This window comes from Lipophrys pholis, assembly GCF_963383615.2.
Source record: "Lipophrys pholis genome assembly, chromosome: 21".
NCBI classification, from domain to species: Eukaryota; Metazoa; Chordata; class Actinopteri; order Blenniiformes; family Blenniidae; genus Lipophrys; species Lipophrys pholis.
The window spans coordinates 16,417,201-16,478,201 of record NC_137649.1 but is presented as its reverse complement, the minus strand read 5'-3'; the positions used below and the strand labels follow the sequence as shown (position 1 = coordinate 16,478,201).

The following is a 61,001-nucleotide window of genomic DNA, read 5'->3' as shown; positions in this document are numbered from 1 at the left end:
GTTAATCAGTGGGAAAGTGCTTTATAAGTGAACTCCATTATCATGTTGGCAGTTCTATAAGGAAAAAAAAAAATCCATCACAGGCTCATTTTGTTAATTCTTTTTTTTTTTAACAAGAATACAAAGAGTTTCCAATTAACTCACAAAGAAAGTGAATTGTTTTGACAGTAGAACTTTGTGTTCTTCTCCCAGTGTGTACCTGGGTTTCCTCTGGCTACGTTGAATTTGTGATCTAAAATAACTCACAGCAGAAATGTTCATGATTCAAGTCTTCTTTATTTTTGGGTGAGTGCAGATCAATTGGGAAAAAAAAAAGAAAAAACAAGTAATCCAGTTCAAAGATTACTTTCAATTCCAAGTCTTTCGGCGTGAGGTCTGACTGACGTCCACAGTCTCTCGCAGGCGTCTCCAGTTTTCTCCAGCCACCTCCGACAACCTGGTTCATTTGTGACGCTGAATCGGCCTTTGTAAAAGCAGATCGGACTTCTCGTTCGCCCGCACCAGCGTTGACCGTAATGAAAAGCCTTCTTTAGACGCACAAATCTAATCTACTTATGAAATTCAAAATGAAGACTGGGTTTCTCTTTCATCATGCTTTTACATTCTCCGCAGAGGAGAAAAAACTAAACAAATACCTTGCCATCTTTTAATCTGTGGCTGATCGTAGGAATGTGTTGAAAAAGCGTGCAGCCTCCCCTCAGTGTATCGTGTTCATATTTAACGCTTCATTTTCTCCCATCATGCACCATGGTCACGGAAAAGATTCCTATCCATTCACAATTTAACAGGTATCATAAAGAATGCAATTACTGTTTCCATTGAATTGGCTGCCTTTCTGATTTCTTGTTAATTTTCTGTGTCATATATCTGCTCCGTGTAACTCAATTTTCTTTGGCAGCTACCTTGACCAGGATGTGAAATAGATTTTTAATCTCGACGGGACGTCTAGGTTAAATCGAGGTAAATTAAAAGTAAAAATGGACCGTCCAGGCTGTGCGCTGCTTTTTTCCCCCATCACAGGTCAGTCGGCCTGGGGTGCGGCTGAAACGGGCACAGACGAGAGATTTGATGATTGGAGGAAATAAATTGAAACATATGCAGGAGTAATTTATTTCAAGTATACTTGAATTGCCTTTAATTTTCTATTAACATTTATCGACCAGAAGCAGCTCAGGCTGCGTTCGCCGCCAGTCGGGACGATGACTCGTAGGATCGCAGGTGAGAATAAGTTTCCTCTGATGTGTGAATGATTATTATCTGCGGTGCGTCCAGTCCTGAGACAACAACTGATCACAGACAGCGAGCGGCAGGCGGCGTTGTGCTACAGTTTTAATTCAGACGTGAACAAAACGCTGTAAAGAGGGAATACTTTCAAAATAAAGTTACGTTTTTTTTTAAAAACCGTGAACAAAATACAGTGAATGGGGAGAGAAAAAAAAAAAAACAAGTATAAAGTGACCACGCCGTGTCTTCAAAACAATTTTTCATACTCTACAGCGTTTCTTCCGGAACTGGAACTTCACTAGTTTAAAACGTGTGTTCTGAGCACAATTGTCCTTCTTTTCTTCTAGGAAATCTGTAAAAAGCTGCGATCACGGGTCATTAACTTGATCTTCTGCGACTTAGGTCACTGAGCCTGGTTACAGTTGGACAAAACTGAAATGACGCGGAGTAAAACTGGAAAAACGAGAGCTGGCCTGGTGTGTTTTCAGAGTAAACATGAGCAGCGACCAGCAGGAGCAGTCACAGTAGCACGTACATGCATTACAGTGTTAAATCAAATGGAAAGATAGTTTTTGTTTTTTGGAGAGAGAAAAAAAAAAAAGAAAAACACCGTCGTGATCGCATGAATCCTTCCAAGATACAATAAAATGGGAAAATGTCCGTTAGCTCTCAATACACTGTCTTCCAACTGCATCACATTAAAGGAACCTAATATTAACGGTGGAGTCTGACCTACTAAAACCTTTGATTCAAAAATTCTTGTGCAATGTCGGACATGAAAGACTGAAACCATCTCTATCAGCCCGGCTCGCACTTTACAATCAACAGGAGCCAGTTCTCTGACATCTGAGGTAACAGACGGGATGAAGCTTCACTATTATTTATCTCCTCCAACATGGAGGTTCTGGAGAGGACGTGTTTGCAAAAACTTTTGTCTTTTTTTTTTTTCCCCTTGCTTAGTTTCCATCATTAACTGCTGTCACATCGGTAAGCCTGTGTGGAAATCCTCGGCGTCTCGCAGTTTCCCCAATATGGAAAAGTTTTTCTTTCATCACAGACTCGGTTGCTATGACGAGCCTCCCTCCTTCCCTTCTTGTGTCTCACATGCTCAGGATTATTCCGGACGCGAAGAGAATTTCCGTCCGTGTTGCTCCTTTTCGGGGGCGTCTCATCCGGGTCTGCCGTGGAGTTCGGAGCGTCCTGAACGCGGCCGGTCAGTTGAAGCCAAGACCTGTTCCTTTTGGTCTCTGCGTGGCCCGGATGGGCTCCGTGATGCCCCTTCCCTCTGGACCCAGGCCCATCCCGGGGCTCCAGCCCATGCTCTGCAGCATGCGGCTCCCCACGTTACCGTCGCCGATGGGGGGCGCGTTTTCACCGACCACTCCTGAGGAGAGGGATCAGCGGTTAACACAGAGATTTCTGCTTCTAGAAGCTGAGTGAGTGTTTTGTATGGCTCAAAAAACAACAGAATACTGCATGAAACTACCATAAATATGTACAGTATGACGAAATGAGGGAAATTATTACTCAAACTGGAACTTAAAAAACACAAGAAGAAAGAGCAACATGTTCCCTCAGTAGACACCGAGGTGTCTTCCGCTACTCCTACCACCCTCTGAGCCCCCATCTGTAACCCAAATGAAGGAATCTGCCTACGATAACTGAGGTACAATAAGGGAGTGGTTGTGTCAGTTTGTCACATAATAATCTAAATTGCGGCTCTGAGACGTTTTCTTGATAATAAGGTTTGACGTTCGGTCTCCACGTTGGTGCGGCTTCAGTTTGACTGTAAAGGCCTCTTCATACAAAGTTCGGCAGTGCGGGGTCCTGTCGAACAAAATGACGTAATTTCCTTCGGCCAGCTCCTTCTGGCCGAACAAATTTGTTTCGGCTGTGCCAACCGCCCTGGCCGAACTATGTAGGAGCCGCACTGCCGAAACTTCTGCACTGCCGTGTGCTGCGCATGCGTGTTCTAGTTCGCTCATGACTATCGATAATATTTTAATCATATTTAGCTTGTAACAGCGCTACTGTACGAGCGCCGCAGCTCGTTAAAATGTCGGCGTGTAGGCTGACGTGATGCACCTGAACGCATCACGAACAGCTGTCAGCTCCTGTAGTTAAAACTGGACTAACATCGTGCTCGGACAAAAACTTTTTTATAACTGAAAAAGTTCAGAGAAATGTATTTCTGAAAGCACTGGAGGCAAGAAATAAACTGTGCAGTTGAAAAGTTTAAACGCCGCTTCACAGACTTGTGCCTGCTGTGAGGGGGCATGGCCTGCGAGTTCGGCAGCTTCTTATCGGAGTATGAACAGTCCTGCCGAAAAAGCTTTTTTTTTCTGCTGCTGGCTGACGTCACTGCCGAATTTTCTTCTTGTTCTTATGGGTTCAAAAGGGAGTATGCAGGGGCCTTAAGCAGGTGACTGACCGGAGTCACTCAAGGAGGAAAAATCCCCGGTAAAAGGAAACATCATTGCTTCCGTTTCAGTCTTTGGACATTTCGTCTTTTCTCTCCCTGGAAGTTCGAGAGCGAGACCCAAAGCCCTACTTATTGCTCGTCTAAATCCTCTTTATTAGGGACGAAGCTGCCCGAGACAGCTGGTCGGTTCGAGAGAACGTGTCAGGATGCACCCAGCGGTTTCTGAGCAGAGCATCTGGAGCAAACAGCAGACATGCGTGTAATGGATGTGTCCGTCAGTCTGAGCTTTTATGTGCCGCAGCAAGTTTGAACAGATTCGATGGTGATTTACAAATGAGCATTCCGGCACAAGGCACAATTAGATTTCTTTTTCGTGTGCTTTATTTAGATCCCATATCTTTTTTTTCCAGTCCTCTGTCTGGCCGGCCGGTCGGCCTCGCTTCTTTACCCGGTTCTCCTTGAAAAGTTTGGTTAGTCGGGAAATCTCTCACTTAAGACAGTGACACAAGTATCTAATCCCGGACCACCGCTGTGACGCCGTGATTCAGCCAGCTGACGGAGGTCCAACAAAGCTTCGCAGGAAAAAAAAAAAAAAAAAGAGCTAAAGTCGTGTTAAATAATGAAGGTGAGAGGCAACGTTCTCTCAATTAACCCTTTTTAAGATGTGGAGCGGCACCCCGACTTTCCATCCCGCCCCCCCCCCCCCCAATGTGCCTAAAAGCGGCGAGTGTGTGTGTGAGACAGAAGGTGTGTGAGGAGAGCAGACTGAGCTCAGCCGAGTCGGGGAGCAAAACAACCAAGAGCCAAAAATACAATAAAAGTGGCGCTTGGTAAAAAGTGCCAGATGGCGTGTTAGGTGTAGCGAGGAGTGTGTCCAATACCTGAGGGTGCAGTGGAACCGAGGGGGGCTGCTTTTCGCCTCCGCTTGACGTCCCCCGTACACAGAGAGCCAAGGTGCCCGCTGGTCTGTCTGCGACAACAACCAGATGACAGGAAGACACGGCAGCGTCAGCCCCGGCTCGGACAACGTGACTCAACTTCCATTGTTTTGGGGTTTTTTCCCCCCAATAAAGTCACATTAAAACACTAAATGAAGTCAGTTCTGAAAAACTGTAGTCCTCACCTGCTGGCTGTTTTCACAGAACAGCTCCTCCGATGCCCTCGGTCTGTCCGGGGGTCCCAGTGCAGCTGAGACGAAGGTGAGAAGAAACATTTCAACAACAAAAGCGGCAATCGCATCAATTCAAACTTTGGGTCAGAGCGCTCACCTGTCCGTGTTCCCTCCTGGAGCCCGAGCTGAACCACGGCCTGCCCAATAAGAAAAGTGTAATTAAAACCCCGATGGAGGACTGCGTGGCATTTCTCCAAAGCTGGGAAGTGAGCGGCTATCAATCACCGTCCCTCACTCTAAGTGACGTGTTGTTCCACCGCTAAAAGTTTTGCAGAAACCCAAGAACTTTTATTGACTTCTTGGAGACCTCAGGTACATTTGGACGGCAGAAACGTTGGCACGGTTTAATACTTTTAATTGATTAGTCTGCACTCTAACAAAAACCGGAACAATGGAGGAAGCACTAAATCAATATTACTGCCGAAACCGACGGAGTCAGTCTGTTTGATCCATTGTCGAATAAGATGCATAGAGCATGCGGTGATCTGTGCTGCCATTTTATTTGTTTGTATATCGAGTTATTGCTCATTTAGACCTGTTTATTTTGGCTTTAATCAACCAAACCTTAATTACACCAAAAGAAGGATTGATTTCAGACCAAAACCGGGGCTCGACGTATTTTTCTGTATTCAAAAAAAACATTTCTACAGAACCTTTAAAGTGCTTCATAATAGAGCAGAATAACGAAATGAGTTAGGGTAAGAAAATATAAAAAAATCAAACAGCCACCTAAATTCAAAGAAAGTTCAGAAAGAGAGAAGAACTAACTCGTGCGGGTCTTGGGTTGCTCGGCCAAGTCTTTCGTTGAAACCCTGAGCGGAGCTTCCCTGCAGCCCCGTGTCAGACCCCTGCTGGTTCGCATGGAGGCGATTCAACCTGGCGTGGAACCCTGAAGGACACAGCGCAGGATTACCGGCACGCTCACGTTGGGCTGATCAGTGACTGTACTGCAGGTGGCTAGTTTTGCACCCACGAGGACAAACTGTTGAAATGAGAGCGCTGCTGATTTACAGTGTATTCTCCAAACAAGCGAACTGAGACCTGTGAATGTTGTGCTTCCGAACAAAACTGCGGTGCCTTACATTTAAATATGAATGAAGTAAAAACTGGAGTCTCACTGGACCCGACGCCAGATCACAAGATTCCTCTAGCAGCAGATCTTTATTTCTCTGTGTCCCTTCATACGTTTTATCCCTCACAAGATCCTCACAGGTACATTTTGCCCAGCAAACAGCATTACTGTAGAATTTATGCAGACGCACTTAAAGACACTTGAATATTACTGAAATAAATTTTTTTGTCAATTATTCCTACTTTCATAACGAAAATCTGTAGAGCGTTTATCAAAATGTAACGGTGCTCATCATGACCCCCAATTAAAATGTGTGGAAAAACATTGGATCCTGATATTTCAAGACACTGTATCTTTTTATTTTTAGGACTTATTAGCAAAGATAAAATGAGCATAAAACTAATACTTCTGTTTATGTAGATTATGTATGTATATATGAGTTTTAAATTTAGTCAGTTGCATGCGACTCCAAATAAGAGATTTTCACCATTATCACAAACTTTATTGCTATAATGCCAAATGTCTACATGTCTGTGGGAACCTTTTGCCTCCTACTGGTCACAGGTGAGACTGCAACAACACCTATGCAATTCAAACATATTTCTACAAGCCATTCTCTCTCAAAAACTAAATTAAATTTGTGCCTTCAAGTTTCTAAAAGTAAGCCCCAGACCTCACTTGCCTGCCTGTGGGATGGTACCGTACCTCTCTGAGCACCGGGGCTCATGAGCGGGAAGGATCCTGTGAGGATGCTGTTGAAGACCGTGTCCGACAGATCCAGCTCCTCTGAGCCCGTCTCCCTCTCCCACCAGGGAACCACACCGGCGATCCCACAAGCGCCGCCTGGAGCAGAGCCGGACCCCGGCTCGCCCTCGTAGAACCAGTCGCTCTGCTCGTCGTCACCTGGGAAGGAGACAGAAAAAGGTGTCACCATGATTATTGTGCCGATAGATGAAGATACACAGCCATGTAAGTGCATGTGGAAATTCAAAGGTACGTGTTTGACTGCATACCTTGTCTCCCCTCGTCATTGGTATAAAGGCCTCCGTCACTGCTGTTGCTCACACTGCTGGTCTCACTGATGAGAGGAAAAAGAAGGTCATCTTTGCAAAAGTTTGCAAAATTAAAAGGAGCAATGACACCATAACGTATGAGTATTCCTGGTTTGTTCTTTTGGCAAATTTTTAAGATTTCATTTACCAACATAAAAGATTCACATTGGACTGCTGATTAGCTATGTTGCTTCACAGTGAGAAAATCCCTGGTTCAAATTTGGGCCTGGGGTCTTTTATCAATGTGAGCTTGTACGCCTGAGTCTTCTCTCTGCTATGAAGGTGAATTGGTGGCTGTAATTTGTCAGAATGTGTGGTTGTCGTCCTGCCCGAGTTGCTCGGTACTCTGCCTTCACCCAGTCAGCTGGGATCAGCTCCAGCTCCCCATGAGCCTCAGCTGGATGAAACACAACAGAGGGCGGATAGACGAAGTATAAAACTCACTAAATTATGACTGATGAACAGCCCTCGACAGCCTTACCTGTTGCCATACAGATGCACACTCACACACACTGAACACAGAAGTGAAGGCAGATGAGCTGCAACTTCTTCAATCACAGGCCATAAAGAGAAAGTCAAAACACTAACCACCTGTCACTCATGTCCTCATCTGAGCCCTTTTGCTCCTCCAGCTCCATCTTGTCCTTTGAGCCTTCTATGGGAGAAGAGATGGGATCTTCGCTCTCGACCACCACCCCTTCGTCCGCGGCCTCCAGTCCCAGCCTGTGGCTCGCCAGTTTCCTCTTTTTCACCCTGTTCTTTCCTCCTCCTGAGCCCACCACACCACTTCCACACAGCTCCATGGCGACCCTGCCCTCACTCGCGCCCAGTCTATGCGCCCTGCCTCCGATGCGGGCTTTGGGGACGGGTGGGGGCCCGAGCATGGTGGAACAGGGTGGCTCCGGCTCTGCCGGTGGGTCTACGGCCATGCGCTTGACTTTACGCCGCCGCCTGAGGCTGCGAGTGCCCTCAGCTGACCCCAAGACAGCCAGGTCGTCCGGCCAAAGCGGCCGCTTGCTGCGTCCGATGTCAGCCGTGTGCGGGTTTCGCCTTTTAGGGCCGAGCTGCTCATCCGAGTCGCTGTTGTCCCGGGCATGGCTATTGGCAGCAGAGACGCCCCCTGTGCTGGCTCGGTAATCCTGCAACACATGACACTGTGGTGAATACCAGACAGCAATACCAACGCTAAATTAAGAAACCCAAACAATCAAGGATGCCAGTTAAGGATAGAAGTAACACAGGGTGAAACACTGGTATTCACCATTGGCACCCAAGATGTAAACAGATTGACACTTCATGTGCAACACAGCTTTAAGAATGATGTCATTTGATGGACTCAAGTCACAGATGGAATTACTGCAGAGCATTTTTTGCAGCATGCAAGCTCTCAAACATGTATGAAATGAAAACAAGCTTCTGTAACCACCAGGGATTTCTTTTGGAGCTCCCGGCCTACCTTATGTTCCTCCACACTGGACTCCGAACCCTCGCTGAGATGGCCCGTCTCCCACGGCGGATGAGGGTTGTCCGAGCGCCGCTTCCTGCCCCTCCGTTTCCGGGCCTGTCTCTTCAGCAGGCAGCCCACTGCTAAAGCATGGTCACCCCCATCGCCAAAACCACCACGGGCAGCTTGCTCTGAGCTCTCTTCCAGTGCCGACACCAGGTCATGGACTAGCTCGTCCATTGTCCGGCGAAAGTGCCTAAAGGTGAAAGAAAAGAAGTTTCATCAATCACAGATTAATAATGTATTATTTTGCTGTAGTTCCTACTTAATTGGTTTCAGATGACTGGAATACGGGTCATATTACCATGTAAAACACCGATTTAGGCTTTAAATTTACTTGTACAACTCACAAAGCTTTAACAGAAGCAATGTAGGTTGTTGGGCCATCATCATCCATGTACAAGTGGCTATGACGAGGCACTCTGTATAAACACATTGAATTATGGCACATATTGAACATTTATTACTTTATTGTGCTGATAGAGCTGAGTGCAACCAATGTCAATCGTGATGATTTTAAGGATAGTTTGGGTGGTGGAGACGACAGCCCGCCAACCAGCCAGATCAGAAACACGGACTTTATTCCGAGTGTAATGATCTTAAGTCGCTAAAGAAAAGACGTCCTGAGGCCGAGCAGGCTAACAGCAGTTAACTGTGTGACTCAATACAAAGCAAAACATATCACATCTGCATAAAAACAGACGTTCATGCCGATCATCAACGACCATGCACGATACTTAAGTGTATTAATCTTAATGAAAATGTTTCGACAACGCATCTTTGCTCTGATTGACGACTTAACTTCTAATAGCATTGCATGCTAACGCTCCCACGCTACTCGGCTAATGTCCACAGAAACTCTTAATGCACCGTGAGCATGGACAGAGTCGCGTCTCTCTTTGTTCGTTTTAAATGCTGCCCTCGCAAAAACGAGCGTAAAAACAAACCGGAAGCAAATGTTCTGCAGGTATATTGATGAGCAGCACAGCAGCTAGCCTAGCCTGTCGCTAGCAGTTAGCTTCGGCTCTCCAGCCGGCTGATTCACTAGTGGAGTGGACGTGAACACTTTTAGGACCACCCACCAGCCAGTTCCCGCTTTGCCGATGGTTTTTAGATTAGCTGCACGGAACATTAAAGCCGCCAGATGCCGGATACCTTCAGCCAGAAACACACGGGTATAGCATAGTGATAGAAAAGATTAAAAAGCTCGGTCAATCCAGGAGGACGGCACAAGAGAGAGCTGTGCCGCCTTCAGGGACCGCAGGAAATAACCCCACTGTAGAACAATGCTTTACGATAATTTTTACTATTTATTTATTTATTTATTTATATATATGTATTGACGTAATGAATTGCGCCATAGAATAGCTATGTGATGTAAACGGATGGCGGAGTTCAGTTTACAACTGAACAATTAAAAACAATTGATTTGTAAACGAAAGACTTTTAAGTATTCTTGAATTTTTGTCATCTATATTTTTTTACGATGTCTAAAATATCCCACACTTGTCTGTAACTATATCATATCACGTTAACCGACGAATACATTTTCAAAACAGTTTTCCCTGTAGTTTGTTATGAATTATTGATGAAATATCTGGCTTTACTCGGTTTAGATGCAGTATTTAAATGCAACTGAACGGACCTCATTATTGTGAATAGGCGTGTATTGACCTTTATTGAACACTGGAGGGCGTTGTGGTCCAAAACTGACTGTGGTAAAGGACATGTCTTCACTCAGCTGGGATATCAAATATATACCAAAAGGTCATCAGTTCAGACTCCTCAGTGACAGCAGTGTCATATTATTTGATGGGATCACTGGAAGACTCCTGGGTACAAGTAAGACTTGAAGTTCACTCCAGGCAACAGGTGGTCTTCTCTGAATGTTAAATGGGTAAACAAAAACAACTGGTGTCATATTGTCTTTGTTCACTGGGACATTTATGCTGCAAATAAAACCACCAGGAATCCAAAACAGGGGCTTCTCTGTACCAGTACACTTTGTTGTCCAACTGAGAGTTACTGGGAATGTCCATTCAGACTTGTGTCCCCTCCTCATATGTCTAAGGAGTCAGGAGGTCGGGTGGGTGATGACCACTCCTGAGCCAGCTCAGATTTCTAACCAGGGGGCTCAGGTAAATTTAGTAAGACGCCGTCCACTTGCACTGGACAGTCAGACGCTTGACATGCTCTGAGAGTGAAGACAAGACGCTCCAGCGAGAACCGTTCTTGTGGAAATTCTACAGAATACCTACATCCCTGGGAGCAGTGACAATCTGCAGCAGAGATCAGACACATTATGGAAACATGATATCTGCAGAGGATGAAGAAGAATTTGATGAGGAAGTTCAGCACTATGCCAGTGAGACCACCTGGAGCTGGGTAAAGTAACTTAGAAATGAAGTGCATGTGTGGAAGAATCCCAAGCATGTGATTCATAAAGAGATTGTATTAGTTTGTCTTTTCACAAAATTAAAAACATTTTTTTTATTCTACTCAAATAGGAACAAAAAAAGCCATCACATAACTTCATATCTGGTTCTCAGAGCAGAGTTTGTTGAGGGGCATGAAAGGTGACAAGCTCAGAGGACTAATAGTTTGACAAATGAGGTGATGATCTTATCACATCCTGCTCCACTCCTGATTGTGCGCTTTTACATTATTTGGTGAAAACAAGTGATGTTTTTCACACATGACGGCAGCTTGTAAGTTTAGGTGAGTTACAACTTCACATCTGTAATTTGATTTAATTCAATTTAAACACAGCCTGTCTTTCTCCTCTCTTTTTCATTTGGCCACTTTAACTCAACAATAACTGAAAGATAATTAGAACCATTCACTAACAACCTTACTCACTCTGTGTCATTTCTTTTTTAAACTCTGAATCAAAGTGTGGAATTCCAGCCATTGTTTCAGTAAAATCTCATGACTCTCAGACCAGAGCTTCAACCAATCAGCAGCCTTGAAATTCACCAAATCAGCCAGCAAAGCCGAGTCAAAATTGTTCATACAGAGTGAAAGTGCTAATGTGTGGTGACCTGAAGCAAATTTTATAGGATTAATTAAGTTCAAACTGGGATTGCCCATACCAAGTAAAGCTGATGACAGTTTCATGCCATTGTGTGAGTTTAAAAGTAAAAAAAAAAAAATGCAATAAAGGTGAAAACTTAGCGGGTCATGTGTTGATTGGATGATGCTGTTTTACAGAATGTACAGTGAATCAGAGTGGTGAGGGACGCATGGGAATCAATCAGCTGATAAAGAGCCTGTGTGTAGAGAACTGTGGTGGTTAGAGCAGAAGCTGAAACATCATCCCCCCCAAAGCAGAGAGAAAAACTTATATATAACTTATATTCACAGACCGACTTCTGTAGTGTTTGTGGGAATGCACATCAGCGTTCTTGTGAATGCTGTTGAGTTGGTTAAGGAGATTATCAGCTAGTAACTGGCTTCTGGTGGCCTTTTGGCATTGACCAAACTGGTCATACAACATGCTAGAAATTAATCGGCTATCATGCCAGTGACATGATTCTCGATCCACGGCACGTCGGCTGAGTCCAATCCTTCCTGGCAAAGCTGCTTGTTCTTGGAAACCTATCAGTGAGAGGCAGCTGTATGGCTCATATATCCTTGGAGAACCCAGTGACACTGACAGGGTGATGGATGAAGCGTCGGCTTGAGTTCTTAGAAGTTCGACTTTGGGCTGACCATGCCTGTGCAGTGGAGTATAATGATGTGTATGCAGATGGGTGTTGTTGTAGCTTTGTATTTTAGTGGCAATTAGAATTATTTTCACAAAAAAATATGGACTCACCGTATTATAAATACACAAATGCAATTAGACCCGTTGAGTAAATCTGAATAAGTTTCTGCAGTTGCTTGATAAGTCTGTAAAAGTACCTTGACTTATTGCTCGGCAGTCTCAGCGCATTGACACTGTCGTTCAAGATGCAATTTGGGTTCAGTTGCTTATCTGAGGACACTATCACATGTGAACAGAGTGAGATAGGGATCAAACCACCAACATTGGGATTAAAAGATAATCCACGACCTTCTTACAAAATACAAAACCCATCAAGTTCACCTCAGGGCTAAAAATAGCACATCATTTAAAGTTTATAGTCGGGAGTTGTTTTCAGCTTCTTTTTAACAAAACAATGAAGCTGTGTATGATCATCAGTATTGCTGTGACTGCAATTTGAAACGCCAACAATGTCAAAAAAAGTCCCTGCTGCAGCTGCTGAAAATGTTTCATGAAGTTAGAAAAGTTGATAGAGAGAGAGACTGGACACATTTAGGTCCTCGGGTTGAAACAATGGTTGGTGCGTTCTTGTTTCAATAACAGTTTCACATCTAAGAAGTAGTAATGAACATTCCTTCCTGCGGTGAAGCTGTTTCGCTGACTTTTTTCGAGGCACTGATTTTATCAAAGGATTGAGAAAAAGTGAAGAGTACCAAGACAAACAAAAAAAGGAGCACTGTTTCAAATAAGTCATCAATGAGTCCCAATCCAACTTCCCTTTAAAACCAGCTTCTTTGTGGTTCGAAGATATATATATTTTAGAGGCGTTTCTTGCTGCCAAAGTTGATACAATTGTTGTTTTTCATTATTCATACTTTGAAGAATTCTCATTTACATCTAACTTATTAATTTTTTTGCATTTGTTTGTGAAGATATTCTGAAATGTGCTTCTACTCTTACAAGTGACAGAGAGAGTTCTAGGTGGGGCAGAGGTTTCAATTACAGAAACAGTTGAGTCACGTTATTAATTTGTCTTTTTTTGTTAGTTTTTTTGAACTTGCACTTAGTGAAAATCATCTGTTAGAAGGAGTCACATCGTGAAAGAAAATGTTTCTTTTATCACTGTTTATGGGGAACGTGTAGAGAAAAAGGAATGCTTCCCCTTGTGGAACCTGTTCGGTAGGAAAAAGAGACAAAACAGTCATACTTGACAAGCTGCAGGTTGCATGAAAAAAAAACAACCAAAAAAACACTGGTTGTTTGTGACAATGGAGGATGACAAAAAGTTACCAACTTATCAACCGTTCATTCATTGTAATACTTGAAGTTTAACTGTACACAGGAGAAGGTTTGTTGGCTTTGATGGAAAAAATCCTTCATTTTCCCTTTTGTGGTTTTGCCCAGAAAGACGACCTCACAAGTGTGGAAATACAATTTGAGCGCAAGCACACTTTTTTTGAAAAGTACCGGCCTGGTTGGAAAATAGCTGCACGTGAGTGAGGCTGTTGAACTCCACCAATTATTTGAACGGGTGCTGGAACAACATGCATGAAGAGAAAGAGATCTCGTTTCAGAGGTTTCCTTTTTCTTACTCACAAGCATACGTCACACATGAATCACGCATAGCCACGACCTCTAACTTTAATGCATTTCAATTTATTTTAATTTCTCCAGTGCCAAATAATCTCAAGGCACTTTTACAGAGAAAGTTAAGTGATGGAAGGAACAAATTCTTTTTGCAGAATCAGACTCGGTGATGGCGGCTTTCTGCTGTTCGGGACAAAAGGAGAGAAAAGGATGGAGAGCGTATTGTAACCTTACACATGATTCAAAGCATATATATAACATGAGTGACATCCTGTGTATGTTTGGCGCCAACATGGAACATATGAGCCCACCAGTGTGGTGGTCCTCTCATGACCCCACAAAGAAGCAAAACAGAGGGTCTCTGTCGCAATAACGTCATCTTGTTTGACTCTGCGTGCAGCGTACAGACAGCTGAACAACACCGCAACGACACATTTGGGCTCAGTGATGTTGAGAAGCAGAGGAAGACGACACCGCATCCTCCCGGTGGTCGGTGGCGGGTCTCTGACTTCAGTCAGCCAACATGGCATGTGCTCCGAGGCCGCGCTGTGATTGGTCAGAAAGATCAGCTCACTGCAGCAGGCTGACTCGGTGACTTCTTCAAAACGCTGACGTCCCGCCGTCACAGCTGCTGGACGCACTCACGCGCTACTGTGTATCACTCAATGATGTAACGCGCCATTAAAATGTACAATGTGGCATCAGCTTGTCACTTTTTTTTTTTTTTTTTTTTTTAAATCAAATTTTAAAGGAAACAAGCGCTTCCAGTGTTTTGTTAGTTTTCGTTGCCAAAGTGGCAGACGACACGATGAGTTTAGTAACGCCACAGCTCGACGCTGATTGGACAACAGGGCATGACGTCAGCCCCGTGGCAGTGAGAGAGCCATGGGAGCGTCGCCTCGACTGAAATAGTGCGTCTGTCTGCTCCCTGGAAGTCAATACGAGCGGCTCGGGGGGGAGTTCTAGGAGTCAGACGGTCTGTGTCGGATGTGAAGGAGGGACTCCTGTAATGTCGGCCGGTGCTGTCATTCATCTCTGTCATTCAGGAAAGAGCCTCTCTCACTGCGGTGGTGAAGGTTGCCAGCATAGTCAGCTGTAAGAGGTATGTTTTCATAGTTGCATATTGCTGTGTGATGATGTGACACTCTGTCGTTCCTCCATCACCGTCAGGATGATGTGTACTGAGCCCCGATGATTGTTAATGATTTATCTGTAACATTTTCCACTGCTCTGCCAGGGTGTCTGAGTCAGTTTATTTACCTCTGGAATTGAGAAAACTGCCGCAGATTAGATGCGAGTGTCAGTAACATGGAGTTTCATTTCTTATTATTTGATTTGATGTGTATCATTTATTATAAACGGTTTTCTTTAGAGTTTATTGGACTGTGCTGCTGCACAAGTAGACTCTTGCTTCCACTCAAGATTCATGATGTTTACCTATTTATTCTGTGCATGTGTCTGCTTATTGTGTTGAATTGCATTGCAGAGAACCCCTCCTGTGGTTAATGAACACATGCTTCAGGCTCTGTGAGGCATCGCTGTCTCTTCTGCAGTAATGTGGGACTAATGAGCATCTTTGTGCAAACTTTCAACACATTATCCGCTGAGAGGCCCTGTCAGATTCCAATCTGCAGAGATATGTGAAAGTGTAGCTTGTAAACCAATGAAACAAATGAGCACTGCCTTGCCGGTTGGGTTGGAGCTTCAGTTTGATCCTCTTCAACTTGTTTTCTAGTGAAACAGTGCTGACAGTGCTTTGAGACATTGTTCTTGTTTTCGTTTCATCTCTTAAAAACCAGGCAGTCTATTTTTGGAGGAAGTTGCTCTGCAGCATTTCAAGCTGAACGCCCTCCTCTTGAGTGAATCGGTCCTTGCCTGCTTGCAGCATTGCAACTTGATGCCTGTGTGGCAAAAAAAATCATTTAATAATTAATTACAGGGTAAGGTCATGCCTCCTCAGATTCATCTGCTGCTCTAAAAGTAGGGTCCCCCATCCTGAGGGCCTCCTTCTCTCGGGGCCATGTGCTCAAAGGGGGATGGAAGGAAGGGGGGGGGTTACTTGTTGGCATTGTTCCAACCCTATCTTTTCTGGTGCTGCAATAGTTTAGGGGCCCGGTGCCAAATGTCTCAAGGTCAGTTCCCTTCTTGTTTTTCAGTAGTCAGCTCCAAGGAGGCTTGAGAGCCAGACAAAAGGCCACTGATGTTTGCATCGGGACTCTAAATAATGTGTTAAGCATCTGGTGGCCGAAGAGACAACCCTATGTCAGCTATGTTCTGACTTTTTTTTTTTTTCTCTTGGGTACTACATCCATGTTGTTTTTGAGGTAGAATTGTATCTGAAAATCTCTTAGTGTTGTTTTGTGATCTTTACATTAAGGAGCACTGAATTCCAACAGTTGTTACTGTACAGCTGAAACCACACGATCTCATGACTGTGTAATTAAGCTCAGCTGCTCACTGCCGCTGAAGGTTATCATGTCACCTTTGCTAGAGATGTACAGACCAAACAAACTTAGTCTGTCCTTTGACCCTCCGGTGTGAGCGCAAAACAGTCGGGTAGGGTTTCCAGACATGCCAGGACAGAGTGACACGGGCAGGCAGGTCAAATTTGTGGCAGGTTCTTCTGCAGTATGAAGGCCACACGCCTTCACAGGAGAAATGAAAAGAGGACTGAAGAGGAAGCAGCCTCCACTTTCTCTTTCGTCTCATAGCCTCGAAGAAAACTGATTTCAGACCTGAGCTCTGGGATGACTTTGCTCCATCTCCTCAGAAGGAGAGTTACATCAGCCCTGCTTTGATTGACACACGGAAGGATTCCACAGTAGATGCCAGGGAATAAACGCCTCAAGACTTAAACTGGGACTCGAGGCATGAATATTTCTGCTGTTGTCTATTTAAAGAACCACCACATAAGCCTTTTAAGTAGTGCTGTAAAAGCTTACTTTATGATATTAGCTTTGATTTTGTTTCCAAACATTTCTTCCTTGTCCTCATGTCGTCTTTATCACTTTTCACTCCCGCAGACCCGCCAGACCATGAACTACGTGGGTCAGTTGGCAGGACAGGTGTTTGTCCAGGTCAAAGAGCTGTACCGGGGCCTCAATCCCGCCACGCTTTCTGGTTGCATTGACGTCATTGTAGTGCGGCAGCCTGATGGATCCCTGCAGTGCTCACCTTTCCATGTCCGCTTTGGCAAGATGGGTGTCCTCCGGTCCAGGGAGAAAGTGGTAAGGAGACGATAGTGTGATGATCGACCTGTGTCAATGGAAGGACTTCTTTCTTTTGGTTTGTTCAGTTGTGTTCTGTTCTTTAACCAGGTGGACATGGAAATCAATGGAGAACCGGTGGAGCTGCACATGAAGCTGGGCGACAACGGAGAAGCATTCTTTGTGCAAGAAACACAAAATGATCAGGTAGTAATCGTGAATATTCATGTTCTGTGTGCGGTTGGGTGTGGAAACTCAGACTGGTCAAACTGTTTTCATTTGGATCCACGTCACCGGGTCCAGACGTTTTGGATGAACTGAAGCGGCGAGACAAGTCGTTACACGTACAGCCACTCGGAACCCCTTTTAAACTGCCTCAGCGATTCAAACCAAAACACACGATTCTCCTCCCCGGTGATGTAGACACGCCCATGTTTACACCCGAAAGGAGTATCCTCACCATCTGCTTCCTTACACGTAGTCATGGGAGTTTGGACAGGGTCACGCTGTGTGCAGAGTTGGCAAAGCAGCAAGGAATTTCTTTCCTTTCCTTGTCGAACAGCCGCCTTCTGTAAATCGTGGACCGTGTGCCCCAAAGGCAGTATTTACTAAAGCAGGCATGCCGACCTACATTCAAACCAGAGCGCTTACAATGAGGATGAACCTTTTATGTTAAAAATAAAATTTTCTGTATGGAGTCCAGTGTACACATAAGTATTCTGACTTGTTCGGTGTCCCTAAACGAGGAGCTCACATGCTAGAAGTTTAATTCTTCCAAGTGTTATTTCAGGTTTGTGTCTATGAAGCAGATGAGATTAAAAGTTTCTAGAGAAAGCAGTTTTTATCCAAAGATATTTTTTGGGCGGGAAAGCTAAGTGTTATTTTTAACAATTGCCCACACAGTAGAATGCACGCGGCCCAGACGTATAAACACGCTGTAAAGTACTGAGGCTGTGGGCCGTCTCCAACCAGAGAAGTGGGTGATTTATATTCCCCAGAGCGGTGTCAGATTCCCAGGACTGGAGCAGCGAGCAGGGGAGGAGCGTTGTGCCTCGGAACTCATTTTCTTGGCACATGGGGGGAAAACGTGAGGCTCTATTGTCAAACCCACAAGTCATACGGTTACACATCAGTCTTTTTTTTTTCTTCTTCCCGTTCTTTCTTTCTAAACATCTGCATACGCTCTCAGACTTTTTCTCTCCCCCACGCTGAAAGCTGGAGGCCTTCCTAGAAAGGGTTTTTTCTTTCCTAGAAGGAGAGAACCTTTTTTTTTTTTCCACAGAAGATTCTGTTTATGTTTTCTTTGGCAGTGGCTGTTCAACTTTCACCTAATCCATATCATTAATATTAGAACTACGATTTAGTGGGAATTATTTGTAAACTTTACAAACTTTATTGTCTGGATGGAGTGTTTAAGTAGCAAACTTTTCCCTCGTCATTTAACTGTTTTAACATTTATTGTTTTATTCCATTTTTTATTTTTTTTATAATAGGAAGTTGTTCCCTCCTACTTGGCCACCTCTCCCATCTTGTCGGACGGCATCACCCTGATGAGCTCCTCTCTGATGGGGAAGAGCTCCGGGCCTCCCGTACAGACCCTGGGCTCCATGGGGAGCAATGGCGAAAACAGCAGTGTGATGGTAAAGAAGAGGAGGAAGAGGAGGAGGAAATCCCGGGCGGACAGCATGAGGAGGGAGGAGAGCGGGGACTACTCCGCAGATGAAGACATGTTCACCATCGACATCAGCTCAGATGAAGGGATGGAAAGGGAGAACAGGTAAGAAACAACGGCGATCACTGAAGGGAAATGAAATACACACGAGGTGTAAACACACAGGGGACAGATTCACGTGAAACTGAAGATTTGAGAGCAGCTGCAGTGAAACGGGAGTCTGTCAGGCAGGAATAAACGCAGCAGAGGCATGCAGTTGTGACAGTGATACATCAACGGTGCTTAAGACCACAAGGACGACAAAATCTGCTGTGTGATTCCACAGGAAATGTCCTGCCGGCACTTTCTGAAGGACTGCGTGTTTGCTCCCGTCGGCCACAATGTAACTTGGCACAAGTGCAAAACGGTTCCAAATCCCGCTTCATATGAAATTTGCGCCTGCAGCTATACGTTACTGGGTGTGAAGGCTGTTTTGTAAATGCATACAGCTGCCGCGCCAGATTCATGTCCCATGACGGATTTATTTTCATCCCTGCACGTGCATTGAATTCACACTACGTCTAAGCTCTGCTGCATGTGCTGCAGTGTAAAGCAACACGGGGGTGTTGCAGTACATTCATAAAGGGCTACCGCGAGCTTAGCAGGTATCAATATTGTATAAACAAGGTGGTTGTGTAGTAGTAATAGTGTTATGAAGGAATGATTCCCTGCAGTCAAAACCATAAACGCTCATTGTACACACTGCTGTTATTCCACCGACTACAAGGTTAACTGAGTCGTTAAGATATGCTTCGTCTGTATGTGTCTTTTGCAGATCCTCATCTAGAGACGTCTTGAGAGAGGAGACAACCGCCAATTCAACCAGTGGTTCTTTTGCTCAGGCTGGTATCTACACTCGTTCAGACGGGGAGTGGAGCCCCATTCAGAGGTGCCCACATCATTTAACTGCCACGCACAACTTCATGCTATAATGTATTTATACTCGTACATGACTTTCAGTTGCCGTCTCTTCTTTCAGCCCCGCAAACTCTCGTCCCACCTCTCCCAAGAGTGACTCTGAACTAATCATCAAGCCATCAGATGCAGATAATCAGAATCCAGCCATGCACTGGGCCTGGGGAGAGCTGCCACAGGCCGCCACGGTACAGTCATTTCCCTTTTATGCTGTTTTTGTGCTGGTCAATGTTGTATTTTTGCTCACATCATCCCCTCTTCTTCACTTTGTTCTAGCCATCCTTCCTCCAATTGAAGCATGAGACAGCGCCACTTAGTCCACTATCCATCCCCGTGTCTGAGAACACACACTTCCGTGTGATCACCCACGAGCCGTCGGAACAAAATGCACCCTGCTCTGAAATCTCAGCACTCCAGCTGCTGATGCCAGAGGAAACGGTAGCCACACAGGAGACGGCAGTCGGGATGGAGTCCACGGCGATGGAGTGTTCGACGGTAACTTCAGAGACGCAGGTCACAGCAGCTGGCAGTGCAGCGGCTCGAATGATGGCTGACATGGAGGATATGATGCCTCGTCCACAAGGCAAGACAGACTCTCCGTCCAAAAAGAAGGGTGAGAACTGTTATACTAAAAAAAAAAAAAAAAAAAAAAGTACAAATTTCAAACTCTTTTTCCCTCTTCAGATATCAGATAATTTTTTTTTTAGAATAAACTAATCGGAACTTTTTTTTCCCCTCCCTGCAGACAAAAGAAGCCGCCATCTTGGTTCTGACGGAGTTTACCTTGATGACATCACAGAGCTTGAACCTGAAGTAGCAGCGCTTTATTTCCCCAAGAGGTATTCAACTGGAAGCAAAGGATCCAAAATCCCGTCGAGCTGTGGCAAAAGGTCTGTTTCACACAACTTTCCCTCGTCCCGCGTAGTGACGGTGGTGCAGCAGTGCGGAGCCTCTCTGACCCGGGTCTGCACGGCACCAGCTTGTCTCCACAATCGGTCAGCTCCGGCGGAGACAGTGGCGTGGACAGCTACTGTGACAACATGTCTGACCTGCCGTCTATCGCCATATCGCTGTGTGGAGGACTCACAGAAAACAGGGAGATCACTAAAGGTGCAAAATGACTCCCAAGTTACACTTTGCTCAGGATGGAGTGAGCTGGTTAAACTCATTGTGTGTTTGTGTGTGTTTTTCCTTTTATAGAGCAGTTTTTTGAGAAGATCATCTCCTACCCACAGTTCATAGAGAACCCCTCAATCATCGATGACCCCAACTTGGTTGTTAAAATCGGCTCAAAGTAAGGCATTCTCACTGCCTGGAGTAAAAAAAAACAAAAAACAACAACTATATTTTACACACTAACAAAAACAGCAACATTTTGATTTCTGCCAACATATTTGAGTTTTTTTTTTTTTCTGTATTTTCACAGCTAATAAAACTCTATTTTGTTGTTTTCTTCAGATACTATAATTGGAGCAGTGCGGCTCCTCTTGTGCTGGCTATGCAGGCCTTCCAGAAACCTCTGCCTATGGTAAACAAGATACACACATGGCATACATACTGATGACGCTGTACACTGCTCGTGTTTCACGAGTACATGCCCCCTGCTGGACAAAATCTGCACTGCTTCTCGTCTCTGTAATTCTTTTGACATCGTAGTGTATCACCTCTGCTGTGCGTGATCTATAAACCGGCATGATGTTTACTCGCTGTGAATCAGGGCAAGGGTCGTGTTGTGTGACAAACATCCACTGAATTTGGCTCTCAGGTTAAATGTTATCCTTCTGTGTTTTCTCCTCCTCATATTTTGTCACTCCCTCTGTCCTCATCCATCTCCATTCGTCATCCACCAGTTTTCGTGCCTTGATTATATTCACTCGACTTTAGAGTTCCTTCTGTGTTGTCTGACGGGCGTCTTCAGTTACAGTTCTGTATGTCAAGTCTATTTTCAGCGTTCTTGTTTTCTCGTCTCGCATTCCCTTCATCTGCTTTTTCCCTCTCGTTCGTGTTCCCAGTATCTTCTGTCTGTCATCCTCTTCAGTTTCTCCATTTCAGACACAAAATTCGTTCTTTTAGTGTTTCTGTCCTTCTTTGTTTGTTTGTTCTTTTGTTTTTTAAGTGCGTTTTTTATCAGCTTTGCGTTGTGTCCGGGTTGTGTGTGTTCTGCTTCAGGCCGCAGTGGAGAACATCATGAAGGAGAAGATGCCGAAGAAAGGAGGGAGGTGGTGGTTCTCCTGGAGAGGAAGAAACAACAGCACCAAAATGGTAACCCGTGCTGGATTTCTGTGGTTGGCGCTCAGCTCGCCGAACGCGGAGATTTCAGAAAAAATACTATCTTCTTATGCAAAGTGCTGACTAAACGAGTGTGAACCTCCTCTTGTAGGATTCCGAGTCGGAGCATGGCGCCTGTGGCTCCGCTGAACAGCTGGAGAAAATGTCAATCAGGTGACGTCTCTGCAAACAACCTGATACTCATTATTTAATGTATGTCTTTCAACCTTTAACAGTCCATTCATCTGTCTGCCGACAGACACAAGGAAGAGTCGTCTTCCAGTGACGAAGACCACAGGGCGGCGAATCAAAGCTCCTCCTCCATGCATCCTGAGCCCGGACTCCCGTCAGGAGGCGTGTCTTATAAGAAAACACTGCGGCTCACGTCAGAGCAGCTGGTGAGGACGAGAGTTTGGACGCGGTAGAACAAGCCAGTGATTTGAAGCCGGTTAAAGGACGGTTCTCCGTGCTGCTTCCTCTTCTTTACAGGCGTCCCTTCAGTTGCTGGATGGTCCGAATGATGTGGTGTTCAGTGTGACCACGCAGTACCAGGGAACCTGCCGCTGTCAGGGCACCATCTACCTCTGGAACTGGGACGACAAGATCGTCATCTCCGACATCGATGGAACTATCACCCGGTGTGTTACACGAGATGGTCGTACTCCCACTACATATATAAACTGACGTGAAGTGAAAGTACAGCGGGTGTACCTCATCTGTATGCTGTACATCTCGGGCCTGAATGACTTTTTAATGACTTTTTTTTTTTTTCTCAAGAAGAAATAATCTCCTCACATCAGTATAATTCATTTATTCACTTTTGATTAGCAGTCAATTTACCGTTTCCTTCTCCAGAATAAATGTGTGCTTTCTATGTATGATAATAGTAATAAAGAGGCAGCAGGTGGTCAGACCAGTCCAATTAATCAGGCATTAAATCTCTTTTGAGCCCAAATAGAAAATACTGTTGAATTTTGTGTAAGAACATTTTTCTGTGGTTTCTGACACTGGAGTCCCTGTATCACTTGATTCCAGATCAGACACGCTGGGTCACATCCTGCCCACACTGGGGAAAGACTGGACGCATCAGGGAATTGCACACCTCTACCATAAAGTCAGCCAGTAAGAACCCCAACGAACACAAATCTATTCTATTTGTGACGGCGAGTTGCGATTACCACAAGATGGTGACGTCGTCAACGTCCCCTTCCCCCGCGTTCTCTCCCATTAGGAACGGCTACAAGTTCCTGTACTGTTCAGCTCGGGCCATCGGCATGGCCGACATGACCCGAGGTTACCTCAACTGGGTCAATGAGCAAGGGACCATGCTTCCTATGGGCCCCGTCCTCCTGAGCCCCAGCAGTCTCTTCTCAGCTCTGCACAGGTATTTCATCCTCCTGCACATAACCTCCTCAAATCAGCACAAGTGCCAGAATAAATGGGTGAAATTACTTTTGGGTTTCCAGGGAGGTTATTGAGAAAAAGCCGGAGAAGTTTAAGGTGGAGTGTCTCAACGACATCAAGAACCTCTTCTACCCCAACACGCAGCCGTTCTATGCAGCGTTTGGCAACAGACCAACGGTACGTCCGCATAAACTGCTCGCTGATATCTTTCTCCAATACAAAACATGTAAAGATGTGTACTTTTCCCTTCTAATTTTACGTTTTTAAAACTCACTTTATCTTTTTCTGTCCGCAGGATGTGTATTCCTATAAAGAAGTCGGCGTGCCACTGAACAGGATCTTCACAGTGAACCCCAAAGGCGAGCTGGTGCAGGAACACGCCAAAACCAACATCTCATCGTAAGTTTTGACCTCGTATCTGTTCTGGGATGAGTGAAAAAAACAAAACGAACTCCTGATGAAAGCTTTTTGCTCTCGTTTTAACCATTGCCCCCTCGCTATAACAGCCTCCTCTCTAATATTGTCCTCAGCTATGTACGCTTGGGCGAGGTGGTGGACCACGTGTTCCCCCTGAAGATGAGAGCGTCCTCCTCAGACTTCCCCTGCTCAGACACGTACAGCCACTTCACCTATTGGAGGGAGCAGCTCCCCCGTGTGGAGCATCACGGAACTCCCCCTCCACACACTTCAAGCCCCGGCAGCTGACTACCCGTGGCCTGCTGAGCTGCAGGACGAGCACTGACTGACTGGTGACGTGTTCCAGATGTTACAAAGATCCGATGGTGACCTGCATCTGGTATAATACTGCAGATGTTTCTAGAAGATGGAGCACTTTTTAGTGCACATCAAAGAGTCACCCCGAGTAGACCAATCGGCTGTGATTCGTCTTAATGCACAATGTAAGCGCACTTTTATCAATAGATGGCCTCTGTGGGCATCGGGCGAAATGTATGTACACGAAAAGCGATAGTAATTTATTCAGGCAGCTTAGCATATATGATATGTACGAAAGAGTGTTTTTCTATTTATCCTGATGGCTGCATCCTGCATTTCACTTCAGCTGAGCAGACACAAAGAGAGCAAGTTATTTAGACTTGTGCCAAAATCCTCGACATAGATTTATTTTTTTACTCTGAATTTTTTAAAGACTTGGACATGATGCAAAAGCAACTCGATATACATGCAACCTAGTTTTATTATACAGCAGAGAGTGTGTGTGTGTGTGTGTGTGTGTGTGTGTGTGTGTGTGTGTGTGTGTGTGTGTGTGTGTGTGTGTGTGTGTGTGTGTGTGTGTGTGTGTGTGTGTGTGTGTGTGTGTGTGTGTGTGTGTGTGTGTGTGTGTGTGTGTGATATGATACTCTTTAAAAGAAATCATGTCGGTGTTGGTTATATAGTACATTAAAATGTACAACAGTGCACAGCAATCCACGAAGCTTCCTCACCTCAACATATATTATTCTAAAGACTTTGAAAGAAATGTTCATTGTTAAGGAAAAATCTGAAAGAGAACAAAAAGAAGCACATTTTAATGGCCATAATTATTAAAAAAGAAATATGGAGTTATGTATCCTTTTTTGTTTGTTTGTTTTCATCCAAACCGCCATACACATTGTGTGAGAATAAAAGTTTCTGTGGTAGCTTTGTAAAATATCTAATTTATCTATCACAGTTAGAGTTTGCTGGATATTTTATAATAGACTGACGAATACTGTTGAGCAATTGTAGCATACACTTATATGACCGAGTGTAACAGTATATGCCTTAGAGAGAACAATTGGTCAGAGTATTAGTGGGTACGTTTGAGCTTTCCTATCAGACAGACACTCAAAAGGGATCTTCATGTCCTATAATATGAATTCATACACAGTATAGGAGCAGGGACTGTTATAATTCTGACCTGCTAAATAAAACAGCATGCATATTGTGATTGGAAGCAGGCAAAGTAGCATAACAGTGGGGCTTTAGTATGATATATGAGCAACGATTTCTATATATTGGTTTGATTATCTGTTTATTCTTTCCATGAAAGAGTCAAGATGGCCTAAGGTAGTTTCATTTTGCCTCAACTGTGAACGTGATCAAGAGTTCATTCAGTTCTCTTGATGCGTCTTCTTTGTTGTAAACAAACCCAATAAAATCACTTTGGTACTGCAAAGAGAATGTGTTTGTCTTTTGTGTTTTAATTACTGTTCCTTCAATTTCTTTAATCAGTTGATGAAAAAACAGTGTGGACAAATGAAATAAGTTATACAGAAGGTGTTTTTTTTAATTTTTTTTTAATTTTTAATTTTTAGCAAATTCTGTCATTGAAATCCATTAAACACTGTTATTGTTAAGAAATTGTGAAGTGTGTATGAAATCTTTCAGCGATCTTGTAGATTGCTGTTGGGCTTCGATCTCACTAGATGGTGCTATAAGCCCACACATGAATTCAAAATACTAATTTTGCTCAAAGATGATGGTAAATTTACATGACAGGCTCTCATACGAATCCAGCTGGAATAACAACTATCTTTTGGCAATGACATTCTTTTTTTTAAATTTTTTTTATTTCTTCTGTTTGTCTTATTCTCGCATGCCTAACGAACCTCGTTCGTAGCGCTGTCATTTCAAGCCCAGAGCCCGTTAAGGTTCATGGTTCAAATCCAATGTTTATATGACACCAAGATTAACCCCCCCAACCTTTCTCTAATTTTTTGTTTTCTTTCCTGGTCTTTCTTCCCCAATCCATCCATCCATCCATCTATCCACAAATCTAAACGCAATCTTGTGTTATTTTGAAATTCTTTATCCAAACTAACTTCTTCCTGCTGCTTTACCGTAATGTTCAGTGTAAACAAATAGGCACGTGGAAACCCAGTGGCAGCTCACCTGGCTGGTTTATCTTCTTTCTGCCCTCAAAACTGAATCTCTTTCTGTGTTACTCTTCTTTCGGAGATTTTGCTGGATTTCCGTTGAGGTATGGAAAATAATACTTTAACAATTTATTCGTGACATAGTTGATAATGTGCCAATAAATGTTAATGCACGTGTATTCCAAAAAAAGGAAAAAAGAAAAAATAGTGTTTGAAAAAGTTTTCTTTTCTGAGTTTATTCTCTGAATTCTGAGAATAAAGTCAGATGAAGTCAGACATGTTTATTACAGGCCGTTTATGCTTGGTAATAACATGTGCTAAGGGTGCTCAGTTCACATGTCTATGTGCCTATAAGTCTATTTATCTATTTCTATATGTCTATGTGTTCAGCCAGCGCAGTAACGAAATGACAACAGAAGAGTAAAACGACACCTGCTGTTCAAGGGCGAGCAGTGTCAACAAGCGTTGTGGGATTTATTGTTAGCATTAGCCGAAGAGCTAAGACAGTATTTATCTAACGCTTCCGGCTGTCTGTGAAATGCGGACCGCATGAATTCGTTGTAACGGGATCCATATTTTGGAGCATTCTGTCATTGCATTTTATAACATATCAATGTCATGTAGCGTTAGCTTACGTATTCGTTTAGAAATACCGCGCATGTTGGCATGGAGGCACAGCGGACGAGGTGGCCGAGTGGTTAAGGCGATGGACTGCTAATCCATTGTGCTCTGCACGCGTGGGTTCGAATCCCATCCTCGTCGGAATAATTTCATTTTTACTCGTCAATTTGATTTTTTTTGTGAGAAAAGGACTGCTCGAGGCGGGACTATGTGTCTGCCTGCATAATAGCGTGAGAACCCGCAGCCGTAGAACCCTCGCTGATTTGGATGGACAGCAACACCAGCAAAAAAACTACATCATCTCCTACCTGTAACTTTAAAGCTTTAATTCACCCAAATAGTTATTTTTCATCTCAAGTTAAGATTCTAAAGGGTTATTCCGCTCAAAGGATTACTTATCATAATAACTTGGTTGATGAGACTTACAGTTGAATAAATTGTGTAATTGACATACTTGTGTTCTTACCAGGTGAAATATTAATGAACTCATATGTTGTAGTCTCTAGATCTCAAACAGGATAGATTAAAATGTTGGGAAGAGGTGACACATGGATGGAGGCAGATTTATTTTATACAATAACATTAAACATAAAAGCTAAACACACAAACAAAAGTGAATGAACCTGACTTTGTTATTGTCTAACTATTCACGCATGTGCAGAAAAACTATTTACAGAAACCGTAGTGCGCGTGTGTAGTAATGTGCTTTTCAGAAAAGTTTTCCTGTTTATATGGAGAATCTCTCCATGATGTTGTCGCATAAAGAAACCGCAAAAATCACCCTAAATATACAATATGCTGTAGGTTCATATTCTATGATATGTTCAGAACTCAGAAATCAACATGTTGACAAGTTACAATCAGTTTAACTTTTCACACGCAGTCCAGCTGGAACGTTATTAAACACGGTGCTTCGTGGGACTTTCACATTCTTCACATTTGAGTTCCTTCGGCTTCATTTGGAGTTATCTTCATCTTCGCGATAGCCTCTGTTGTGGCATCCCTCCGCTGAGTCCTGGGGTTTGTCCAGAGGAGCAGCAGTGCCGCTCGCACTCCCTGTGGCTCCGTATCGACTCCCAGCCGGGTGACCAGAGAGATGGATCGACTCCACCGCCGCTCGGCTTTGTGTTGCCTACGGGAGCCATGAGCACATCTTGAAAATGGTGACATTTATTTACTTATCTGTCGATTTCTGCCGTTTGATCATTGATCGTCGAAGGATTTCCGTCCTTCACTTTGTCAACAGGGCCTCGGTTAGTCCTGCCTCCTGTTTGCACGTTTCTCGGTATTTACCTTGTGATCGCGGTGATACTTGTCGACGGCGTACTGGTACTTGGCCACGTTCAGTCCAAGAGCCGCTGCCAGTCTCTTCCCAAGGAAGTCACACGCTGGTTTTTACAAAACAAAAGATGTGCACAGTAAGACTCAGCAAAACGTTTTCCTAAATCTTTTTTCCAGGCGTTTTCAATGACTCACTCTGCAGTGACGTCCTCCCCATGAGAACGGCCATCTTCTTAAAGGAGAACCTGGTCTGAGGAGAAAGGAAACGTGTGAGCTTCCTGCTGATTGATCTCAAATGTCTATATTCTGGGAAGAACCGAGTCTCACCCTCTTTGCTGGTTCGTTGAAAGGGCTTCTCGTTGGCGACGACTCCTCGGCCTCCTCTTCCTCCTCTTCCTCCTCACTGTCTTCCTCCTCCAGAGTTTCGCCGCTGGCGAAGTGGATGATCTTCTTCTCTTTGGGCCTTTCAGGACGTCCAGGAAGCTCCGTCTCCTGGATCCCAGCTGCTTTCTGCTGCCACAGGTTATACTCACATTTTCTTTCATTCTTTCTTTGTTTTGTTTTTTTTGTATTAATTTATATAAATGATGTGCAAAAAGAAATTACTGAAGCATAAAACAACCATAATACAGAATGTTTAGTCATTTTGTGGCTTTATAAACTCAACATGAAACAAAGGGAGATAATTAATTTTTAACTTTTTAACTTCCTGCTCAGCTGTTTATTTATTTAAAACGTTACATATTTAAACAGACTTGCTTCAAAAGCTATTTGAAAGGCCATTTTTTACAAATGAACCAAAACAAACAAAAAACTACATAAAGTTTTTCCTTATTGCAGATCTTAAAAACTAACTGAGGCATAATGTTTTGCAATAATTTTATTTTTCACATTAGGAAAATTCTATTGAAGGAAATACAATGTGAACATGTGTATCAATAAAAGATATTTTTATGCAAGTTTTCAATTATGTCTATAAAGATGTAAGGACTTATTTAATACTTTGATAAGCGGGTACCAGAATCCGCCTTTGAATGTGTGTCTGATATTTATATGCTTTATTATCTACAGTGAAACGTCAATCATAGTTTCTCATTGGACAAGTGCAGGTAAAGCGTTATGTTGTTTTGTTGATTTCCTTCCATAGACAATATTAACCAACTTCTTTGAGTTCTTCTCATCGTTATCTCTCACGCTGGGCTTCCTTTTTGCTTGAGCCTTCAACTTAGTCCACTTCTAGGACGAATAACCAGAGAATAAAAACATTTGTAGACACTTTAGACCGCTGTAAGTCTGAATATTATGATAGTTTATGTGGCATTAGATGAAACCACTTTGTTTCGACGGAGGGTGGATCACATGTTAGGATCAGGTAAAGCAGTAGTTCTTTCCAAACCCTCTTGAACTCACGCTGAACCCTCAGCTCGGTTCATCCTGCCGACGCATCACAACACTTACTTCCTGGTGGCTGTCGTTCATTGTCCAGCTTGCGTTTCTTTCTCGACGCCGACTCTTGGTTTCATGTCCGAGCTGTGCTTCCCGCTCCTCCACGCTGGACCCTGTGTGTGTGGGGTTTTTCTTTGTGTGTGTGTGGAGACGAAACACCTCCAGGATGCAGGATGAGGCTTGTAACCCGAGACGGCAAACACAGGCCCGCGGTTATGAAGGCGGACGCCGCGCTGCACATTCGGTTTCACTCTGATCGGAGGGGCTGGACTGAGCTGCTCGTGTCACCGTGCAGAATGTCAAAGTCCACTGCGACTAACTCCAACACCCGGGTACTCCTGGTTTTACACTAAAGCTGAGGGTGACGTTTAATATACTAAACAGCTTCTGTCCAGTACAAATCTTATTTTTATGTGAATAACAAACTGCCTCCCTTCTACAGAATACAACCGCTAATGCCCTGTCTACACAATGCTTCCGCAGACGTGCGAGTAGATGGAACATAGCAACGAGTGTCATGACTCCCCAGTTCATGTTCTCCTGGGACTTGGTAGTTTTCAAGTTGAGTCACCCGGAGTAACAATCCAACTGTGTTCTCCCATTGTTAATGTTTAGCGTGTTGTTCTCATATTTCATTAGGGGGAGAAAAAACAAGTGGCCCTCTGAAAACGACATTGTTTTCAGCGTTTCCGCCGATCTAATGTAAATGGACAGTTTTCAAAATGTTTTTTTTTTATTTTTTAATGTCAATTTTTTTTTTTACAATTATGTTAAAATGGGCACTAATAAATGTACCTCCAGGATCTCAATGTGTCAACTGGTAGAAACCAACACTCACTGCGGAGGAAGCATGATATTAAAAAGTCTACATTTAAATCTGGAGAAACTTGAAGCTTGTGAAGAAAAATAAATTCAACTTCAAGATGAACATTTTAACCCAAAATGTCCAAGAACTTATAGTAAATCTGCTCAGTGAGACAGAAAACAATCTGAAGTTTGAGCTGAAACGGTTTTGTTAGTAATTATTATTATTCCCACCCGTAGATTCACCCGTTTTGCTGACATCTTAAAATGAAAAGACCAAAATATGTTTTATATTTTCTCTTACTTTGTCAATTGTGACGTGCCTTTAATCATTTTAGGTATTTATTGTTTGACAAAGTTACTTTTCTTTTTTTTTCCATTAGTCTAAACGCAAAATAAGCGGTGTTTTTTTCATGTAATGAACCCAGACAATTTGTACGACTGTAACTCTGCCAGAACAAATGTGAGGCGTCGCGAGACAAAACAGGAAAGCAGTGCGTTTTCTAAATCATTTAATACCATTTGAAGTACATTTTGACATGACGGATACGCTGAGAGGGAGGAGGAGGAGCTACAGGAGCGCACGCTGCGGAGACGATGACGCGCCCCGATGGTCAAACTCTCACCTGCAACACGTTTTACTAAAAACTGCAATCGGATCCGAGTCAAACGGCAACAATATCTTCAAGAATTGGGAGGAAAGAAAGAAAAGAAAGAAAAAAAAAAAAGTGCAATACATTGGATGTGCTTTCATAAAATATGCAAGTGTGTTCTGCTCCGACGTGTGGATGTTTGGGTGAGTAAATATACATGGAGGTTAAATGAGCTCATACAAGCAGTATATTACAGTTTATACAGTTGTGCAGCAGAACGATGGCGACGCTGCGTTTGACGACACTTTGAAGCTGCAGGACACCGAAAGATCCTCCCCGTGGAGTTAAAGGTCGATATCGCCGCGTGTCCGCCGTGGACCACAGCGGCGGTTTCTCCCAAAAGTGATTGTTTAAAGATGCAAATCAGCCCCGACAGAAACGGAAGGTTCACGGAGCCACTTTTTATACCGGCCGCGTGTTTTCGACTATCGCTACATGTCAACGGGAAATAAATAATGAACTTCTGTTAAAGAGGGGGGGAAAGACTTCACAGAAAGCCCCGACCCTTCATGTTTCAAGAATGATTCAGCCTCAACCAGGAATTATGTTTCCTTAAGTCAACATAGAAAACTGCAGTTTCGTACAAAAAAAGAAAAAAGAAAAAATCCTACTTTAATACATGTCAGGAGAACTGGAATAATAACTGATTGTAAACGACTCCACCTAAAAGTAACCAGGAGAAAACATAATATACAGCAAACAGTCTTGTTCGTTTAGTGTCTTTACTGGTGGTCGTCACGGCGACTCGGAAACACCACGATCTGAAACGTTACAGAGAAAACCATTGTTTTAGACGAACGCTTCAGATTTTCTATTTGTCTTGGGATTTTCCGTTGTCTTGCGGTAAATTTTTTTTCGTTGCGACTTTTGTGTTTTCGTTTGCGTTACAGACTTTCTACTGAAGTTACGATTTGTCAAAATCGTGTCGCCAACGTCGCCTTTGTGCCGTGGACGTTTGTATTTATGGTCGAAACGTTTCTCACTCAGTTCTGCTTTGTTCTGCCGATTCGTCGCCACCGTAGATCCGAGTCCTGTTTTCAAGAACATCCCCAACATTACTAGGGAGACTGTGTGAACACCTCCCCGTCGGATATGCGTCATAATAATACGTGCAGGCTGCAAAAAACCAAGTGTGAACGCTGCAAACACAAAGAAGCGGATCTAAACATATGTGAAATCTTCTTCTCTTCTCTTAATCGAACGGCAGGGATTGGTCTTAAAAAACAAAGTTGTCTCTTCTTTTAACAGTGCTAAAAACTGACGGGACCACCGTGATCTAATTATGTAAATATTGTCTAATATTAATAGGCTGAACATGATGCTTGGTTGGTCCGTTTTCTTTTTTACTTAACGTAGGCACAGACGGGTCACTTCAGCACCACTGTGAGACACACTTTAGAGCCAGGTCGTCTCTGAAGGTGCATCGTTTTCTTTGTGTTTCTAATCACTCTCTCGGCATTCAAAATGAACCCCATTGTACTATTTCTTTTTAAAAATACAGTTTAAATAGTCGACACGTTGATAAAGCGGTTACTTCTGTTTTACCGACGGTCCAAACTTCTGCGGAGTTGAATGAAGCCGTAATCATCTTCAGTTTCTCACTCAGTCTATTAAGCGAAATGTTGAATACAGAAGTTTTACTTTTGTAATATCTTGTGATTTAAAAAAAACAAACTAATTTAATATAGGCTAACTGCATTTTAGGTTTGTTGGAGCCGTTCTGTTCACACAGCCACAGCCAAAGGCACCATTGATAAAATCTCTCTCTCTCTCTCTCTCTCTCTCTCTCTCTCTCTCTCGCTCTCTCTCTCTCTCTCGCTCTCTCTCTCTCTCTCGCTCTCTCTCTCGCTCTCTCTCTCTCTCTCTCTCTCAGCTGCAGTGATGACGGTTTGCTCACCCACATACGATAAATGTTTCAGCATGAATGTACAACACTGTGGGTGAATCTTAACAAAAGAATTCCTATGGAGGGTTTTTACATGAGAAGGAGATCGGATGCCATCGTTGCGGTCGGCGCTACAGAAGCGTGAGGCTGGCCCGGCGCAGACTCTTTTAGGAGACGACGCAGCCCGTGTCCTTCTGGGGCTTCAGGTCGGGCTCCTTCACCGGCTTCACCTCCTCGTCCTTGGGCTTGGCCTGCGGGGAGAGGAGGAAGCCGCTGGAGACTACGACCAGAGAGACATTCAAAGTGGGAAGCAGAGCCGAGGGTTTCACGGCACCTTGTCGTTCTTGGCTCCCTTGGTCAGGTCGAAGGTGGCGTAGACCTCGGGGGTGCACTGCTCGCTGACGGCCGGCAGCTCGAAGGCGATTGGCTCGGCCAGGCCGTAGCTCGCCTTCAGCTCCAGCTGAGGCGCCTCCGCAGGGATCTTGTGGAAGTATCTGACAGAAAAAGAAAAGGAGATGATGAGAGTTGAACCTGAGAGCCCAAAGGATCTTTGTGATTTCTTCTAACAGATCTCCCACCGTTCACTTTTTATCCCCGCGTTTCAGAAATATAAGTAAAAAAAAACCTGATACTGGTGGAGTTGTTTTCTGTATTAAACTGTTCCTCTCGCTTGTTGCCAATAAAAATCTCCCTGCTTTCCGGACGTCACGGGGATTTTTTTCGCTCTGACTCACTTACATGAAGCCATTTTCTCTCTGGCACTTCTCCAGCGTGTTTTTAATGAGGCCGCCCAGCTTGAGGAAGAACAGCTGTTCGGAGGGTTTGGCCGTGGTACCCGGGCCTTTGGTCTGACGGTACTCTTTACACAGCGCCTCGGCACGGGAGTAACCTGGACAATTGGGAAGGTGGGGGGGGGTCGGGCAACACACAAGCACTAAAATGAGCCGGAGTTTGAGCAAGAAACAGTGCAGTGACACACAAGGATGAAACTTCAGCGTGTGTCACAAAATACAACCAAACATCATGTACATTCATTTTAACGTCCATTCGTCATGTGGTCGTCTGCTTCCAGTGGTGAGACGACATGGGTTCAACTAAATATTGGAATTCTTCCACAAACATGAATTAAAGCGACAATTATCAACACAAACGGTTTATATGGGGTGAACATGCAATGTGCAATAATCTTGTCAAATATTTGAGACTATATGATTTGTAATAAAAGCAAATATCTTTGTGATTTCAACAGTGCTCTTTCTCTTGCCCCCCCATTGATACTAGCTCTGATTGGGTGTTTTTTTTTCCGTCTCTAACTTTTTTCCTGTCATTTTTCCTAGATTTTTAAGCTTCCGACTTCTTTTTTTGATATTCTTTAATTGTGGAGAGCAGTTTCAAAATACGATACTCCGATTTCTTGTACATTTGAGCAAGGTATTACAAAGCATCTGGTTTGTGTTGCATCTGTTCTTCAGTTTAACGCTATTAATTCTCCCCTTCGCCGGTTTTTAACGCCTTTGCTAAAACAACCTGCAAATTTTTTTTTTAGTTAGTAAAATATTCAAACATTTCTTTAAATTCCAACTAAGAAAAAATGGTCTTTAGATGTTTGGCATACTCAGTCCATTTAATCAAATTTTGGTAAAATCTTTTATTTTGGTCTTTCCGTCACATATATTTAATACATGATGTTTATCCAGTCGTCAATAGTAGATGGAAAAAAAGAAAACAAACCTTCACACTGTGAAAATAAATGATTAAAAACTCACACAAAGCATTGGGACGAGATCCACAAAATATAATACTGCTATATTTTGGCGATCTGTTGCTCGATTATTTCACTTCTCAGATATAAAGTTTTCATCGAATGAAAGGGACACTATCGTCTTTGGTGGATTTCTGCTTGTTGTTACAGCTTCTACTTTTCTGACGTCGCTCCGTTCGGTTCACAAGGTTCAGTCAGAGTTGATACCAATGTGAGGAAACCCCCTCCATGTTGGAGATGTTGCATCAAAACCAATAGACAGCAAACGCTGTGATACATACACTTCTCCGCCTCCTGGAGGGACCGTATAGCCTCTCCACACTTGTCACTGGCCAGCAGGGTTTGTCCGTGATAGCAGAACGCCTGGAGACAGAGAAAGTCCGATTCGCATTTAGCGCCGAGTTCTCTACAGAAAGGGCATTTGCATTTGTGGACACATGACTCACATAAGCCATGTAAAAGTGCTGCTTCAGCTGAAGATACTTCCTCCACTTGCTGCTGCACTCCGGCTCCAGGGTGTTGAGTGTGTGGTCTGCAGGCACAAAAACACCGGCACACACACACACACACACACACACACACACACACACACACACACACACACACACACACACACACACACACACACACACACACACACACACACACACACACACACACACACACACACACACACACACACACACACACACACACACACACACACACACACACACACACACACACACACACACACACACACACACACACACACACACACACACACACACACACACACACACACACACACACACACACACACACACTTCCTCAGCACTGATCTGATGAAGCCCGTGACATTTCACATGGCTGGAAATAAAGCTGGACAAACAAAATTCAACGGATACTGCTCTGATTATGCGCTCGGTGGAAAAGCACCCACCGGCTTTTTGGTAGAAGATTGCCGTCTCGAATGCCAGAGCGGCGATGAGTGTGGCGTTGTGCTTCAGTTCAATCGCTCTGGCAATCGTCACTGTAAAGACAAACATTTTCTTTTTCTTTTTTTTTTTTTTTAAATGAACTGATAATCAGAATACTATTTACCTGCTGTCTGTGGACTCTGGTTCTTCGGTGAAAAATGTAATAAATGCCAATCACCCGTCAAGAACGGATGATCACGTAAAGTTTACACAACTATAAATGAGTCATAATATTACCGCTGGGTCATGTAAGCTCTGTATCTGTGTTTTAAAGCAACGTCAGAGTTTGTTACCTTCTTGCGCTTCTGCTTGACACTGGATGAGATAAGTATCCAGCACCCTGGTCTCCAGGTCGCGGCCCTTCTCAGCCGGGGTGATGAGGCGAGGGATGTGGACCTCCTGGGGTGGAGACAGAGACGGTTAAAGGACGGAGCGCAGCGGCAAACACTGATGGGATCTGATCAAAGTGTGGGGAGAGGCGTGGAGCCATTCTATTTAGCCTCACCGAGAGACGAGGTTATGCTTTCACCTTTGCTGAATATAATAGAAAAATGCATCCAGAAAGTCTCATTTTATTCTTGTTTTTAATAACGAGATGATTTTTTATTAAGTGTTTTTCTCATGTTGTTATACAGTTTGTATTAATACAATTCTATTCTCTGTCTTAAACATATAGAGACGATATCTGTACATATATAATATTTTAAGCACTAAACATTTTTGCACATCAGAGATCTTCACTGTAATTTCCTCAAACATTCGATGGGCAGTTCCACCTGCCCGGCCATCACTTTACACCGAAAAGTTAAGTTAACTTTGAGTAAAGGAGGACAGGAATTCACAAATAGATCGGTGTTACCACAGACTTGGACAGAATCTCTTCTCTCCTAGGTTGTTCTACTTAGAGCTTTAGTTTTTATACCTAATGGTTTATTTTTGAATATGAAAACTTCTCTGTTGTGGAGCACATAGATATTCATGCTCTCAGCAGATTTCAAGAAATAGATAAATATAGAGAAATGTATGAAAACTGTACTCTTGTCCAGCTCATAAATGTTTTTATAGTTTTAGAAGTGGCAGGAAAACTGGAAATTGTTGTGTTAAGATATATAAGTGATGTTTTTTTTTTTTATTTCTAGTTGTGGCAGGACTGAGCCTTTTTGTTTATATTGTTATATTCTCTACAGACAAAAACAGTTTTATCTGTGTAAAGATTTGTCTTGGATGTTGTAAGCAGAAATAATTCTTTAAAAATCTGTTTCACCTTGAGCATCTTGAATATTCCAGCTGCAACCTTCAAGCTCCGGTGGACGTCTTTAGCTTCAGCCTCTGAAATACTATTAAACAGACAAACATGATCCCCGACAAGCAGTTCATCATTTTCACGTTCGAGAAAATAGGAACAAACCGCTTTGCGGAAAGAAACAAATGCGACTTACTTTTCCTTCCCTGCTAGTCTCGAGGCAAACTTGGTGTACCAGATGGCTACGTTGAAGGCCATGGACACCAGTTCAAAGACTGCATCCTGCTGGGCACTGGAAGGAGGGTGAGACACACGCCGCAGGAAACACAAACATGTGTAAGCACGCAAGTCATTTCTTCCCCGATTGAAAATGAGCACTTCCAGAAAACAGACTTTGGCAGCTGATTGACTCCACGGTACAAACCGAAAGGGGAAGGTTTACGACTTGTCGGATACAAGAAGATACACGTATGTCTGGAAAAACTGTGAGCATGTTGTGATCTGTTTGTCTTCACCTCGGCGAGTTTCCCTGTAAGGTGTCGGTCCACTTGAAGTTCTGCATGAACCTCATCTTGTTCTCCTGCGTGGTTCCATCCAGAGACGCTATAAAGCCTGAAGCATCGCGACCCCGTGATTAAAAACAAACAAGCAGCTGGTTAGATGCAAAGCAAAGAGAAAAAAATATATATATATATATAGGAAGGAATGAAATGTTAGGAGAGCAAAAAGAAGCACAATTAATAATCAATAAAAGTTATTAAAACATTAAATATTGTATCAATTTTGAACTGAATTATCTCAGTTTGATGTGAGGCACTCTAAATGGTAGGAATGTCTGAATATGTCATACCGTCACATTTATTGATCACTTTATTCTATAATTGTATTCTGCCTGTGATTAAGTGACATTAGAGCTGCACAATATATCCCCACATCAACATGAAAAATATGTCCATTAGTGCTGCACGGTAAAAAAACAAAACGTATTGCAATATTTCTTACTAAATTAATTTATGTATAATGTTAATATATTTGTGCATTGAGATTTGTTCTTCCAAATAACAGTGCTCTTTCTCTTGCCCCTAATTTACACCATCTAGGACAGGAAAATGTTTTCACAAGCTTCATAAATTTTACTGCTGAGTACTGCATGCTACTGTCGGTATGAAGGACTGTCAAACAATTCAAATGTTCAAAATCGGTTAATTAATCGCGCTTTCCTTTCATTGTTAATATTCTGTCATTTTTAATTTGCAGAGCGTGAAGACACGGTGCACTGAAACCCTTTTTGCGACTTGTTTATTGTGTGTTGACATTGTGCTGACAATAAATTTGACATATTTTTCAGCCCGGATTTACTTGAAACAAAAGATATACATTTCCACTCAAAACCACTATACATTTAAATATATATATGAAGATTTTATTACTTTTCGACTATTTATTCCTTTGTCATCACAAGGTCTTGTGAAAATCTACAGGAAATGATTCATGCAGAGAAAAGACACTGACAGCTGCTTCCTGTTGATTTTCTGGAAACTGAGTTTTGACTGAACGGCCACATCCCTACTGACGTGTACGCATTGCAAGTAGGTTTCTAAAAAAAAAAAAAGCTCCTCTGTACATACCTGAGTAGAATCCCAACATATTTAAGTGTATTTCATAGATGAAGTAATCTCAGGGTTTAAGTGTGGGTAAAGTGTTCGGAGAGAAGTTTATGACTGATCGACGACTTTTTCGAGATAAAGCGCCATCAGAGTTGCTACATTGGTTCGGAAACGGCAAAAAGGAAACTGGGTGGTGTAGCAAACCTCCACAAAGACTTCTCCGATGGGACAAGGCTTTAATGTGAGGTTTAGATAATCACTGGAAGGAGAAAAAAACTACGATCATGAGTGCGTCACTAAGAAGGAGGCCAGCTCTCAAAAGAAAAAAGGTCAACAAGTCTCCGGGTGTGGTCCTGTTTTTCAGGTTTGTGACAATCAAAGCAACACTCTGATTTTGTGGTTTGCATGGGGACGTTTCAAAAGGGTGCAAGCCAAGAGTGAAAAGAGTGCATTTACCATCTGCAGAAACAAATGAGTACCGGTAAATGCTTCATTTACTGAATGATTTATATGAGCACCTGTGACTTCTCAGCTGGTAAACCTGCCATTATAATAATCTGATCAGTGCCTTTAGCACACAATAGAACATCATTGGGGATGTTCTTCTCTATTATTCACCATAGAAATGTCAAATAAGTAAAACAAAAACCCTACACTTTGAACTGAAAGCTGCTGGAAAAGAACGCGTCAGGGTTAAAAAAACAAAACAAACAAACAAAAAAACTAAACACCTCTTTGTTAGAAGGTTTGAACCCTCGCATAGCAAAAGCAAAAAGATTGAGTCAGACATTTGCGCTACCTTGGAGCAGAGAGAAGTATGCATCTGTGGCATTTTTCATGATCTCAGCAGTGCAGGTGACGTCGGTGAACATTTCCAGCAGTCTGGCCCGGGTCATCCTCAGATCACTGAACACAAATAACACCAAGTTGTTTATGTAGTGTTCAAAGTGGTTGGTAATGCTTAAGGACCCCGTGTGGAAAAATTAAGAAATGTAGTTTTGGTATTTTGGCTGTCAGGTTGTGAGTTGCTGTGGCGTCCGGTCTGCGAGGTGCAAAGTGGATTTCTGACTGGACAATCAGGAGTAGCTTCCTCGCAAGCTAATTCTACTCCACATTGAGCACAATACAGATATCGTTCTGAAATTAATTGTTTATTCAATGTTGCTGATTATTTGGGACCTCTTTGAATATCTCAAAGGTAAAACAAGTATTTGTCACAAAATTTTACATAATGAGTTTTTAAAACAAATAAGACTATTACTGTACCTTTATGATATAAACTTAATAGCTTTAATCTGATATTGTCCTCGCTTACTTAAATACTTTTTTCTTAAAGCATTTTATAAATCAAAATAATACATCAATGTCCAGAACAGGGCGGCATCATCGCTGCTTAATTGTGAGTCCATTAGATCAGGCGCGACTACATGAGCTTCTTGTTGAGTTGTTCGTGGAGCACATTTCGTATCTGAGCTTTGACTGAGAGTCAGCCAGTGGCGGCTATGAAAGAAACCTATGATCAGATCAAAGCGTGCGCCAAGAGATGGAAAGTGGCAGTATATGTATTATTTCAGCTGCAATTACTTGGTTAAAGCTTGAGGTCTTGTATCATTTATTTCCTATTAACTGTAGCTGAACCAGCACATTCGATGCCACTTTAAACCAGCTGAAAAACAGACTTCAGGCCAGTGGTTGCCAACATGGGGTACTAGACCCAGTTGGAATGGCACCAGAGATCACAGTGGTGGACCAAGGCGTTGTCTGCTTTAAGGTTGTCAAAGAAAAACATAATATTCATTCTATGACCAGGACCTGGGAGATTGCTTAGTACTTTGAAATGGAGCATTTGGCTTAACAGTAATGTTTTGACCGAACTGGAATTGTTGTTCTTTATTAAAGGCAAAATGAGACAACGTCAGTAAGTGCTGTTGTGTATATTCTTGTGGCCACTTTCTTGCTCTCGACTGTGCAAGTGTAAAGGAACAGGAGTCAGATTGATGTCATGGCATGTTCGTTTCTGATATCAGTTGGAAACACTTATCCCAATGAACTGTTTAATGTAGGTCAGTGTCACGTTATACTCCCATTGTATTCTCTGAACTATTACCTAGTAAGCAAACAACCTAAAAATCTGTATTCACTGTAACTTCAGCTGGTGTTAAGATGTCTAGTGTCATCAACTCAGACTGGAAGCCTGTTCATATACGCTAAACAAACAGAATTGCATGTGTTTATTACTCATCTCATTTCAAACTTGAATGTTTTACTAAAAGGTCTTAATGACCACAGGGATGGGACATGAAGATGAGACCTACTTGCAGATCTTGTTGGCTGCAGGACTTCCTGCCACACCGTAGTAGTTGAAGGACACCGGCGCTGTTGCCTTCAGGGGGTTTCTGTGAAACCAATGTGCCATCCTGTGTCTAAGGACACGCCTAGAGAGGGTTTAAGCACACAGGGGGGCACTCCGTCAAGGAATACGCTTCATTTGGAGCCTAAATAACAGATATCGGGCTGGATGAGCCACCGGGACACTTACAGTTTACTGACACTTATTCACAAGGCAACATTAGCCTACAGATGTTTGATCCACGCTAACGTAGTTTCACCGACACAGTAAAACGCTGTCTTAACACGCTGAAACAACACTTTACGATCCTAGCTGTTCTCACTTCTTTGATATAAATCCTTTATTGTCACCCCGGAAAGCGGTATATTGTGTTTATGTTGTTGTATTAGTCGTTTGTAGCGCATTACGTAAGACGTAGCAACAGCTAACAGCTAGCACTAGCTACATCTTCCACCGTAAACATAAATCGTTCAAGCCATGTGGGAAACGGGTTTTACTACAGCTAAGGGGCTGGTTCGATCTTATTGTTAACAAGTAAAATCCAACTGGTTACCTGTCGTGGCGGAGCTGTGAATGTGAGAATAAATAATCCTTGTTGAAAACCCTGAAGCTGTCAACAATTCACTTCCGGAAATAAACACGGCGGAGCTGCCGTCCAATGAGAAGACGCGCTTTGATCACGTGACACACGTCTCCTTTGTTCACGGTTCAAGTGTGTGTCAGACCTTTATAATATTGCACAACTCTCTTTTGAATAAGATCTACCGTCTGATGCAGTCTTTTAATAATCCTCGCAGCTGCAAAATACAGAGGAATCAAATCGTGCAGCCTTTTATATGCATCCATTCAACATAACTTTTCTCTATATGGATTAATTATGAAGTTGATCTCAACTGACTTAGGGCCACTGACACCAAAAGATAGCCAACCAAGCACATTCACATCTATGGGCAATTCAGGATCACAAGTTTACCTCTTGCACGTCTTTGGACTGGAAGCGAAAACCAGAGTACCTTGCAAACTCCATCTTGGAAGTCCCTTTCCGGATTCAAACCCACAACACTTACCCTATGAACGACGCTAACCACTACACCTACTAGACTAGGTTAGTTATTTTGCCATTTGGCTCTGATGCTCCTGCTTCTTCTCGAGCACCTACCAATGCAGCTTCCAGAGCTGCATCGCTGACGTCCCAGCTTTCGGTATGTCTTCATCACTCAGAATAGTACAATCCCCAACAAAAGTTATACTGATTGACAGATTAAATATGATATTTCTTTGTAATTGTTTTGCCATTTTTGTAATGTCACTCAATGGGCTAAATTAGACCACCTCAGGGTTCGTTTCAGTCAATGAACTATATGTTTGACACTTCAGTCTACACATTTTCCACAGGTTGTTGCTGCATGTAATGAATTGTTTTGGTTATGTTTTTACAAGGAGGTCATGTGATTCCTAGACACTATCTATGACTGCTATACAGGCAGAGTGAAAACTATTAGAATTTGGCTTTTACAGGTGCATCTTATCAAATAAAACATGAAGGAAACCTTCATCTTTCCCACATGTCAACTCAAACTGTGAAGGTCCCATATATATTTTAGATTTATTTGAAGTATTGCCTTTTTTGTGTTCTTCTTCACAAATTTGGTTCATATGTCACAATGATTAAAAACAATGTAATTTTATTTTCATAGTTTTTGATAGAAGGTCGTGATGATAACAATTAAAATTTCAACTTTTAATTTCGTATGAGTTCCAAAATAATTGACAAAACAAGTCTTTTGTCAATTATATATTCAAATTGTTTCATGAGCATTGGCGAATTACTTTAAAAGAACCATTTGAATGAATATTACACGTTTTTATATTTGGGAACTAATTGAATGAATAGATCGATGTTTGAAGGGCTGTGGTATGTTTACAACATGGTTATTTTATAGCTTAAAGGGGGTATGTCGTATGTGGCTCTAAAGTTGAGGTCAAGGAAAAAGAATGACTCAAATAAAAGTCGTCTAACTGAGGGAAAGCTCACTTTGGTCAACCTTTAACAGAATGAATGATATATAAGAGTCGTAGGGCTGATGAATTTGATCATGTCCACGTTAAAACGCGTTCACTTTAACAATATGTAAGCAATACTGTACTTTCAATTGGTATTGAGTTCTAGTAGGGTTAATCCCCCTCCTTCTTTGTATAAACACTTGTGGAAACAGTCTGGTGAGTCTCGGTGGAGACAGAGAGGGCCTGCAAGCTGCACATGCCTGAAGAACAAAGTGCATGCGATGCAGCTGTTATCTCTTGTTTAGGAGGCGTGCGCTTGATTTTTTTTCAGTGTATAAAGTCCATGTTTGTGAGCAGGTTCGGTGCAAAGCTGACCATGTTAACAACACCCAAACAACTTAGCAGTGAAAAAGATCAGAGCAGAAGAAAAATGGGCCTCAAAGTAATGATTTACTCGGCCTTGTTGTGTTCAAGTAAAGTAGAATTTCTGGTCATTTTGTTTAATTCAATTCGATTCAGCTTTGTTTATGTAGCGCCAAATACAACACAGTAATTTCTTGCTGTTTTGTTTTTTTTTACAGAGAAAAACCCCACAATTCCACATGGGCCAGCATAAGGGACAGTGGAAAGGAAAAACTTCCTCCTAACGGGAAGGAACCTTTGCAATTTACTGGACTAAAAATACAGAGGAATTCAAGGCTGGAACACTAGCTCGTCAAAACCACCATGAAGCACACTGCTTTCTATTAGGAGATCATTATTTATTTGTTTTACACTAGGGAGAACTGAAGTGAACTCGAGGCTCAACCCTCCAAAGCATGTGTCATTTTTCATGTGGCCCTTTTACTTCTTCTTATTTGTCCACCGCTGGTTTCCAGCCTCGTGTCCAAGTCCCACAGCATTGGATTAGTTAGGATAAATAATTGTGCACCGATTTGGTCAAGACCTCTCGTCACGGAATAACAAAAGAATACAACCTTTTAGTGCCAGCAAAAGTAAATCAAGATTCTGGGAAAAGGGTGAGTATAAAGGTCACGTCGAGAACCTCTTGATTCATGCTTCCCTTTGCGTCTGTGGATTTTCTCAAGGTAGAGAATAAGAATAGATGAATACAATAGAATAGAAATACTTTATGAATCCCAGAGGGGACTTCTTTATAATATGCTGCACACAGAATACATAGGATAAAGTGAAAATGTCAATAGTACAGAAAAAACTAAATTATATATATATATATATATATATATAGGGCAAAGTGGTGAACATCATAAGAATAGAGAATCACGTACACACTTAACAAGTTGAACATTTACAAGGTAAAATAAGAGTCATTTTAGCTTCATGTAATTTATAACTTGCTTTCCAGTGCAAGATGCATTAAAACACCACAAAACCAAGTACACTCTTTATGACGTTTTGCAGTTTCCACCATGCATATTATTAAAAATTCCATGATTGCGATGCTACTTTATGAGGAATAAGCTCTCACTGATGTCCACTACTCTTACTAAAACACCACAACCATCAGTACATTCATTACCAACAGCAATGGCTTCAGTGAAACATTCCAGTCAATGTTTACTTTGTCATTTCTACACTACAGTCATCCTGCAGGCTGTTTTTGGGACGAGTTTTATGGTTAACATCTCTGATGAAAGGTTAACTGGAGCTTCTCGTTTGTCCTTTTTGGGTGTTTGTGTAGGAGTGTGTGTGTGTTAAGCTGGCAACTGTTCAGAGAAGCCAGTATTGTGTAAATATCAGATGTGAAAGGCTCTTCAGATGAGGTCTGGTTCAGGAGGTGTTTGAAGCTTTAAACGTGGGACTAGTAAACTATTTCCTGGACCTGCTTGTTTCTTAAAATTACTACACTGTCTTTATGTATTTGATTGGCCAATACAAATGTAATGTGCAAAAAAAACCAAACAACTGTGCAGTTTGTAATTAGTAATGAAACAAATCAAAATTAACCTTTTTTATTTTCCCATTTGGCAAACATTAAGAGTGAACGTAAATGAACAACAAATTCAAGTGATCCCAAAGACACGAGACGAGCAAACACAAGGACAGAAAATAACAATTGGTCTCATGAAAACCTCTTCAACATACCACACAGGGACCTTAATACAAAGTACTCATTTGTGTATTAGGTCAGACGATTGTGCTTTTATCTCCTTTAAGATAAAAAAAAAAGGTTTCCTATTCTATAATACATTCATATCAGAGTTGCTGGTAAGGCACGATAGGGTGAACCATCATGAGGTCGAGCTGACACTTGTTACAAGTAAAGAAAGAGCCAGCATTCAAATAAAACTTTCACATTTCTATTGGCAACAGCATCTAAAGTAATAAATTTGTTCACATATAATCATCTTACATGACACGTTTCAGTTCCAGGCATAGCATTGGTGAACCTATTCTCAAATTATCCTAAAGGCACTTCTGTTACTCGATGGTTTTACACTGCGGCGCATACCAATGCTTTCCCAGCTCACATGAATGTTGAACAAGAAGGTCCAAACACAGGTTAATCCTGATGCTTTGCTGAATACTAGCTCCAAAAGGTTACCTGTATCCTATCTGAAAGCAAATATGCCAAAACAACAACAGGCCAGCTCCTGCTGGGGCAGCCAGGGATCAACGGGGTGAGCCGAGGAGAGATGCAGATTCAGCAAAACTGTGAAGCTTACATTCAAAAAAGGAAATATCCACTTTCAAAGAAACAACTGACAAACCGTCCACGATTAGGGATACTGAAGAACGACTTGAACATTTTGAGTAAACCTCTCAGTGTGTAGGTCACATGTGTGTTGTTGCATTGAAATTCGTACCATGTTAAAAAAAAAAAGAAAAAGAAAAAAGGCGCTTCACAAAAGAGATGCATGATTGTAGAAAACTGCACAAATGAGATTAAGAAGCTTTGAAAGAACAAGTGCATAAGTTCAAGAAATAAACACCGTCCAAAACTAATGGCATAATTCTTCTTTTTTTTTTTTTAAACCAAAATTATTTGTAATGGTTTCCACCAATGTATAAAGAGCGTTTACCTTTAGTTGAACAGATCATGTTGTGTTATCTCTTTAGTAGAATCTCAAGTGTGACTGACGCCGACGTATTTATATAAAATATTGCGTTTGGCTTAGTTTTAGAAAAAAGAAAATGGGGATACATTTCTAACCACTGAGTTTCCATGAGTGCTCTCTGATACACACTTCACTCCCGTTTCACATAACTATGCAGCGAATCTAAACAGGTGCTTTGGTTTGGAAAACACATAAAATTTGACTGCCTGTCCTCATTTACATCTGTCGCACACATCTTTGAGAAAAAAAAAGAAAAGAAAAGAAAAGGCTTTGGTACCTGTGCTGCTTTGGTTAGTCACAGAATACAACAACAACAAATAAAACAAGATTACAACCAGACTTAAAAGTGTTCGATTTGGTCCCATATCTCAGAAGACCTCAATGATTACGGATCATTCTGGCCTGAAAAAAAAACCCTGAAAAGCTGTTTGTGGTGAAACATCTGCAAAAGACTGCACCAAGACGAGACGCAGCTTAGAGACGCTTGGCGTAGTTTTTGCACAGGAAGTGATCTCGAATGTCCCCCCATCCTCCGTTCTTTATGTGTGCTTTGTGCACAGGTGTTTCGGCCTCGGTGAGGACCAGAGTCTGAGGAAAGAAGCCTTCTTTGGCTTTCTGATGCTCCTCCTCCGCCCGCTGAGCGGCCAGTTGCGGGTTGCAGTTCTGTTTCTGGTGGAGGCCGCAGTCCCCTGTGTGGAGGACCCTGGAGCCCTGCGCCACCAGCACTTTGAGGGGCTTCGGGATGCAGGTTCCTGACAGGAACTGCAAAGTCCAGTCCCAGTTGTAGTCGTCGAAGGTGCAGTACTCGTTGTTGCAGCCCATCAGCTTGTAGTACAGCTCCCTGGAGATGGCCATGCCGATGTTGTGTTTGGTGGACATCCACCCAGTGGTCATCACCTTGTTGGACAGACCGGCGAAGCCGTTCAGCTTGTAGTGGTTGCCCAGAGACAGCAAGTCACAATCCGCACATTTTTTCTCCCTGAACTCTACCATGAGTTTATAATGATGGAAAAGGTCGGGCAAGATGTAGTTGTCCTCCTCCAGGAAAAGGACGAACCCGCTGTAGCCCTGCATGGCGTGCACTCGCTCCCACACAAAGTGCAGCTTCCACCACCAGTGGTGTTTGGTCTGAGTGATGAAAGCTTCCCGGTAGTGTTTGTAGGAATCGGGGTGCGCTGCGTTGATGCATCCCATTTTCAGAGCCTCGTCCTTGGCTAGGTCCCGTGGGCAGTCTCGCGGGTCCTGTCCAGGAAACTCGCTGGGATACAGCTGAGTGCTGAAGGGGAAGTAGATCTGCAGTACCTTGCAGAAAGTGATCCCCTGCACAATTGTGTTTATTTCCTCGGAAAAATAGTCATGGCTGAAGATGAGCAGGAAACCCTGGACATCCTCGGCTTTCTCCAGAGACTTGATGAGCAGTTTGAGGTACTCCGGCCTGTTGTGGACCTGCACCACCAGCACCAGCTGTGGATCTCCTGGGAACTCCTGCGTGTTCAGTAGGAACTGCCTATAGTTGGAGCTGTACACGGATTTGGTGAGGTCTGGCAGCGAGTCGTACTTGAACTTCACGGGGTCATCGTACAGCGTGTCCACGCTCACGTGGGCCGCGTGAGCGTTCGCGTCACGATCGGGCACCATCAAGACGCGCGTGGAAACCAGCAGAGTCAGAAGCACGAAGGAGACGGCCAGCAGCGCGAGCACGTTCCTCCTCATCAGACGAAATCTCATTTTCACCGCCTCGTAAAAGTCACACAAAACCACCGTGGAGGCACAAAAGCGACGCCTGTCAGTCACCCGTCACCGCGTCGTTAACTCGCGCGCGACATCGTCCCCGTCCTCCTCGCGTGACGCGCGCCGTGGTGGCTTCCTGACGGAAGGCTGTCGTCTCCACCTGGAGCCCGTGTCATTGAAGGAATGGCTCGCAGCACCTGGGGGAGGGAAAAAACAAGACGACAACAAAAAAAAGAGCGACTTCCGTCAGTTTGTCCCGGACGGACGGTGAAAGAAACCCACTCGTGCGCTCCGCGCGCCGTGGGACTCACCCGAAGTTTCCGAAGTCTCCGCGTAAAGTGTCAACGACACGCTCACACACCAGGAAGAGAGTGATGGCTCCGAGATACATCTTGGGTACAAGTTAATGACTGCTGACGTGTACGATCCAGCCTCCGAGCGGCGGCTCCACGAATCACCGGCCCGCACAAAGTTGTGTAACACGAGACGCTGCGTGTGGATCCAGGAACTGTTGATTCATGACACCCGACTGAGAATACATGTCGACTAAACTGCTGCTTTTGGAGGGCTGACAACTTGTTTAAAGTAGAAAGACAGACTGTAAAGAGAATGAAATAATGATTAAAAATCCCCCTGCTCACTTTTCTCAGAGGTCGTGGGTTCTAATCCGGGCTCTGCCTGTGTGTGCGTCCCAATCTGATCTGCAGTGGATCACGCTACTATTCTAACCACACAACTTAAAGCAAACAAACGAATATATCCACAATTAACCACAGCTGCATGAATTCCTTTGGTGTTTCTGCAATCAATAAATGAAGCCGGAGATCCTCCCTGTGGCAATAAGACTCTTCTTTGGAGTTTGTTTTGTTTGTGTGAATTACTTTCTTTCCATTATTCTCTGTTGAGCCTTGCACATAATGATATTTAATATTTCACTTATTTATTTCAATTTGAATTTCCTATTCAATTCTAAACTTTTGTTGATTTTCTTCATAAAACTTGAAAAAGTTTTCATTTACATAAATAAAAAGGTCAAATTACAACTTTTTTAAAAAAAAAATCTAAAAATCAGAACCCGTAATATCTGATATATGCATAGTATGATTGATTGATATGAGGGCTTTTGTAAGTTGTAATGGCATTTTTGAGCATTTTAATAGTTTCTTTGCACACTTTATTTATCTTTTTTTTAATTATTTATTTATTTATTTATTTAGGTAATAGATATCACAACACAAAAAGTCACATAAAAATAGCAGGGCTGCCAGCCAGTCATTAAAAAAGACCTAAAAAAACCCCCCCAAAGACAAAGGTCCACATCTCAGGATAAAAAAAAGTAAATGAAATCACTCAGGTATGAATAATATCCACAGTAATCTACGGCACGATTAAATTAAGTACTTAATAACAAGAAGAAGAAGTGACACTGTGCCAGAAGAAGCCTTGATGTTTGTTCAAACGTAATCTCTGTCTTAGAGTAACAGACACCAGACATCTCTGTCAGCCTGTGAGAAAATCTGGGTGGGCTGGCAGATTTCCACATGAACAGAATACATTTTTACTTCTCTACCTTTGTAAGATGACACTTTTCCAAGTCTTACTCAAGACCAATGTAAAACATTTGGAGTTTGGGTTAGTTTTGTTCATTATACTATTATTTTACTGTTACTATCAGCATACACATTTTCTATATTCTATTAATACTATCAGTGTAAATGTCATTCAGATAATACGGCAACAAGTTACCATAGGTGCTTTTCAGTTTGACAAAGAGCAACATAGCTCTGTACGTCATATCTAGACTTATTTGCGTTGTTTCGTTATTGCATGGAACTCTCCTCCGGCTACAGTCAGTTCAAGTCTGACTGATTCAACACGGAACAAAAGGAATGTGGAGTTTAATACCAAGAACAAAACGGTTGTAATACCTGATATACCTCGTTGGATAAGAGACTTTACGGCAGGAGACGCAACTAGAGATGCAGGACTGATAACAGATGGATAAATGACATTTGGCCTAAATAGAACACCGCAGCGTTTGAGAATAAGAGTTTTATTAGTGGAGCTCAGTCTCATATCGAGAGGTGAACAACAACAGTGAGCAATGACAAACTGTTTGACATTGGCAGAAAATATTTGGCAATTTTCTCATGGGTGCAACCGACACACTCAGCTCTGCAACAAGAAATGATTTTGTCAATTTTGTGTGCAGTCAATTTGAAATAAATTGTTATTTAAACTGATTTGCGCTCCTTTTTAAGTGATATGTGATATTTATCATTCAAATATCAAAACGGTTTCTGCTTATTTGCACGAAAGAGAATAAATAGTTTTATTTCCTTGGTAAAGGATGGCTAAAAACAGACAAGCGGCATTCTGGATGTGTGAATGTGAATAAATGTAAAAACCAGATGGAAACCCTGCAAAACGGTTAGAATATATTATATTATATTATAGTATATGGAAAACAGAAAGAAGCTTTTATACCAGCAAATTAAATGTGTAATCATGGACTTTGGATAAAGACAACAAAGTCTTTTTACGCATTTTATTATCCGTCAATATTCCTCAATGTTATTTCTTCCCCTACAACATCTTCAAGCTCATCCGATCTCTTCACCTAAAAACCCACAAAGATTATTCATTTTATTCGGTTGGAGGTAATTCTGTTGGCCATGCCCAGACTAGTTGGCAGTGATGTAGACCTACAGGCAAATTGAGAGCTTAGTCTTCTGATGCCTATACTAGGAAGTTACTACAATGGTTAACATGTCCGGGATATCTCTCCTTAAACCTCTGTTATCTGGACTGACAAAGCCAGATGTGGAGCCATTCACTTGTAATGTCTTTGTTTTTTTAAAATTTGCTGCGTCACACTTTGTTTCTACATAAAAGGCCCCTCGTCACAATGTCTCTGCACCAACGCATATTCAGACATTTTATGGAGGCGGCCGTTGGTTGACACGCAGGTTCTGCTTTTGCACATGATTTGCATATGGAGTATAAATTAGGGTTAGGGTTCGTCCTTACGTGACGACTGAGAAATTTATCATGACAAAAGGCTCAGTCTAAAAAATAAAAAAATTCCATTTGACGGCTTCATGAAGCCGCCAACCAAGTCCGGCATACGTTGCATCATTGTGACGTTTGGCAACAGAACCAAATTCTTGGTGCGTGTAATAAACAGGTTACATGCAGGTACATGGAAAATACTCAGGGAGATCATTATAACCATAATGGTAAGAAATAATCACCACAGTTATCCATTGTAAATAAAGATTTGAACTATTACATTGTAACTGGTTAAATTCTTCCGGGCTAAAAAACCCACACTTTCCAAAGGTTTGTGCAGAATGGAAGACCAAGATCAACAAAACTAAACGGCGTAGCTTCTCAGAAGTCATCGTTTGAATGTGAACCAAAAGCGAAGGCAGTCTGGTTCATGTAACCTGCCACCTCTGAGTGGAGGAGGAGGTGTGAAGTTTGGCCTCCCTCCGGCTGATAAGCAGCAAAACTGGTAACAAGAACAACTGTACCGACACAATGTGACTTGGCCTACTAAAGTCCGGGAGATGTTTCGTTTCTGTGTCTGTTATTCAGCAAATACGGCTTTACTTTGAACAAAATCAGTCAATTTGATTGTCACGTTTAAAAATAATTCCTCCTCTCATGACTGTCATGGGAGCAGCAGTTGTGGCTTAGAGATTAGAGAGGTGGATTTGGGATTGGAAGTTTGCGAGTTTGATCCCCACTGTGGACACTGTGGCTCCCTGAGCCAGACATTTGACCCCCCCATCGGTTCCCCGCAGTGCCGTAACGCGGTCGCACCTCTGCATCCTAGAAATAGGATGGGCCCGTGCGAAAAGAAATAAATTTCCCTAAGGGGATGAATAAAGTATGAATATCAGCAGTATGCCTATAGCTGAAAGCATGAACTACCGGTTTGACTCACTTCTTTTTTCCTTTTAATTCCATTGTTGAAAGCCTTGTGCTCCTTACAGAAGTGAATAACCATACAGCGGGTATCGCCTCACAACATTCCAAATTCAAGAAGAGTAAAGAAGACTTGCTCTGCTTGTATGTCTAGGTAATTATACACAAGATTACTGTGAATGCAGTAGTGTCTCCGGAGTTTGTTTTTCTCTATGAAGCTGTGTGACTGCAGAAATCAATAAATGAAGACAAATGACTTCTCTACATCCCCGTCTGCATTTGCAGACTCACAGTTGAAGGATTAAACTTCGTCCGGGGACGTTGGCCTCTTGTGTGAAAAGTGCCGTGCACCTTTTCAGGATTAGGTTTTCAGGCAGCGCTCCTCTCCAGAGCAGTTACTCACGCGGCTGGAGTACAGCTTTCAGTCGGTATGTGCAGTTGATGCTCCGCTCTCTGCAGTTTCCCAGACTCGGAGTCAGTCCGGGCTGCCAGCTGGGGTTTCTCATGGCGTGGAGCAGCCCTCTTGTGTCGCATCAGCGGCCCTCCGAGACTCAGCCAGGAAACATTCCCAGTCTTCTTTTCCTTCCGCCGCCTCACAGAGCAGAGCAGATACCAAAAACATTACACCTCGTGACTCCTGACGGGCAGGAGTTGATCCGAGTTTATTTGACATTTGCAGGATTTCGCAGTCACTAGTTTTGGGCTTTACTGCTAAGGTTGTAGTCAGATTTGTGGTCTTTGTTTGTAGAGGGCAATCTGTGCCCCCCTGACCCGGGGCTGAACTGGAGAGTGTTAAAACTGCCCCACGGTTGAAGGATTCTCTGGAACTTGGTGATCGTGTAAATGTGTTTATAGGGTCGCTTTTAACATCATCAAAAGGTAGCTTTTCATTTAAAGGAATCCAGACTATTTTCCAAATGCTCTCCGAGTAGTTTTACCCAAAGTACTGAAATGGCCTTCATCATTACTTCCTTATACTTGTATATGTTATGGTATATGTATGCAAAATGGTAAGTACAGCGTTATACAACTTGTAAGATTAAACACTTGCAAATGAACAAAACTGATGATCCAGAAATGAAACTGTAAAGTTTATACTTTTATAGCAGGGGTTGTCAAATTGTATTAAGGTTCATGTACATTGTTCAAACCAAGTAGTACTTTATGGTTTGAATGTTAACAAATGTTGGGATATACAAGCAAGTTAAATGGATCTAATTTGAGATTTTACAATCTATATTCCAAGACTGTCACAACTGCTATACTTTTAATGGTGTCTCTTACACTCACAAATGTTCCACTTGAAAACATTTTTTTATATAAAAAATATTTTGATTAATGATGGAAAAATATTGAGTGGAAATCTTTCTTTCCTAAATGATATTGCTGACTCCAAAATCAACTATCAACTATCCTGACAGCAACTTTTACCTCACTGACAACAAATTTTGTAACTTTGTATCAGGAAGTTCTCAGAAAAACACCTTTCCAATATCCTTGTGATCTGAAATTGCTTAAGTAATCTTCTTCCTTAAAATACCTGATTGTGGCTTATTCCTCAGATATCACTGTACTCTCATGTTTACAACGTCTTGCTATAAATAAAATTTAAAATAAGTCTCAAGGTTCTTCTGACGACCAATAATGTTTATTTTTCCATTATGATTTCTTCTCAAGAATAAAAGGAAAGCTGGTGCTTCGTGGTGCTTTTCCCCACAGAGGCTCTCTGGCTCCCTCTAGTGGAGGTCCACCATATTAAATAAAAATCACTATTTTAGACCATTGTTTCATGGTGAAACAACCACACACAAAACAATCGGCTATATTTGTATTTAGACTATTTTTATGATTATTAATATGCAATCAGTTGCAATTAAGTATGGATATGATAAATACAACACAATATACTATTTATTAATTTTTTCATGGAATTTAAATTCTCTTTCTTGGTCTGTTTTTTTATTGTACAGATGTTTTTTTTATTAGCTATCTCATCATGCATTCCTGTAAACAGTTTTCACTTTTAATTTTTTTGTGTTTATATTTCTGCTCGGTTGGGTTTTCAGGAGCTTTTTATTTTCCTTTTGCCTTTTAATTGACATGTTATTACGGTTGGCTGCTTGGTCCTTTGGTTTGTCTGGTTGATTGATAGTTGGTTGGCTCTCTGCTTGACTGGTTGTTTTGGTTGGTCTCCTGGTTAGTGGTATATTTGTTTGGATGCATAGTGAGTTGTGATGGTTTGATTGTCTCGTTGGTTGGTCTGATAGATAATGGGTTGGTTATTTGTCTGGTAAGTTGGTTGGTTGATGAGAGGGCTAATCGGTTGGTTGGTTAGTTAGTTGATTAGAGGGCTAATCGGTTGGTTGGTTAGTTGCTTGTTTGTTAATTGATTAATTCATTTAATGATCCTCAATAAATACTGTGTATTTGCAGATAATATAAGTCTTTGCCATGTGCTGTTTGTTTTATCATAGATGTTTTTTTATTGTAAATTCATGCAGCGAAAAAATTTATTATTTCTAGTATTTTCTAGTGACACATTGTAAAGGTTTTGCGCTTTAATTATTGACCTCTCTCATGAAACCCTGATAGTCCAGTTCATCAGGACAAACCATGTAAAGCCCTGACAGATATCCACTATTCACTCATATTAGAATGTGTCAGATCAGACACTTCTTAAAATAGTCATATTAAAATAGTCATATACCAAGTGTAGTTGCTTCCAGCAGCCACTAGATGGTAGCAGCCAACCAGAGAACATTTCCTCCTTCTTTCAAAGTTTGACCCCAGACCAACAGTCTAAACAATCCACCAACATGTTACATGTGCTCTCTTCAGTATGTTTGCCCTCACTTCTAACTGGAAATCGAAAATTTATTCTAAATAGGACTTCTAACCTGCGACATGCAGGTAAAGCGTGTCAGGCAGAACGAGGACATGTATAAACACGACACACACCAACAGCTCTGCCCACTTTGACATGAGGACCAGGGGACCCCGAACAAGTCTCGCTGTCTCTTGGCTGCACCTGGTTGCTCCTCAGCAAAGCACAGGAGGGCAATAATCCGTTCACACTAATGTACTGGCTTTTTTCATCACAGCTGTCCACTGGAAAAGTACACAGTGTCCTCCCCGTCCAAAACACTACGAATGTGGAACTAATCAATAGATGGCATCAGCTCCTCTCCTCCTCTGCAGTTCCACTCAGGAATGAGCTCCTTTCCTATCGTGCTCAGAGTTGCACGCTATTTGAGGAGACTTCCACGTGGAGTTCGGCAGTTTAATGTCATGTTTCAAAATGTGGAATCTGATTTCCCACTTTGGAAGTCTTTGAGGCCAAATCCTCAGCTGGCTTTTACATGTGTTCACGTCAGTCTGCTAAAGAGTTTGCAGTAAAGGAGTGTGTCTCTTATTTATTTATTCTCAGTATTTTTACATCATAATCTCATTAGTGTTATTTTTTTTCTTCCTTTTGTTAAGCAAACTTAAATCGAGACAGACCAAGTCTAAAATCAGTTTGAATAAAAGTAGCAGAAGATCTCATGTGGCGGGAATGTCGGAATAAGATGAAGATTAAGACATTCTAAGACTTTGGTTGGAGCGACACATTTAGAAATGGAAAAGTTAGTGGAACAATTAAAATAAAATAGCAACAGTAAGATTGAAAAATGAATGAGGTCAAACTGACAACAGGTAAGTTGGATGTCTACTGATAAAAAGAGCTTTTTTCAAAGGGAGAGTCACTGAGACATAAAGATGAACTGATACAGTCAGAAAAGAATGCATGAATGAATGAACGTTAATAAAAAAATAAAATTAATTAACATACACTAATTAAATCTTATTACATTTTACACCTGCTCCTGTTTGCATCCCATCGTATTTTCTATTCATTTTTCCCGTAACTTAGTCATGAATTCAATAACCACAAAACAAAGCAAAAAAAATAAAGAGTAATAAACAGGACGAACAAGCATCTAGTGCGCGTTACACTCCTCTTCTTCCCTGTCCCTGTTCACTAACCAACATTTGTTTCTAAATGTAAAATTGTAAAGACGATGAGCATCCCATCATCTATCGGGCCTCATGTCATGAATTTATTCAGAAAACCTGAGAAATCTCTGTGTACAAGGGATAAAACCAAAGATTAATACTGATGCTTTTCGACCAGAAATGAATCAAAAACAAATAGGATTTTGTCCTTGAAAAGACTGCATACATTTGGAAAGACTTCCATAAATCACTGTCTGCGAACAAAGCTGGACAGTAAAATCCATAAATGCAAGTTAAAGCTGTATCCTGGTACGAAAAGGAGATTTGGGATCAGCTATAATTAAATGACATGGTTGTCTTCGTTGTATTGTCAGTTAAATACACGTTAATCACATTTATTCACATGCTGAGGTCTTTCTAAGAATAATATCACATACATTGCATATAAAGAACAGTGTAACAGAAACATTGTCAGGGAGTTGTAGTGATGAGGCATTGGAACGCTGTGGAAAAGTTTCCACTTGTATTAAAAACATTATTTATGCTGACATATCAGTGTGCGCATGAACACGTGAACAAAAACTCAGTGGAACAAAGTGAAGGACACCGGGGATCATTTGCTGAATGTATACATATAACAGTAGAATCCCGGGCTGCATTCCTCAGCAGGGAGGTCCCACATCCAAATAATGTGAACACTCTCTCCTCTCACACCACGGCACAGTGCACAGATATAACATAACATTATGGCCGTCTGCCTATTGTTATATAAGTCATTTAATCACAGACCCATAAGCAACAAACTGAGATCCCTCGTGTCTTCTTCCACGTTTCTATCAGAACAAGCAGTCACTGTTACATCACATTGAGCTATAGTCGCCATGTGCACCATAGATTCCGGATGGACACTGACCACTGCAGACCCCAAACAGCTCGATTGTAAAAATAAATAAATAAAAAAGATAATAATAATTAAATAAATTACAATAAACCATTTTCAATAAAGAGAAATGTCCTTAATTTACTGGTAATTGCAGGAGCAGGTAGCATCAGCATCGAAGCTACGACATGAAGGTGACGTTTTAAGAACATGAATGATCTTTTTTGAACCATGAAACGTTGCTAAAAATGTCAAATTATTGAATTTTCTTCACGTTTTGTGAAAATATATTAACTTTTTTTTCCATGATGTATTCATATGTCTTTGCACTGAAACAAAGAAAAACATTCACAATGGTCTAAAGTCGTATATCCAAGGTTAACATGCTTCTATGTGCCTGGTCCAGTCCACTCGGTCATGTTGAACTTTAAGCGGCCTTTGGACCGGTATGACTGTGACACCCCTGTTCCAGAGGGTTAGGTAACAGCGTCGGAGTCCCTGGGCTTTACAGAAATTTCTGAGTCACATCATCCATCAATAATCATTCCATTAAACAACAGAGCAATTGTGAGCAAATGTCCCGGTGTGCACGATTCCTCGTTGCAAGTCTACCACAGAGGACTAATGAGGCAGAGGTGCGGAGAGAAAACAGGACATGAGTGTGTAACTCAGAGAGGCTTATGTAAGCATGTTGCTTTCCATGTGCACAACCAATCAACGCCAAACTGGCTCATCCTGCGCACTGTGGAGCGCAGTGTTTCCTTTCGGGCCTCCAGCGGAGCTTTTTCAGAGGTCTGGTAAGTTCATCGCATGCCGCACTGTGCAGCAGGAATCTCACAAACCTTGGCTTAGTTAGAACTGAATGATCTCCGACTCAGACTGAAATGACGACCACAACGATGTGGCGCAGAATCAGTGTTCAGGATTAACGCCTCTCAGACAGAACGTGATTTTACCTTCATGGAAGGTGTGCTCACCGATGTTTGGACGTCGTGCTGTGTTTAGTACCGTGTTCCCTGTTGCGTCACTATTGGTGGTGTTTCTTATGTGATGTGCAAAACCAAAGTATCAGTATTTCCATTATCACGTATGTCTGTTTATAGGTGTTAAAATATCAATATTCACAATTCAGTGACTATTTTCCTCTCTATCTTTCTTCCTCAAAGTTAAAGGTCATATTTCCTCCTCATTGGCTTAACTACTTCTTCCACATGTGATTAGTGCTGCTAATACTCCTGTATTAACGCCCAACACATGCTGGAGCTACATTTTGTGTTATAGATATGATAAACACCATGTTAAATGGTGCTCTAACACACACACACACACACACACACACACACACACACACACACACACACACACACACACACACACACACACACACACACGGCATCATGTAAGGTCATAAACATAAATAACACTGGCCTTTGTTTACTTTCGTTGCCACATGAGCTGCTGTTTCCAGGCTCTGCTGTTTGATCGGCGGTAATACACTCCTCCAGCTGCTTTTGTTTTAGAAGGAAATACCGAAACTGTTCAGAACAGAAGTTTCTGTGTAAAAATAGCAGAAGAAGAGGGATCACGATACAGTCACATGTTGGGTTCATTCAGCTGGTTCCACATCTATTATTGTCACTGTGTTGACGAAAAAAAACGACTACACGTCTGCAAACATTATGGGAGTTAGTGAAGCACCCAAAACCTCAGATAACCTCCTGACAGACAAACTGCAGGAGTTCATAAAGTTCGTAACATGTGGTACAAACATGGCGTGAAAGAATTCGCATTTAATATTGATAATATTGCCTCTCCTGTAGTGAAAAAAATCTATAAAATGTGAAAGGAAGCACTTTTTTTTTTCAAGTCTTACTGGACAAATCCACAAAGAAAAACTATGAAATGTATCAAACTGTATTTTAGATAATCTTGAAATAAAGAAAATCACAAACTAAAACAAGTTATACTTCAATTACCATTTATACCTAATAAAGTGGCTCCTGGGTGTATAAGATGTAGCTCAACAAACTCAATTACAAGATATCTGATATATATATACATATATATAAAAAGACTAAATAACAATAATAGTACATTTTTATTTGAAACAAGTTCGAAGACAGCATATCAAATACTGGAAAAAGAACCCTCTGACATGTAAAACACATGAAAATTCAATTCAATACTTCAAAAAAATTGGGACAGGTGGTTTTAAAAACACCCAAAATAAGCACAAGCATCAAAAATACAGCAAAAATATATAACTGACTGTGTTAAATTGCAACCGGCAGGTAATATGATTTAGAAATGACACCTAACAGAGTCCAGAGTATAAACAGGGTCGGAACCACCAGTTGAAAGCAAGTCCATTTGTTGTTGTTTTGGTTACTGTAAGGTAATAAGAAAACAACAACAAAAACCATAAAATCATATAGACGCTACGGCAGATGCTTGAATTCATATTTTATTTGATCCTTTGAGCACAAAACGCGATGACGAAAACCTTTTGTTATCCTGAAAACCTTGAACCCACTCTCGATAAAGCTGGCAGTGAATTGTGAACAAAGCTGCACCTCAGCTGTCAAAACTCAAACTTACACACACACATATATACACTTATAATGTGATCAGACCAAATAGGATGGGAGTCAGTTAGAAAGGTTAACTCATCCACCTGATTTGGATTGATGATTGTGCATTAATGTGCTTTTCCTCTTTTTGTTCCCCAAGCGTTTCATTATGAATTCATTTGATGCACATTCATTCGTCTTTTTTTGTTTTTTTGTTCTAAATTTGTGTTTCAAGCCACAGAAGGAAATCTGAAGCTGCTCTCCCTCAGGTCCACTGTGTGAGTTCAAGGATCCGTTTCCAGCAGGATTTATTGTTCATAGACAGGATGCGGACAGAGAAACAGTAAAGATGGCCACTGTTCTTCTTTACTGTTTCCACTCGGGTTTTACTGCCGCTTCTTCATGACGGATGAGCGTTTTAGCAGTACAGAGACATGGTGAGCGAAACACTAAAGTGGTAAACTGATCCACCAGAAGCATTTAGAAACAGAAGGAGAGGTTTTTATAAGTTTAAACTTTAATGTGATTTAATCAGAGATCCACAAGAAAAAGGCTCTTAAATGATCTGTTTTACCTCTCAGAGACGACAAACAAGGAGCAGGTGGAAGAAAAAAAAGTCAAAAGTGTAATAATTTGTGGATTTTTAAATGTATTGAAGCCAAAAATTTAACAATTTTGGTCAATTTACCTGTAAACAGGCCAATAATGTCAATAATTCTGGTAATTTTAAACATGATAAAGCCCCCAAAATTATAATTTTGTTCAATGTATCAATGATAAAGTCAATAATGTAATAATTTGGGCCAGTTTGAGGCAATGACAATTTATTCATATAACAAAATTCAGGCAGAGAAATTCACAGTTGTTTACAAGGAAATACATTAAAACAAGGCAATTAACAAGCGTAATGTTAACTTGTATTATGAAATACATTAAAATTAAGTAATCAAGAGGGACTATAATGTAATAATTACGACCATTTTAGATGTAAGAAAACCAAACATGTAATAATTTGTCAATTGTGTCACAAAAACGTAAAAATGTTGTAGGTTTGAATAAACTGCATATATGCTTCTTGTTTACACACAGAACATTGTGTTTCTTTCTATTTTGTTCACTTGTCTCTCATAGTTAAGTTTTTTGGATGCTTATATCACATCACATTTCATCTGCAAATGAAAATACAAATCTTCTGCATCATCAATACGACTAAATGTTTGTTTTATGTAAATATTAGACTCCAATACTTGTCAAATTATTCTGTTATAATGAGCAATAAGCACGTAAAGCTTCACCGCCTCGTTAAGAGTGGCGCTGGAGTGCCACTGGGACGGTAACGCGTCACATTTCTGGAGCGTTTGTGGTGGCTGTGATTAAAAGCAGCTGTTTGAGTGCATGAAAAAAGGATTCCACTTACGTTGGGTTGAAAACCTAACAGCAGCACAGCTGGAACAGCTTTTAGACCTCGAAACATCTAATAGTAACAAATGCAGACAGCATCCTTCGCGTGATGCTAAAACAGATGACCTCACAGAGCTCGGCCCCCGGCGGGGGTTAAAACGTACATTTTATTTAGGGAATGTGTGACAGAGGACAAGTTAAAGTTACGAAACAAGCTTGAGAGCAAAACCGGTGTAACTATTAAGACCAGTCAGAAGCACGAGAACTGTCTTACTGTCTATATATGTTGCTATTGTGTCATTTTCTTATAGTACTCTTTCATCTAACATTCTTATTTTTCATATCTTTGTGCAATGTGTTATCATTTATGTCACCTCATATAATAAAATGTTAAATTTGGTGGAGACACAATGATGTTTAAGCCCGCCCTCCCTCACTGTGAGAAGCAACATGCCTCATCTGACCCCACTGCATTGCAGTTTTACAGTAATGGCATCAACCAGAGGAGAAATTGCATTCCTGGACACCACAAACCCAGAAAAGATGTCCAACCATTCATCTACTAATATATACAACTATTATTTAACTTTTTATCTGTCTTTTTTTTTGGGAAGTATGTGTTTGAGTTCACTGTGACACGCAGCCAACACTCAAACAACTTT

General features: G+C 42.0%; 5 protein-coding genes across 11 annotated transcripts; 1 reads left to right on the top strand and 4 right to left on the bottom strand.

The window, feature by feature from the left end:
• Nucleotides 1-258: 258 nt before the first annotated feature.
• gpatch2 (G patch domain containing 2) lies at nucleotides 259-9,725 on the bottom strand. 3 transcript variants are annotated; one of them, XM_080490863.1, is made up of 10 exons: nucleotides 9,528-9,725; nucleotides 8,398-8,641; nucleotides 7,533-8,080; nucleotides 6,903-6,967; nucleotides 6,595-6,792; nucleotides 5,586-5,706; nucleotides 4,915-4,954; nucleotides 4,770-4,834; nucleotides 4,528-4,616; nucleotides 259-2,608 (listed from the first exon to the last, which is right to left on the bottom strand). In XM_080490863.1, exons 1-10 carry the CDS (start codon nucleotides 9,575-9,577, stop codon nucleotides 2,439-2,441), a joined length of 1,590 nt encoding a protein of 529 aa, XP_080346989.1. In that variant the 5' UTR covers nucleotides 9,578-9,725; the 3' UTR covers nucleotides 259-2,438. The 3 variants fall into 3 exon arrangements, with proteins under 3 accessions (XP_080346989.1, XP_080346988.1, XP_080346990.1); XM_080490862.1 differs by having other exon boundaries at nucleotides 260-2,608; nucleotides 7,530-8,080; nucleotides 9,528-9,684; XM_080490864.1 differs by lacking the exon at nucleotides 9,528-9,725 and adding an exon at nucleotides 9,393-9,521 and having other exon boundaries at nucleotides 260-2,608.
• Nucleotides 9,726-10,600: 875 nt separating this feature from the next.
• On the top strand, nucleotides 10,601-25,433 carry LOC308126455 (phosphatidate phosphatase LPIN1-like). Of its 2 annotated transcripts, none has more exons than XM_080490860.1 (20): nucleotides 10,601-10,830; nucleotides 16,801-17,004; nucleotides 17,095-17,190; nucleotides 18,477-18,760; nucleotides 19,470-19,583; nucleotides 19,674-19,797; nucleotides 19,886-20,222; nucleotides 20,355-20,448; nucleotides 20,535-20,719; nucleotides 20,810-20,903; nucleotides 21,068-21,137; nucleotides 21,779-21,871; nucleotides 21,990-22,051; nucleotides 22,137-22,275; nucleotides 22,367-22,515; nucleotides 22,913-22,999; nucleotides 23,109-23,261; nucleotides 23,344-23,458; nucleotides 23,577-23,680; nucleotides 23,812-25,433. In XM_080490860.1, the coding sequence occupies exons 1-20, from the start codon at nucleotides 10,756-10,758 to the stop codon at nucleotides 23,984-23,986; spliced, it is 2,754 nt and encodes a 917-aa protein (XP_080346986.1). In that variant the 5' UTR covers nucleotides 10,601-10,755; the 3' UTR covers nucleotides 23,987-25,433. The 2 variants fall into 2 exon arrangements, with proteins under 2 accessions (XP_080346986.1, XP_080346987.1); XM_080490861.1 differs by lacking the exon at nucleotides 10,601-10,830 and adding an exon at nucleotides 14,700-14,879.
• A 1,630-nt stretch (nucleotides 25,434-27,063) lies between these two features.
• Nucleotides 27,064-30,001, bottom strand: LOC308126459 (protein FAM177B). Of its 2 annotated transcripts, none has more exons than XM_080490868.1 (5): nucleotides 29,497-30,001; nucleotides 28,366-28,551; nucleotides 28,234-28,288; nucleotides 28,051-28,145; nucleotides 27,064-27,889 (listed from the first exon to the last, which is right to left on the bottom strand). In XM_080490868.1, exons 1-5 carry the CDS (start codon nucleotides 29,515-29,517, stop codon nucleotides 27,713-27,715), a joined length of 534 nt encoding a protein of 177 aa, XP_080346994.1. In that variant the 5' UTR covers nucleotides 29,518-30,001; the 3' UTR covers nucleotides 27,064-27,712. The 2 variants fall into 2 exon arrangements, with proteins under 2 accessions (XP_080346994.1, XP_080346995.1); XM_080490869.1 differs by having other exon boundaries at nucleotides 27,303-27,889; nucleotides 28,366-28,548; nucleotides 29,497-29,599.
• A 783-nt stretch (nucleotides 30,002-30,784) lies between these two features.
• Nucleotides 30,785-41,419, bottom strand: brox (BRO1 domain and CAAX motif containing). Of its 3 annotated transcripts, none has more exons than XR_013936446.1 (14): nucleotides 41,301-41,411; nucleotides 40,713-40,832; nucleotides 39,197-39,303; nucleotides 37,306-37,402; nucleotides 36,987-37,082; nucleotides 36,812-36,884; nucleotides 35,841-35,946; nucleotides 35,511-35,600; nucleotides 35,035-35,120; nucleotides 34,870-34,951; nucleotides 33,565-33,715; nucleotides 33,161-33,320; nucleotides 32,921-33,077; nucleotides 30,785-31,972 (listed from the first exon to the last, which is right to left on the bottom strand). XR_013936446.1 is itself a non-coding variant. In XM_080490867.1 (13 exons), exons 2-13 carry the CDS (start codon nucleotides 40,811-40,813, stop codon nucleotides 32,994-32,996), a joined length of 1,233 nt encoding a protein of 410 aa, XP_080346993.1. In that variant the 5' UTR covers nucleotides 40,814-40,832; nucleotides 41,301-41,419; the 3' UTR covers nucleotides 30,785-32,993. The 3 variants fall into 3 exon arrangements, 1 of the variants encoding a protein (XP_080346993.1); XR_013936447.1 differs by having other exon boundaries at nucleotides 30,785-31,702; XM_080490867.1 differs by having other exon boundaries at nucleotides 30,785-33,077; nucleotides 41,301-41,419.
• Nucleotides 41,420-44,708: 3,289 nt separating this feature from the next.
• On the bottom strand, nucleotides 44,709-47,935 carry LOC308126454 (alpha-1,6-mannosyl-glycoprotein 2-beta-N-acetylglucosaminyltransferase). Its single transcript, XM_080490859.1, has 2 exons — nucleotides 47,874-47,935; nucleotides 44,709-47,759 (listed from the first exon to the last, which is right to left on the bottom strand). Exon 2 carries the CDS (start codon nucleotides 47,557-47,559, stop codon nucleotides 46,306-46,308), a length of 1,254 nt encoding a protein of 417 aa, XP_080346985.1. The 5' UTR covers nucleotides 47,560-47,759; nucleotides 47,874-47,935; the 3' UTR covers nucleotides 44,709-46,305.
• Nucleotides 47,936-61,001: the final 13,066 nt, after the last annotated feature.

Excerpts from the sequence above, each read along its gene's own strand:
- LOC308126455 (XM_080490860.1), top strand. The coding sequence starts at position 10,756 with ATGATATCTGCAGAGGATGAAGAAGAATTTGATGAGGAAGTTCAGCAC. Across the intron at positions 17,005-17,094 it reads TCCGGTCCAGGGAGAAAGTG|GTGGACATGGAAATCAATGG; the intron begins GTAAGGAGACGA and ends TTCTTTAACCAG. Across the intron at positions 18,761-19,469 it reads GGGATGGAAAGGGAGAACAG|ATCCTCATCTAGAGACGTCT; the intron begins GTAAGAAACAAC and ends TGTCTTTTGCAG.
- LOC308126459 (XM_080490868.1), bottom strand. The coding sequence starts at position 29,517 with ATGAACGACAGCCACCAGGAA. Across the intron at positions 28,552-29,496 it reads TGAACGACAGCCACCAGGAA|CAGAAAGCAGCTGGGATCCA; the intron begins GTAAGTGTTGTG and ends AACCTGTGGCAG. Across the intron at positions 28,289-28,365 it reads TCAACGAACCAGCAAAGAGG|ACCAGGTTCTCCTTTAAGAA; the intron begins GTGAGACTCGGT and ends CTTTCTCCTCAG.
- brox (XM_080490867.1), bottom strand. The coding sequence starts at position 40,813 with ATGGCACATTGGTTTCACAGAAACCCCCTGAAGGCAACAGCGCCGGTG. Across the intron at positions 35,947-36,811 it reads GAATATTCAAGATGCTCAAG|GAGGTCCACATCCCTCGCCT; the intron begins GTGAAACAGATT and ends TCTCCACCCCAG. Across the intron at positions 35,121-35,510 it reads AATCTTCTACCAAAAAGCCG|ACCACACACTCAACACCCTG; the intron begins GTGGGTGCTTTT and ends TTGTGCCTGCAG.
- LOC308126454 (XM_080490859.1), bottom strand. The coding sequence starts at position 47,559 with ATGAGATTTCGTCTGATGAGGAGGAACGTGCTCGCGCTGCTGGCCGTC.
- gpatch2 (XM_080490862.1), bottom strand. The coding sequence starts at position 9,577 with ATGTTCCGTGCAGCTAATCTAAAAACCATCGGCAAAGCGGGAACTGGC. Across the intron at positions 6,793-6,902 it reads CAATGACGAGGGGAGACAAG|GTGACGACGAGCAGAGCGAC; the intron begins GTATGCAGTCAA and ends TCTCCTTCCCAG. Across the intron at positions 4,617-4,769 it reads TCTGTGAAAACAGCCAGCAG|ACAGACCAGCGGGCACCTTG; the intron begins GTGAGGACTACA and ends TTGTTGTCGCAG.